The sequence below is a fragment of the Physcomitrium patens genome, chromosome 21 (assembly GCF_059467195.1).
Source record: "Physcomitrium patens ecotype Gransden chromosome 21, ASM5946719v1, whole genome shotgun sequence".
NCBI classification, from domain to species: domain Eukaryota; kingdom Viridiplantae; phylum Streptophyta; class Bryopsida; order Funariales; family Funariaceae; genus Physcomitrium; species Physcomitrium patens.
In genome coordinates, this window is record NC_143430.1 from 1,253,421 (window position 1) to 1,324,853 (window position 71,433).

General features: G+C 35.2%; 5 protein-coding genes, 2 long non-coding RNA genes and 2 other non-coding genes across 18 annotated transcripts; 5 read left to right on the top strand and 4 right to left on the bottom strand.

Annotated features, from left to right (window-relative positions):
- Positions 1-5,703: 5,703 nt before the first annotated feature.
- Positions 5,704-8,041, top strand: LOC112274475 (uncharacterized). 3 transcript variants are annotated; one of them, XR_016499636.1, is made up of 4 exons: positions 5,704-6,637; positions 7,002-7,185; positions 7,317-7,380; positions 7,546-8,041. It is a non-coding gene; the product is annotated as an uncharacterized LOC112274475 (long non-coding RNA). The 3 variants fall into 3 exon arrangements; XR_016499637.1 differs by having other exon boundaries at positions 7,790-8,041; XR_002967441.3 differs by having other exon boundaries at positions 5,828-6,637; positions 7,560-8,041.
- Positions 8,042-8,735: 694 nt separating this feature from the next.
- LOC112274474 (expansin-A9) lies at positions 8,736-11,527 on the bottom strand. Its single transcript, XM_024504022.2, has 3 exons — positions 10,787-11,527; positions 9,894-10,200; positions 8,736-9,613 (listed from the first exon to the last, which is right to left on the bottom strand). The coding sequence occupies exons 1-3, from the start codon at positions 10,923-10,925 to the stop codon at positions 9,304-9,306; spliced, it is 756 nt and encodes a 251-aa protein (XP_024359790.1). The 5' UTR covers positions 10,926-11,527; the 3' UTR covers positions 8,736-9,303.
- A 4,201-nt stretch (positions 11,528-15,728) lies between these two features.
- On the top strand, positions 15,729-20,047 carry LOC149986673 (uncharacterized). The gene is made up of 2 exons (XR_016499802.1): positions 15,729-16,679; positions 18,757-20,047. It is a non-coding gene; the product is annotated as an uncharacterized LOC149986673 (long non-coding RNA).
- Positions 20,048-28,808: 8,761 nt separating this feature from the next.
- On the top strand, positions 28,809-30,224 carry LOC112274030 (uncharacterized). Of its 4 annotated transcripts, none has more exons than XM_073529712.2 (2): positions 28,809-29,177; positions 29,356-30,224. In XM_073529712.2, exons 1-2 carry the CDS (start codon positions 28,996-28,998, stop codon positions 29,384-29,386), a joined length of 213 nt encoding a protein of 70 aa, XP_073385813.1. In that variant the 5' UTR covers positions 28,809-28,995; the 3' UTR covers positions 29,387-30,224. The 4 variants fall into 4 exon arrangements, with proteins under 4 accessions (XP_073385813.1, XP_024358929.1, XP_073385815.1 ...); XM_024503161.3 differs by having other exon boundaries at positions 28,860-29,172; positions 29,479-30,224; XM_073529714.2 differs by having other exon boundaries at positions 28,860-29,177; positions 29,479-29,640.
- Positions 29,863-29,965, top strand: LOC112274599 (U6 spliceosomal RNA). The gene has a single exon (XR_002967471.1). It is a non-coding gene; the product is annotated as a U6 spliceosomal RNA (small nuclear RNA).
- A 3,080-nt stretch (positions 30,225-33,304) lies between the features above and the next one.
- On the bottom strand, positions 33,305-37,032 carry LOC112274396 (SAC3 family protein C). The gene is made up of 7 exons (XM_073529939.2): positions 36,567-37,032; positions 35,636-35,851; positions 35,339-35,439; positions 34,983-35,204; positions 34,593-34,817; positions 34,334-34,419; positions 33,305-34,130 (listed from the first exon to the last, which is right to left on the bottom strand). Exons 1-7 carry the CDS (start codon positions 37,030-37,032, stop codon positions 33,740-33,742), a joined length of 1,707 nt encoding a protein of 568 aa, XP_073386040.1. The 3' UTR covers positions 33,305-33,739.
- A 3,253-nt stretch (positions 37,033-40,285) lies between these two features.
- Positions 40,286-46,990, bottom strand: LOC112274422 (serine/threonine-protein kinase ATG1c). 4 transcript variants are annotated; one of them, XM_024503918.3, is made up of 14 exons: positions 46,866-46,990; positions 46,204-46,582; positions 45,876-45,993; positions 45,674-45,732; positions 45,291-45,449; positions 44,714-44,794; positions 44,445-44,556; positions 44,134-44,188; positions 43,627-43,982; positions 43,140-43,208; positions 42,580-42,905; positions 41,897-42,149; positions 41,595-41,665; positions 40,286-41,187 (listed from the first exon to the last, which is right to left on the bottom strand). In XM_024503918.3, exons 2-14 carry the CDS (start codon positions 46,486-46,488, stop codon positions 40,957-40,959), a joined length of 2,175 nt encoding a protein of 724 aa, XP_024359686.1. In that variant the 5' UTR covers positions 46,489-46,582; positions 46,866-46,990; the 3' UTR covers positions 40,286-40,956. The 4 variants fall into 4 exon arrangements, with proteins under 4 accessions (XP_024359686.1, XP_090101796.1, XP_024359687.1 ...); XM_090245670.1 differs by lacking the exon at positions 43,140-43,208 and having other exon boundaries at positions 46,866-46,988; XM_024503919.3 differs by lacking the exon at positions 46,866-46,990 and having other exon boundaries at positions 41,595-41,656; positions 46,204-46,735.
- A 1,894-nt stretch (positions 46,991-48,884) lies between these two features.
- On the bottom strand, positions 48,885-51,010 carry LOC112274060 (uncharacterized). Of its 2 annotated transcripts, none has more exons than XM_024503212.3 (3): positions 50,888-51,010; positions 50,637-50,734; positions 48,885-50,388 (listed from the first exon to the last, which is right to left on the bottom strand). In XM_024503212.3, the coding sequence occupies exon 3, from the start codon at positions 50,331-50,333 to the stop codon at positions 49,830-49,832; it is 504 nt and encodes a 167-aa protein (XP_024358980.1). In that variant the 5' UTR covers positions 50,334-50,388; positions 50,637-50,734; positions 50,888-51,010; the 3' UTR covers positions 48,885-49,829. The 2 variants fall into 2 exon arrangements, with proteins under 2 accessions (XP_024358980.1, XP_024358979.1); XM_024503211.3 differs by having other exon boundaries at positions 50,865-51,010.
- Positions 51,011-70,434: 19,424 nt separating this feature from the next.
- On the top strand, positions 70,435-70,505 carry TRNAG-GCC (transfer RNA glycine (anticodon GCC)). Its single transcript has one exon. It is a non-coding gene; the product is annotated as a tRNA-Gly (tRNA).
- Positions 70,506-71,433: the final 928 nt, after the last annotated feature.

Genomic DNA, 71,433 nt, shown 5'->3' on the forward strand with positions numbered 1-71,433 from the left:
TTAATCTTCAAGAAAGAGCTCAACCGTTGTTTGGACCAATCTACAATTTATCGCAAAATAACTTGGCCAAATTCAAGGAATATATTAATGAGAATTTAGCCAAAAATTTCATATACCATTCAAAATCTCTAGAAAGAGCTCATATCTTATTTGTAAAGAAAAAAGATAGATCACTACATATGCGTGTGGATTATTGATGATTCAATAAGATCACCAACAAGAATAAATATCCTTTGTCTTTGATCTAAGACTTTTTGATTAATTCAATTAAACAAAGGTCTATAAAAAAATAGATCTATAAATAGTATATAATTTGATATACATCAAAAAAAGAGACAAATAAAAGATAATATTTTGAATTTAATATAGATATTTTGAATATAACATCATGCCTTTTAGACTCAAAATTATCCTATCTACTTTTCAACATCTTAAGAATGATATCTTTTAAGAATTTCTAAATGATTTTTTCTTTTGATATTTAGAGGACATCTTAATCTATTCTAAGAACGTACAAAAAGCATAAATTTCATATTTGTCATGTATTACAAAAACTTAGAAATACCAAATTATATAACAAAACAAAAAAGTATCTATTTTACATTACTCAAGTTGACTTTTCAGGATACATCATTTCAAATAATGGACTTACAATGCATCTTTAAAAAGTTCAAAATATTATAAATTAGAAGATGTTAAAAATTATAAGAGACATCTAATTTTTTTTATATATTTTTCATTTATTATTGGATCTTCATCAATAATTTCTTTCAAATTACAATTTCATTTATACGTTTGACTTGTAAAACTAAACTTAAGTAGAATCAAGAAGCAAAAATAATATTTGAAGCTTAGAAGATAGCCTTTATTTTTGCACCAATCTTGTATTATATTGACTTCTTCGAGCCATTTTTTATAGAAAAAAATGCATTAGACTATATTTTGGAGGCCATATTCTTATAAATAGAAGTAGATGATAAACTTTATTTAATAGTTTTTTATTTAAAAAATATTTTAGCAGCTAAGATCAACTACAAGATCCACAAAAATAATTTCTTATAATTATGGATTCATTTTAAGAATAGCACTATTATCTAAAAAAAACTTTTAGTTTAATCATTATATATATGAATTACAAGAACCTTAAGTATTTTATATCAACATGTATTTTTAATCATTGATAAGCTTGTTGGATCATGTCTTTATTAAGATTGAAATTCAAGTTTACTTATTAGTCCAAAAAACAACAAGATTTATCAAATGCCCTTTTTAGAGAATCTTATCTTATACCAAAAGAAAAAAAACGTAACTTTTGATTAATAATAGTTTATTTTCTTGAAGCAAGAGAAATTTTATCTTTAAGCAATGAAATCAATACTAATCATTGATTCAAATTTTTTTAAGCAAGTTTAATCAAGTATGTCTTCTAATTCTTTTATTCATGATATTAAGAATAATTCTTTAAAAATTGATAATATTTCTAAGTTTGAATTCAAAAATAATCTATTTTTTTAAGAGTAATTATATATTTCAAAAAATGAAGCACAATTACGAGCTCTTCAAGCTTACAATGACTTTTTAGTAGCATGAAATTTTGGAAATAATTAGACCTTGGGATTAATTTTAAGACATTAATAATTACATCAAATGTGAAAGATAGTCAAAAGCTTTGTACAATCATGTGATATTTGTTCAAGATAAAAAAAAATTCCTTGTCATTGATCTTATGGGCTTCTATAGCCACTACATTTACTAATACAACCATGGTCCTCTATTTCTATGGATTTTATTACAAATCTTTCAACTTCAAGTTTATATGACTATATATTCAAGATAATAGATTATTTCACTAGGATGACATATTTTGTATCATATATAAAATCTATCATTGATAAGTAAAATAGCTAAATTATTTTTTGATAATATCTATTATTATTATGGATTATCAATAGATATTATATCAAATAGAAGAATCTAATTTATATTAAGATTTTAAAAAAATTCTTTTAAGATATTGAAGATGTATATTAAATTATTTGACTTTCTACTCTAAAAAAAACAAATGAATAAAGTTTTAAAGTAGTATTTATAAGGTACTATCAACTACCATCAAAATGGTTAAATAATTTTTTTTATTATCGGCAATTTTTTTTATAATAATATAATATATTTATTTACTTAAAAAATATCTTTTTATACTAATTATGATTATCATTTATAACTTAAGACTTTTTACTTTTCAATAATTGATAATCATATGACAAAAGATTTGGTGAATACTTTGTCAAAGCTACATGCAACAATGAAGGCACAATTAAAAGAGATTCAAGAATGACAAAAGACTAATGAAAATGCTTATCATAAGAAACAACCTCAATTCCATATTGGCAACAAGGTATAGTCATTTTTTTATAATATCAAAATTAATTGCTCTTTTGATAAGTTAGATTATTGAAGACTTAAACCATTTCTTGTTAGTAAATAAATTGATCGAATTGCTTATAATTTACAGCTACTTGAGTCTATGAAGATCCATCTCATATTCCACATATCTCTCTTTGATTCATATAAGATAGTGAATATCTTTGGAAGAAGACAAATACCACATATCCTTATAAAAATAGATAATAATTAAGAATTTGATATAGAAGAAGTCTTAGATTTAAGTTGGCTATAAAACGGGTTGAAATATCTTATTCATTAACATAGATATGATATTAATGAATACATATAGAAATCACCAATAAATCTTACAAATGCAATAGAAAAGGTCAAAAAATTTCATCAATGACATCTCTTAAAATCAAAATAAAGAGTCAAGCAATTCTTTGAGATAAAATAAAGGTTGTTCAATAAAAATTTTATTCTACTTTTTATCCTTTATTGTGATTATTTTATATTAGTAGTGTTAATGAGATGAAAAATCAACAACTATGAAATTCAACTTTAGCACTATCATTTATTGACCTATCGAATGAAATATTGTAATTATTCTAGCCTTTAAGATAATATAACAGAAATGAAGACCTTCAAGAATAATATGTTCTTTTTCAAATAGATGGCGAGATAAAATGTATTTGATATCAAAACCTTAGAAGAGATTTTTAATTTTTAGTGATTTTAATGGAGATAGAAACAATTCTTAATGGTATTACAAATATTTTTTTTGAATGAAGTTATAAAGTTCTTAACAATAATCAAATATTAAGGTGGTCTTCTTATCCTAAAATGAGATATTAACAATAGTTGAAAGGACTTATCAACTACCTTAAAAGAAAAAAAAGATTAGAATATGTGGTAATTATAATTTATTGCAAATTGGACTTCTTCAATATGTGATTATTGATTCTTATGGTATTTCTCTCTAAAAGGAAGAAGAGAGAAGAGATAATATTATAAACATATATCTATATATATATATATATATATATATGTATATACTTTAATAATTATTTAGATAATATGAATAGGTAGAAGTAAGTAAAAGTAGATTAATTCAATATTATCTTATAGAAAAGCTTTCTAAAAGCTTTATAGACATAATTTCACCCTTATATATTTCTATAGGTGATTAATATGTTAGAAACTTGGTCGACAAGTTTGCTACATGTTGCACATACTCGTAGCTTGTGATATAAGCTAACCATGTGGCACATATATAAGAAACTTTTTTTGCAAGTTAAAACACATGTCTCATAAATTGAGCACATGTTGGAGATCTTATAGAACATTGCTATGTAGTTCCTAGGTAGATAGTATATATATAGAAGCAAGAGTGAAGTTTTTTTTTGCTCTTTTCAACTTCTTTTTTGCTTCTATTCTAGTTTCAAGGATCTTTAATTTTCTTATCTTTTGGTAGTAGCCATTTTAGTTTCTTTCAAATATATATATTTATTTATTTTCATTTTTTTTATCTTTTTTTGAAAAAAATCTCACTTGTTTATTTTCCTTCATTCAAGTTCTTGTCTTTGATACTAAGAGGCTCGAATACTATTTTTAAAAGAAAGTTTTAGATGCCAAGAATTTGCAAGGTAAAATCTCTAAGACAAAATGTTAAAAAAATAAACCAAGTTCTAAATACATGTAACATCTAAAAGACATGCAGTTTGGACACCATATAAAGATAAAAAATAAAATAATAAAATAATAGAATCCATGAAAATTGTTGCGCCTTTGTCAAATTGGTGATACCTTATCATATTCAAAGGTACATTTGCTATTATCAAGAATGCAAGGATATTCTTAATATTTTAACATACTCAAAGAATATATATATATATATATATATATATGAGATTTTTTTATATTAATATTATTTCTCAATATATTAATTTTAAAAAAAAATAATTAATATAGAATATTTAAATATTCATAATAATAATATAATCTTGAAATAAAATTTATGCAAATAAAAAAATTATAATTTTTTGAAATTATAATATCCAATATTATTTAGTAATAATATACATTAAGTTAAGTTAAATAAAATCAATTGTAACATGCATTGTCAAATTAGATATTGATTGTTTAGAAATTCCTATATGCCTTGGTACAATTTTAATTTGTCATTTTTTCCAATCACTACAAGTCATCAAAAATTTTCCACATACAAATGTGCAATGATTATTAATGTCTATATATGATAAATTATAATTAAAATATTAAAATTTTAGATTCATAATTTTAATAATTTTGAGATTGATTTAAGGTATGTACATCAATGAGATTTTAGTCATTCAATGTGTTTGTATATATAAGTATGTATGTATAATGTAAGAATCTAACACCTAATTACTTAGTTTCTTACATGCATAGATTTATGCAATTTCTAATAACAGTTTTAATTCATCCAAACTAAGTGGAGGCAATTGCATAGCATATTTTAGTTTTATAACATTGCTTTGTTAATAAATATGCTGAGTTTACTCAACTTCTTTTTACATTTCTGCCAAGTGGCATTAAATTCTCATTAAATTCTTTGGGTTTAAAGAATAAATCATGTTCTGTGAAATACTTACTCATTTTATTATATCACGCATTAGATTTAATATGAAAGTCCATGTAAGGCTATACATTGATTTGAAATAAAAATACTAGCTAGTGCACATTTATGAGTTCTTAAATAAATTAAGGTCAGTCAATTAGATCAATTTCAGATTGTTTTTAATCCTCTGATATGAACAATTATAATAATAACAACTTTAATTACATGGCAAAAAGAAAAAATTCAAAATTCTTTAAAGATACATGAAAGTGAAGATATTCTCGGATTTTACTCCATTTTTTTTTTTTTTTTTTTTTTTTTATCTAAATTTAAAATCCACAGATACAGTGAGAGAATCGTACAATTAAATTATTGAGCTACTTTGACAAAATAAATTCTTAATAGTAAAAATTGTTTTCCAATCACATACTCAAAAATGTTTTTTATTTTTAAAAATTACATAAATTGATAAAATGTATTTTAAACTAGTATACTAAAATTCTAAGCTGAGATGTTCATATTTGCAATTAACACAATAGAATAGATTTAAGAACACCTAATTAAACGGAATTCATCCAAAGAGAAACAAATTCATCCTGAGTGGAGAATACCCCATGACTGCAACCCGAAGCCTCCGTGGGGGACCCATAACCGCGCCTTCCGACACCGAAACCCTAAATTAAGCTCGTCGAGAGACTTCGTGACTTGGGGCCCTCAATAATCAGACACGATGTTAGCGTTTTCTCAGGCCTTTTTGGGTGTTAGCATTAATACAGGGTTTTGTTAATAATGTACAAAAGCGGAGAGAAAAAGAGGGGTTTCAAGATTATCAGGAGTTGAGGCGGTCATTTGAGTCCCGAAATATGCAATTTGGGTCAGAAATCGTCAAATTGCGACAACCAAATAAGTGAAAATGGAGGGAGGTTGGGTGGAGGGAAGAGCCTGTCAGCTGAGAATATGGAGAAGCTCAGCCTCTATCTCTCCGTCACTGGATCGAGAATTAGACTTCCGCTTCTTCTTCTTCTTCTTCTTCATCTCCTTCTACTTGTTCTTTTCTTCTTTTTGCTGTGTATGTGGTTAGGGGTATATTTTGGAGATGAAGCCTCCGAGACTGGAATGCGGTTTGTCTGTCTGCTTGCCCGCCCCTTCAAAGTCCAAGTCTAAGGACGAAGTTGCACTTCCGCTGACCTTTCTTCTCCACCACTAGCACTCCTAGTTGCAGTTGACGTACTGCTAATTCCTCTTCTTCTTCTTCTTCTTCATTATATTCTCCCACTGTGGATGAGAGCCAGTGAGGGGCATTGACACTGGAATGGTTCGTCCCGAGGTGGGCTTTTGAGGGAAGCGCTGCAAGATGAAGATAGGGGTGTTCGAGTTTGCGTGGGCCGAGAAAAGTGATAATGACTCCTCCCAGAAAAAAAGTGACGATGCCAACCTCCTCTGAAAACCCTAAGTCCTTTACCAACAAAAACCTGTGCATGTGTGTGTGTGTGTTGCCTGACAGTGTTGTTGTTGTTATTGTTGCTGCTGCTGCTGCATTTGAGCATGCACCGCTATGAAACAAAACTGAAAAGGGAACGCAGCTAGGGAATTCAAACACAGACGATCCTGCTGATGGTTGCCACGACATACTTCTGGTTTTTCTCCTTCGAGGTTAGCTTCAATGGTCCCTCTCGATGCAAAATACAAAGAAAGAATTTTGCCACGCTGGTTCCTCATGGAAAAAAAAAAAAATACAATTAAAAACCCAGGATTTCTCGTCCCTGTCTTCTTTTCACTGTTGCTCCACTCTCCCGCACGTGCGTTTTCTTGTTTTTATAAGTTTGAGAGATGAGCTCCAGGTGAGTGGAAAATGGAGTGATTCGTTTCTATTTTAATTTCATTCTATTACGTTTTTTTCTCTTCTGGGCGGCAGGGGAGGATCTAATGACTTGTTTGAGGAGTGTTGACGGAATTAATGCGTGCCTTGAATGCCATCGGCGTTGCTGATGCTGCTGTGGTTGTGAATGATGCACAGGGCATGTGATAAGCCTGGAGGAGGGGCTTGTAAAGATCAAAACAGAACAAGGGTTTTTTAACGTCATATTAGTTCATATATTTACCTATACACACACACGCACATTCAAACAATTTCAGAGTTTATAGACTGTGAAGTGGGCATCCAGTTATTAAGGATTCTCACATTGGACTTGTCATTCAAGGTAAGTTTGTTGATTGACTAAAACAAACATGAAAATTGATTGTACTCTACATTTGTGGGAAACAATGCCAAAGTTGATTTTGTGGGTTCCATCCATCCTTTTACTCACTTGTGTGTATCTGTACTGGCAAGGTATCATGCAAACACGGTCTGGAACTGCACATTATTCTTCTGCAGTAAAAATAAATAATCATGGGTAAGTACCCAATACGTGTGATCTCAATCCGTTTTTTTTTATATAATTTTAAGGAAAATTAAGTAATTGCAACTAAATTTGGCAGCGTGAAACAGTTCAACGGTTCATTTTATTTTTAATTTATTTTTAAATGTTTTTCTTTAGAAGTTGCAATAATTTGAGCAGATGGCTGGTAACAGGTTGCTGCACAGTACCATCTTAGTAGAAAAGACACATTCTCGTGACTCATCGTTGTGCAATAAGTCCCTCCGATCACTCGGATTCTTTCGTTGAACCTTAAACCTACACAACACGAGAGCGTTTTTCTACACACGCAAATGGCATCCTTGCAGACACTTAAGGCAAGGGGATGCAAAAGCAATTTTTGTCACCGTATGTAGAATTGAAACAGCTCCTTCTGTTTGAACAGACTGGATGGCTCTAGTGAGGAAGTCACTGCGGACTGGGGGCATTGAATCAGGTTTGTTACAGCCCTGGGGCCTCAACAACCACGCCATCGCTGCAATGGTCTCTTTTACAAAGAACCCGCGTCTTTGCAGCCTTTATATATATTTTTGTTTTTTGTTTTAACAGACAAGCCCATTTAAACTTCCCTTGTACTCTTTGTGAAAACAACGTTGGAGCTGCTGATGGGCATTTGAAGAGATTTTTCCCCTAACAAGTTCACACTGCAATCAGAGCACTCTTAAACACATACAGAACCCCCGCCATTACAGCCGTGCAATGAAATTGTCAACACAGAATATGAGCCTCTGTAAAGACCGGCCAGGCCTAACAGTAACCTCCGGGGAGTCATTCACATGCATCGCATAAATTGATGTGACAATCATGCGACCATTTGGCTGGTTGTTATTTATGCATGGGAGGGGACCACAAAAGCTCGGCCATTGAAGGTTATGGTTGAATCTGGTGGTGCATAAACTTGGGGTATCTACAGACAGCTACTCCCCGATCACGATCCATGCACATACTACTGTTACCTTGCGTTAGCATTTTCTAGAAAAGTCAATGACCACTTGTAGCATGTTGGTATTTCAACGAGATTCTTGGGGTTGCCAGTAGAGGACAAACAGCGTCCCATTCTTTCAGTGTGCTTGGGTATTGCACTAATGGGATTCCTCGCTACCAGTACATATCGCTCGCCAGCACGACATGAGTCAAGACCACGCAGGGAGAATTCAAAGCTTAGCTTAGCGTTTCCCATGAACGACCTAAGCAGTCAAGGAAGCTTCTGCAAGTGCAATGTACATGAAGTTTTCGTAACTGATACTCAAATCATAGGAGAAAAGGATAAAAAAGCGGGTAATTGATAGTAAGGGAGTGCGTGTGTACTTGAAGAAGCGAAACCAGAGCTCTTGTGCACAGTAAGCCTCTTTCTTTTTCTTTTTTATTATTATTATCAGGTGCAGGGGGATAACATCGAAGCACTTCTCACCACTGCACAGTAATTTTTGAATGGTGCTGGAACATGAAATTATGCTTTGTGCATCACATTTCATAACTAGTGCTCAAGAACGTCAAAATCCTATTACCTAGTGCATGCCTACTATGTCGATGTGGTATAAAATACACGTAGGAGCGGGTGTTACTGGCACACCTCAGCAACCATATTACTTCCTCGATAGACTCAAGGCTATAGTAGGATTAGAGTAGAAATCGATAGGGACCTGTGAAGAGCAGCAGCAGCTCGAAAAAGAGCGAAGCTAGTTCTACTCAATAATCTGCACCTACTGCTCGAGATAAAGATTGAAGTGGAGGAGCTAAGCTAGCTATACTAGCTACGATAATTGAGAATAATACCAGACAGACAGACAGCGGGCGAGGTATACAACGCCTCTGCTACAGCTTGAAAACACCATTCACAAACTAATCTACGTAAAAATAAACTAGACTATGGTCACCATGGATCGTTGAGGGCCATGGTTAGAAATTGACGCCTTCAAATGTCTGGCCGAACTGCCAGTTATTGGGGGCAGCGTCGTAAGAAATGGCCACAGCTCCGTCGCTGGTAATGGTCTTAAACGACAGAGCCTGTCCCTTCATCTTGCTATTGCCAGTGAACTGCCACATTGATCCCCAGTTGCGGGACATTGGCTCCCAGGGAGTGTTAGACCCCTTGATATACACCTGTTGCAAGTCTCCGGCACCGGCAACGTTGGTTACGAGCACCAGCAAGAACCAAGGATTGCCGTTAATGGTGAAATGCATGCCGCCGGACTTCACGCAAGGAACTCTGCAACATGAGCAACACATGATGTTAGGATCTAACCATAGGCTCACATACACACACACACATATAAGAAGGCAGACAGAATAAGATAAACTAAAATAAAATACAGGTAAACTTTTCAATTTTTCATTTGTTCATTTTAAACTGGAATTAACAAATGTTATCTATTCTCTTCTTGCGTCATTGCTGCTAGAAGAAACATTTTGGAGTGAGTGCACGACATGGAAAGCGTAAGACTTGAAAAGCCGATACATGGAATTGCGAGTTCGGAGCAATAGCTTACCTTCTGAACTTGATAGGTATGACGCCTCCGACCTCCTTCGCAAGAGTGACGAACATGGGGTGAGCGAGGTCGAAATGCTGCTTGGGGGAATCGCACCATCCTCCCAAGGAACCATGAGGACAGAAGTTAGTTGCCGTCACCGTGACAGTTCGGCCACCTGGAAGACAGTACTTGGAGCCATTGGGATCGCAGGCGAGCTCGTAGCAGGAACCGCAGCTGAGGCCGCTGTTAAACAAGGCCGCACTGAGTGCCGCGGTGTTGGTTCCGTAGCCAGTGCTGTAGAGATTCCCAAATCCACAAGCCCCACCTGCATTCCAAGAACCGTGCCAAGAAAGTTAGAAAGAGTGAACCCAGAACCTGCACTCCGGCGGGGGAAGGGCAGAGAGCGCACCATCAGAGGAAGCCGCTCGAAAGGTCAGATTCGAGCTCCTCTTAATACAACGAGGTGCATTCCGTAGGAACTCTACCGACCTCTTCAGACCGGACAGTCCATACTAAAGTAAAAAAAAAACAAAAAAAAAAAAAAAAAAAAAAAAAACTACGAAGAAAGATGCAAGACGTGGACCGAGCACGACTCCTCAGGGGTAAGAAGTGATAACGTCGTATGTGGGGACTTGCACTAACTGCAAGATCAAAGGAATGTGACCACGCTCATGAAAGCACGTTCGTAATACGACACATTGCCATTTGGACGATGACAAGGATCGTAGCTACCGCAAAAAAAAGGAAAAAAAGAAAAAGGCCATTACACTGAGCTGCTATTCGAAGAGAAGGCGTCAAAAGGCTCCCAAAACCTGTCTAAGCACAAACTCTACAAAGATGCCATGGCTCTTAAATGACAATGGCATGCCATGAAACACGAGGTCCTCCGCAGCAATACTGCGCCAACCCACCTTGAGTCCCTGACGCATCAGCTCCGCCGTAGTAAGTGGCGTGGGCGTATCCCCAACCCCCCGCCATGAAGTCACTTCGGGCCTCCACTCGAAAGGACGTCACCAACATCAACGCCAAGAGAGTCCACACCATGGCCATAGCTCTCCCTCCCTTCCTCCCTCCCTCCACAGGTCCACAAGTACACAACCTACCTGCAAAAATCTAAACTTGGTATCTCCTACCACTGCAAAATGGCAATGCCGCGGAAGTGACAAGGTGCTGATATGGGTTATGGATGCCGCTGTAGTTGTTGATAAGGAGAGGGGTGGGAAGATAACGACTCGATTGGTGAGAAACAGGAGCGGAGCTTCTGGCAGGGGGTATCAAATATTGTACTAACTCCGCATGACCATCAATCTGAAGCCCAACTCCCTGCAGTTTTGCTACAACACCTGACGGAATGGGGGGAAAACACCGAGCAGGTGAGACGAGGCTGGTAGGCAGTGAAGACGGGAAAATGGCAGCAGCAGCAGCAGCAGCGATGGAGGCGATGGTGATCATACAGGGCAGAGGGTGGAGGTATATATAATGTGACTAATCTTTCAATTATCGCCCTCCCTTGCGTTTACATACCGTCGGCACTAGCTGTACCTTCGGTACCTTGACGACTCCCGAAGTCCATATCCTGAGCAACCGGAATACTGCTGCTGCTGCTCCTCCTTCTCCTCTCCCTCCCTCGCTCGCTTGCGTCACCATTCAACTGGGTTGAAAAATACAATAAACTAATAAATATGTATACTGACAGCAAAATAACCAACAAAAAAAGAAGAAAAAGAAAAACGAATTCGAGTTCAATGTTTGTCGCAGTCGTCGTCGTCGTGTGTACAGTCGATGATCCACGCTAAGGTCAAGAATATGTCAGATTCATGCATTTTTTTATATTATGTGTTGTTCCCATTTTGTTTAGACTTCCTGCCAGGTGAGTAAATGGTTAAGTAGAGATTCTTTTTACTTTTTCTGTTTAGCTTAAGGTAAAAAAATAAATAAGAAAAAACAGGTAGCTTTTTAGTCACACCTGAGATTGGAAGCAAAGGGCCGTGGTGTTTGTCAACAGGTCAAATGGACAGAAAAGCAAATTTAGATAGGGAGAGCCCTGTGATGTGCCACTATATACCACCTAGACTGAGATGCTTGTGGTGATCATGGATTAACCTTGGAGATCAATCAAGCATGGGGAGAGTCAACAATAGTGAGAGACATTCTCTCTTTTTTACACCACAGTTTTCTAGATGTAGATTTTGTTGGAGAATCAGGGGATCTACAAATGATTCAAGGTGGGGTAATAGCTCAGTTCCCCTATTTATTTATTGATATGTTTTTTCTTTGAACACTGACTAGTATTGAAAGGATGGATTTCAAGAGAATGGGGAGGGACTGGGCCAGATCTATTCAGACACCATGAAACCAGCTGTACAAACTGGGTTTGCCCCTTTATTGTACCTGCCCCAGCCAGGCAGCCAGCCCATGTTAGGGCACTTATGTAGTCCGCTTATACTTCACTCTCAAGAGTTTAAGTCTGAGCCCTACTCTCTCTATCACTCTCCCTCTCTCTTTCTCTTGCACTCCCAGCATGCTTCATTCAATGACAGTAGGCACCATAGATGGCATGTGCCTTCTCATGCTGTTTCCAGGGACTCAAGGCAGCCACAGCCATGTGTGCTGTGTGAGTACATGTTTCCTTCATCATTCAGCTCATGCCAATCTCAGTGTTTAATGCTCCTGTGAAGCTGTGATGAGAGAGACAATCTCTGTGGGTTTTTGCAGAGCCCATGTGAAAAACCACAAACACACACACACACACAATGGGGGAGGGTAGGGGATGACATGTTTTGCAGAGTGTGCTGCCTGCAGTTTTCTTTACTCTAATTTTTTTCTACCCAAGTTTCTTTTGCTGTGGCTGCATTCCATCCCATGCCCTAGTCTAGGCTGTGGTTGCACAATCATTGAACAGTGAACATGTACCCACTCCTCCTGGATCAAAAACCACCCTAAAAAATTTCCTGTTTTTTATTGGTTTTTTTTTTTCAAAATGGGGAATTCAAAATACACTGCCTTTTAGTGTGGTGATGATAGGAACCCTCCTCTCCAAGGAGGGAGAGCTGTCCACCCCCTCACAGAGCCCATGATAATGATATGATGATGATGATGATGATGAGGGGGGACGGGACAATGGTGCCATGCCAAGAAACCAAGCTTGAGAGGAGGGGGCGGGGGGGGGGGGGGGGGGGTTATGGGGTCAGTTACTGGGTTTTGAAATGATGCCCGGTTTCCTTCCTGGTTCCACTCCTCGTTCTCGATAGGAGTTTCGATACCCGGATAGCTCGGTAGACGGCCATTGATACCCGAATTATGATACTGTGTCGGCCACGGCAGGCGTTGTGGCTGTGGCCCCCCGCTGCAGCAGCAGCGCGAGTCTGGCAATTTGCGCCTCCTGCTTCTCATTGCTTTTTCCACAGTTTATGTGTGATTTGCAACCCACATTACGATAGCAGCAGCAGCAGGAGGAGGAGGGGATGGGGCTTCTACACTTGATGAGTTCCTCCGTTTCGGAAGAAAAAGCTCAAGGTGTGGCGCTTGTTGAAGGCTAGCTTGGATGGTCCTGCCATAGTCATTTAATGCTACTGTTTGTCCTCGCGGGGAGGTCATCTCACACGGGGCGGGGTGGAGGGGGGCGGGGGGAGGCGACAAACGAGTGGAGAGGGGAAAAGGATAGTAGCCCTTTAACTTGTTGCCAGTCAACATTATTTGGTGGTGCGGTGCAGTGCGGTGGAGAGTTTCCGGTGCCAGTGATATTGCGTTGTTGCGCGGGGCTCGATCTGGAAGGTAGTGTCAGGAAGGCGCCTTGGTGCTTTTTGTTTCACTCGTGGCGAGCTCTTTGCCAACGTCGTTTGATTGCCGCCCCTTCGCGTAGCCTCGTCGGAGCTCTGACGCGGGTGATTGAGGTCGCTGTGAAACGTCCGCCCCGAAGACAGCGACTGTCGGTTGATGATCGGCTTCTCCTTCACCTCTGGGATTCAGTGTAGCAGCAAAATTCATGATAAAGTGAACAAAATTCTTTATTTCTCCGAAGAGATACTGGACTACATTTTTCTGTCGCTTGACAACTTTCGAGGAAAAGAAATGAGATAGAAAATAATTTCTAATTCTAGTTTCATCGTATTTAAAATAAAATAAAAAAAATTGAGTAGTATTGAAAGCTGATCTTAAGAGTCTACATCGTTGATTCAAAAAGTGCCAAATGCAATGAAATTCCAAGCCAGACTAAACATGAGGTCATTCATTTCGAACTTACCTTTTTCCCCGTAAAATAAAAATATTGGTTACAAACCAGGTGGGTACACAGTACTCATGTTTGAAATTCACCTTAATTCCACAGACATTGTACACTTTAGAATAGTAAAAGTGGATGTCTCACTTCTAACCAACATTCTCATTCCATGTTTCTTCTTATCAATAATAAAAATTACAGAAAAAAAGAATCAGATGTTCGAATTTCGGCGCTCATCAGTGGCAACTGGGTGCCATTCCCACCTCACAATTTTGTAGGGTTTGGTACCCACCCTTCTCTGTAGTCAGAAGTGTAGTGAACTGCTCTTGAAGGTGGTTATAATGAGGACTGGAAGAAGAGATACTACCAGAAGGCTTTTGTTAATAGATATCAGATTGTTTGGAAACTAGAATATCTTAATGCATTTGCTGTTATATGAACGTGTTGTCAAGGCCTTTCAAGCCAGCAGGAGAGTTCACTTATGAATGGTGAGTTATGAGCAAACTTGCCACTTAGCGACTTAAATATAGCCAGGGTTTAGCGATCTCTTCAGTCAACGCCAGATTCTGAATAAATGGCGATAAGAGACTGAGAGAGAGCGAGATCTGCTTTCCCATACTTTCTTTTGATGGTTGTGTTGTTGAGACTTTTGCAGTAATTAGCGCTGCGAGTATTAGCCGATGTGGCTAATTTATCTACAGTACCGCATAAGGATCTTGTGTGTATGTCTGTATGTATATGTGGATATATATACAAATGATTAAATTGAAGTCTTTCGTTTTGGAAACTTACATATAATGCTCCTTGGTGGGCTTTGAAATTCTTGCAAGGTGAACTATTTTTACTGTGGGTATTAGGAGATTTTTTTTTGTTATGTGTGTGTTTTTGTTTTGTTTTCTCCTACCCGATATCCAATCACATAACCAATGAATTGTGAGAGTCAGGGGGCTGTAAAAATGTGGCAAGAAAATGACAGAAAAATCCCTCACAGTTATCCACAAGTCTGGCCTGGTTTGTCCTACCAACTCTGCAAATGTGATTCGGCTGAAACCGATTCTTGTCTTCACGATAATAATGTGCATGCAGCCATCTTTGCGAACCTTTTCCTCTGTCACTTGTACTTTGTAAACGAAAATGAGACCGGAAATTCTTGACGCCAGCACACAATTTTAATTACATGAATGACAAAGACGATCAATAATTTTCCACCCTGCAACCTCTTCAGAATCCTACTTGAATACATATAATAGCTTTTTCTTTGTTACAATAAATGTTATTCCGTATAGTCCCAATTGGATAAAGCCGGTGTCCTTATCTGTCATTTGATCAATCTGTCACCTCCCCCCCCCCCCGGCCCCCTACATTAGCGTTTGTTAGTTCGAAGCCTCTGCCTTGGCACGCTGTTCCATGAAACAAACCTGAGAGATAGACCACTGGACGAACTGATGTACCCAGCATTACAATTGTCAGTTTGTTGTATCCAATTCCATCTAACCACCTAATGCACAGACATAAATGGAAAGCGGTGTGTTATGCAACGGAAAATCCATCCCAACGTCTAAATGCGTGTTATTTACTTAGCATGAAGAAACAGAGAGACGATGCAACGTAACTGTAGTCACCAAAGCTGGAAGTTCAAAATCGGATTTTATTTGCAAGAGCAATCCGCAACAGCAACACTGCGCCATAACATCCACTAGATACTTCCATCAAGGCTCACATCGAATAATAAGATATTCCCATATGTTGATCTTTGTAACACGTTCCGTAACGCGGTGTCTAGGGTAGACTCAGTGAACAGAAAAAAGGTGAACAGAAGTGATGGTAAGCAAGAATATAACCCTCCGTCTTCCGGATTAGGTGATGACTGCTACCAGTTCCGGACACAGCAGATCGACCGAATTCCCGGAGCGAAGACCGTAGAAGCAAAGTGCACCCAAAAGGACATGGACCGAAGTAATCATTTTCAGTGCACTTAGGTTGCGGTTTCTGAGGTGGGATCTCCCACCCCCGCCCCCTAACACATGTGGTAGACTGTAAGGAATCCGCACACTGGTCCGTCGTGACTACCAATCCACCTTAATCTGCGTCGTAGTACTAAGTTATCCTCCAAACCGCCTTACAATCAGCTGACACCCAAAGGCCAGCCAATCCAGCTGCAAGCCCTATTATCACCCCTCTCCCCTCTTAGAATTGTAGTTGTTGTTGTTTATTAATTTATTGATATTTTGCTTGTAACAGGATTGGGGTAACGTCAAGAGCAAATTGGCCATAATGGCACTTATGCTTAAACAGTGAACTTTCCCTCTTTTCCTTCTGGGTGTCTACATGTTGCATGTAGTACTGTAGTTAGTTGTCTGTTCGCGGAGTCGGATAGCCAGTAGGTGAATTTTTCACCAGTACGAGCTACTTGCAACCCCTCCCTATGAAAGCCTATCACTTTATACATTCCAGCAATGTATGCACTACCCACAATGCGTAACGTTTCGGTTCTTCTTTGGTGTGTTTGCGGAGTGGGATGCATGAAGTGTAGGCTTGGAACCCTGCTGCATGATATCCCCTGACAGGACTAGCTGATTGACCATGTGAGTTGCATGCTCTTAACAGGTGACGTAGTGAGGTGAAGATCCTTTTTTGACTGTTCTTCGAGGTCAGGTTAGGCGGATAGTTGGGTCCCAGCCACGGAGCTCCGCCCGTTGGTATCATACATGCGCTAGTTGCTTATTGAACTGGGAATCGGTTAGGTGCAAAACTCGCTGCTGTCTACATACGGTGTGCCAAAAAGCAGAGAGAATGAGAACAAGACGCAAAGTAGGATTAGGGTTTTTGCTTACGAAGGTAAATTTTGATGACTGTGTGGATGGGTGAGCTTTGTCGAGACGCTCCAAGCGGCAATTTTTTATCCTTGGGATTGCCGCAGCGGCGTCCCATTGTTTGTCGTAACCCTTGCACGGCTCTGACGAGTGAGATGCGCTTGCCGGACCAGCTGACATCGTTGACGAGCGAGTACCGATCTCTGGATAGACAAACTCGCTAGTGATCGTGGTTGATCAACTCGTCATTGAATTGGTACTGCTATCGATCGCGCCGGCACCATTCCATTAGGAGATAATGAACCACATCATAGGATTCAGCTAAGGTTTGTTTCTTTCTCGTCGGCTGGTGTGATGAAAGTCACGTTCACAGGTAGGCGTCTGACAGATTAGCAGTCCGCGAGACGCACAATTCCGGCACGAGATCGTTGATAGTCCCTCCACATGCATGTGGGGGACCTGTGGGTAGATTTATGATAGCAGCAGGTGGCATGTCTGTCGGTTGGATCTCCTGCCTCGCAAACTGTTTCGGGGGTCCCTACCATCGTCGAGGTCAAAGCTGCTCTTGTGTCGATCGCGAACAGTGGCTGATGAGCCCGACGCAGATGATTGCCGCCAGTGCGTCGTCCTCTCGGACTCTCCCTTGTCGATCACTCTTGGGTCGAAAGTCTCCAGCCTGTTTCAATCACGAGTCGGTCGGTCGATCGGATCAAAGCATGAACTGATTGATTGCTGGCTACTAGTTGCAACACCACCACCATGTCCATCATCGTTCGGTTGATTGTTTGTTTAGTCTGTACAGTTGCTGTCTGCTTCTGACGAGGCTGCACATGTGGCTGTGTTTCGTCCCGAGAGACAGTGGTGTCAGATGCCCACTTTTGAGCCTCATCAGCCAGAGAACTGTTGGGTGCAAACCGGAAGTCGTTTGTATCACTCGTCCCATCGGTTTGGGAGTCTTCTTTGGTCTGCGACGCTGCCCAATCATCAAGGTCTCCATCACCTTATTACCCTTGGGATACAATCAAACCCTGGTCATTCTCTTTGTCCCTGTCAGCACCGGTTCACTATGCCATCTTCACGGATCTCGGGAATTTGAGGTTCACGAGGCACGGCTCCCGATTGTTTTGGTCCTTACTTTTGATGAATCCTAAGCGTAGTTATCGTTATCTTGCTCTCAATCTCTTGAAACGCCGCATGCCCACTTTCTCCAGTATTACACTTCTTTAGTTGATGATATTCACACAACTCCTCACAGTAAAATTTCAACGTCGACATCCCCCCCCCCCCCCCCCCCCCCCGAATCCACTCATGCAGATCATGACGAGATCCGCAGTGAGGACGATCATATTAGATTCCCATTTCCTCAATTCAATTCACCCAAAAGAAAATGTGCACAAAACTATCGCCAGCTGAATTGAGCAACAGCACCTGAGCTGCAGATTTCACATATCCGTGTCCAGTCCTCGAGAGCCAGAAACGGGTCTGATGCAACACACGAGCACAACCCTATCATCTTTACTGCGCCAAATCCCGTCGATCGAGACACTCTTTTGGGCGGTGCGCATGACATATGTGGGGTGCAAGCCAGAGAAAAGCTGAACAAGGCCACTCACCGCAGCTGGGGTTAAATTTTCTCACATCTTTAACCAGCTACGTAACCGCTGGATTTTGATCACGGGGTGAAAGCAGCCATGAATGTACTTAAAGCTGTCGATAGTTATTGCAGTAGTGCTGTTACTAGAAATGTGTCGGTCCATGTGGAGATCGGTGTCACACAGCAACCTTGGATCAACGTCCCATCCTCATCTAAACCTGCAAGTCCTCCTCTCATTTATCGGTTTGTTTGCAGGCGCAGGACGTCACAGTTTCAACTTTGAACCTCATGCCTTGAAAGCGACGCCCCTGGGATGTCGAAGGCGATTCCTAACCAATTTTTCCAACGTCATATTGTTTCGTCTCTGATTCTCAATTTTGCAAAACTTGCAACTAAATCCCGCAAGGGTCGTTGCAATGTTGATGGCGAATGCTTCTGTAGTTCCTCTATTGCAGCAGAATCACTAAGTACATGGTATAACGGTGTCATGGTTCAAGAGACCAAGAACTTGGAGTTGTTTCAACTATATCGGTTACCAAACCAGGATGAGGGGAGAGTTCACTTCCACGATACACATTACATTTGCTAATATTGCAAGTCAAGTTTAGGAGAGGAAATTCACATTATGCTGAGATTGAAAACGATCATCGCATGCTTCTATCACCTCTACAAAACAATGAAAACACCCTACTAAAACTGCCAACATGCGCATAAGCAGCTGACATTACTGGCTAAAATGTATCATTATTGCAGTTTCTGTATTCTTGCGCTATGATCACGGAAGAATGTGCCCTCAGTTAAAACTGATCAATTTCAGTGGAAAATAGTGATGCCACTACGGCGACCAGTAAATTCAAAGTTATAACCCACAAAAATGCTTCTATCGCTTGCAGTTCACTCTTGCCCTCCTACAGTTGCAGGTCGAGGAATCTTCACATAATACGGCACGCACGAAATCACCGCCAAATATTTCGACGGGGGGAAATGCTAATAGATCACTTGTGGTCACATTATTGCATCTCTCATTGGAAGGAAGAATTTCAGCCCGCTAACACCATGACTGGCGCCATCTGAGCTTTATTGACCAGGAGAGGGAGAGTCAGGAAGGGGATCTGGGTCACATGCAGCATCGGTGAGTTGCAACTTCAGAAAGTTCAGAAATAGAAGTCGTCGAACCTCAAATCATTCAGTAATTCTTTCTTAATCTTCTCGGAACACTTCCACTCTTGACCATGGCTCGATTCCTGGGGGTTTTTCATTGCTGGAAATGGTTACATGAACCATAGCAACCAAAGTTGTGAGCCTTGCAAAATAAGGTAGATTAGAAAAATAAATAATAAAAAAATTTTAAGGAGGAAGTTAAGAGTGGATTCTAGTAAAAATTACTTAGAAAAACTAGATGTTGATACCTAGAGAAGGCCGGTTATGAACTAGGGTCGAAATCAGACCCAAAGGCACAAAACCGAGTCTTGACCATTACTTCGGAAATCTTTGGTGAATCGGAAAGTGGGGTTTGATAAAAGATTAAACAAGGTTTTTATGAGCATTAGTTTTGGGTGATTTGGATCTGTATTGACTTCGTATGAGCTTTGCAAAGTCAAGGTTAGTTTCGGATGACTTGGATTTTGTGAAATAAAATAGGGTTTATATTTAAGATGATTTCAAGAGTTTTGTTATAGATCTATGGGTGAAATTTTGTGGATTAATGGTTATAATTGTGTTGAATATATGTTGTGAATTTGAGCTCGATCTAATGATTGAATTGAGGATTATTGAGGTTTAAGTGAGTCATGGTCTCAGAAAGTAGAATTTTAGGTCTAGTCAGGGTTTTCAAGATTTCTTGCAATCTAGTAGTTGGATTGGAGTAAAATTTATGTGAGAGAATCATAGACTTATTTTTCTATGTGTATGAGAATTTTGAGATCAATCGAACGAGAAAAAGAAGAGATATTGGCTTTCGGAGATTGGCATCAAGGTTGGATAAGGAGGTTGGCCAATATCCAAGTATATTTTTGAGATTATCGTCTATTTGATAATTCCAATCCTTTTAAAAAAATTTGTGCTTATTTTTAATTTAGTTTTTCAAAAGTGTGAATAATTTGAATTAGGATCAATGGTTTATTCATTAGTTAATGAGGTTTAAATCTGTTATAGGAATTACTAGGATTTGATAAGGGATTGGTTTAGGGTTTCGAGTTTGATGACGATTTGATATAGGATAAGGGTTTGATTAGAATTTTATTTGAGATTTCTGATTTGGATTAGGATTTGATTAGGATTTGATTTAGGATTTAGGATTTGGTTTAGGATTTGATTAGGATATGATATAGGATTTGTTTAGGATTTGATTTAGGCTTTAGTTGGGATTTGGTTTAGGGTTCAAGGTTTAGTCAGGGTTTGGTTTAGGTTTAGGGTTTGATTTAGGATTCAAGGTTTAAGGTTTGATTGGGATTTGGTTTAAAATTTAGGATTTGATTTAGGATTTAGGGTTTGGTTGAGATTTGGTTTAGGATTTGTTTAGGATTTGTTTGGGGTTTGATTTAGGATTTAGTGTTTGTTTAGGATTTGACTTAAGATTTAGGATTTGATTTAGGATTTAAGATTTAATTTAAGATTTAAGATTTTATTAGAATTTATTTAGGATTTAAGATTTAATTAGTTTTGGCCTAAAGTTTGAATGAAGTCCAATAGGATTTTAACTAGGATTAAATTAAGATTAAATTGAGATGTATTTGAGAGATATTTGTAATCATTCTAATATTTCTTTAAGATTTCTTATTGTTTCTTTGAAATTTCTTATTGTTTCTTTGAATTTGATAAAAGCTTGCTTAGCATAATTATAGTCTAATTAGAGTATTATTAGTAATCTATTAGAATTAGAATTTTATTGTTGCAATTTCCATTCTACATTCCACAGTCAAGTGCCCGGAGCATTCTCAAGCAAGACTTTACGTATTAGAATACCACACTACTTATAATTCAATGACTAGATATATGCCAATAAAATTGATACAAGGACAAAAGCCTATTATACAAATTGAAGAATAAATATCTACTTGGAGTGTTTTACCTTGATAAGACAATATATCTAAGGAAGGATTTCTTGTACTTCAAATTTGTCAACTAGGGAAGAAGCCTGAGGACATAAAAAAGGTAATTATGAAGTTGAAAGAACCACACTTAAAAAACAAAGATAGATTTAATAAGCGGCATCAATTAAAGCCACAAAAAATTCATGAAAGTGATTGAGTACTTGTTTATGACAATAGTTTAGATAACCAACATAATACCTTACAAAAAAAATTAAAACATTGGTTTAGGCCTTATGTGGTTGTAAATATTCTAGATAATGCTACATATGTATTAAGGCAATTAAATGGAACACACCTTAAAGTTTCAATTGCAGAAAAACATATGAAATTTTTTAAGCAACAGAATCATGATACAATGGATGAAGGTACTGGAAAAGATATGGATTTATTTACAATTAAAGAAGAAGAAACAGATCAAAATGAAGATAATGCTGAAGAAGTAATGTGATGCCAACGACAACTTTGATTCTTCTAAGTACGCACCAAAGAATACATAGGTTTGGAGGGAATGTGTGAGTATAAATTTTTAATCCTCAATCCAAGTTACAAGATGGCCTCAATTAAGAGTTGCTTGTAATTGGTGGTATAAAGTGAAGTAAGCAAATAACAAGAACAAAAGAAGAATAACCACAAAGCAATTGAAATAAATGACATGAAACAATTACAACATCCAAAACTAAGTCACACTTTGTTCACTGTATTTTTACCTAGTAAAAATAAAAGTAAAAAAATTAAAATTATATTTTTAGATAGTTAATTTTTTTTTTTTCAATGACATAAGAAACATGTAAATCCGAATTACTATGAGTAAGTTATGAAGTTTTAAAGATATGAAGTAAATAATTAAAAAGTGAAGTGAAAATATTTTACCTCAAAGGTAATTTGCTTATAGATCAAGGGTTCGAGCCTCACCAAGGCTCACATGTAATGTATAAGGGTGTTTTAGAGAGGCCACGAAGCCTTCATCTTATCCTCCTAATTACCTTCAAGGTACTACAATCCACACGGGACTTGTGGATTCCCCTTCCTACAAGGACTATACTAATTGCTAGTCCTCCTATTTTCTATTAGAAGGACCAACCTTTTTATAATTTTGACCTCATCATGGTGTTTAAAAACATCCAATCAGCCTAGGAACCTTGTGTGGCCTCCAAATCTTGCTCCATTTCTTCATAAAGGCTTCCAAAGTGGTAAAACTCATTTTTACCAAGATCTTAAAAATTGCTCTAAAAATTCCTAAAAATTCTAAATAAATTCTAAAAATTCTATAATATTTCTATAATACTAATATCCATCTACTTCTATATTTTTTTACCTTGGAAATTTTTGATAATAATATAAATCAATTTAAATCCACTATAAATCCTATTTTTTTTTATACCAATAACTAAAATGACATGAAGTTCTTTCTCATGCTTCTTCTAACTACTAACATTTATAGTTTTTATAAGTAGTATATATAGATGGAAGACCAATATAAATTTTGGTCTTAATAAATAATTCTTATTATTCAACAATGAATAAAAATACTAAATCAATATAGATAATTGTCTCCAAGACTTACTAAGATTCTATTTCTACCACTAACATTCTACATTTCTATTTTTCTAAGGATTTCTACACTACTTACTATATATTATGTTTTAAAGCATTCTAAATGCATATTTTTATCCTAAAACAATAAGTGAAGCAATTTGATGACTTACAGGGTGGATGTCATGTTGTGGTTTGGCTACCATGTGAAAATAATGAGTTTATATATTTAATACATAATATACTAGACAACATGGTGAAAGCCATATTAGTGGATTTTTGTTGATTATAAGATGTGGATAGATTACTATTCCAAAAAGAGTTTGTTTAAAAGGGCTTTCATTAGAATTTATATAACTTTATTTTTTTTTTATAGTGACTTTTGAAGTTGATCTTATTAGTAGTAACTTTTAAATATTTAAAGTCATCTTTGTTAGATATGAATGACTCTTAAAGTCTTGTTTTGTTTCTTTTATATGGTATTTAGAGCATATATAATGTAAATCTTGTAAAAAAAAGAATTAGAGAGGGATTTTGATAGCAAAAAGAGAAGTTAGGGCATCCATATGGATGAATGGAGATAGATGATAAAAATCTCCATTCTTATTGGCTAAAAATCATGCCCAATGGACTTCAAAGAGGTTGTCTGAGGCCATATTAGGAATTAGGGTTATACTTTTGGACCATTTCAGCTTTTGGAGGCTAGGGTCAGTAAGTTTAGGTTTTTGGATATGGTTTTAATGCAAATTTTGTATAATTTGGAGTTTATATGAAAGAGATGTGGGCGCTCAAAATTAAGATTTTGATTTTGTACCTACTGTCACTCTTTTGGACATAACACACACATACAGAAAGCAATAAAGGATTGGCAATTGGGATTGGAGAGCTTACTTTTTCGGCTACATTTTTGGCATACTATTTGATAAATTCTAAGTTGTGATAAAGGAGATATTAGAGGTTGAAATCAGCGCTTACAAATCTAAGGGTAGTAAGTGACTTGATGTACTAGTGGTTGTGTTTTGAGCTATATCTTGAGCAATTTGAGAAGATTTAGGCTCAAAATTTCTAAGAATGTTTATAGTCATATTAGTAAACTTTGTGTATATATTTTGTGGCATTTGGATTTTGGATTTTGAGATGTGAGGAAAATAGTTTTTGGGTGCTTGTAGATTAGGATTTAGAGCACATACTGGGATTTATTAAGATGCCAAAAGATTGGTAATAGATTTATGGTTCATTTTTTTATCGTAAAGCTTAAAGATATAATCTATATTAAATAGAAATTTTAAAAAAACTGAAAAATTGAATCAAGAGATATGAATTTCTAAAATTTAGGATAAAAATATCCTTTGCAAGAAGAAAATATTTTAAAGGATTTTGTTATAATTTGAACTTTTGTACAAAATAAAGGAATTTTGGGAGATAAGACATCTTACATAAGCCAAAGCTAAACTCTCTACAACTAGGTACCTAGTGTATTCTCAAATTGCAAATCATGCCATATGACATTGTACCAGAAGCTACTAATACGTGTAATATGTGGCTAACTTTTTGGTCAAGTTTCTAATCTATTAATTAACTAAAAACATGTCTAAAGTCAAATCTGCATCTATAAAGCTTTTAAGAAGTTTTGCCATAAGATATTATTAAATTTATCTATATTTATTTCTTACCTAACATTTCTTATCTTGATAATTATGTATGTCTGAGATACTATCATGGAGGTCTTGTTTGCATTTTTGGCACCAAATGTATCATATAATTATCTATCAAAGAATGTATCACGAGGTGTTTTTAATATAAAACATGAATTGTCAACATTCTATAAGGAGTCATCAATAGATTAGTCATGTTCAAGATTTGGACACGGCATGGTATCATGTAAGATAAATTCTCATGTGGAATCTAGGCTATTCAATTCTATCTTTCATTTTAGTAGTGTATAGTTGTTCCAAGCAATTATCACATGCAAGCACATGAAAGAAGAGTGTTTTGTAGTCTCTAATATTAATTGGGACAAAGTGAGCATTACTTAGGTTGTTGAAGATGTATTCTTTAAGATCCAATGGGAAGGCCTTTAGCTATTAGTATCTATATAATAGCTAAAATATTCCACAAATTTCTAGATGCCATAACCGTCTAAAGTAATATTTGTGTTAGCCATGTGAGAGGCCTTATTGCTACAAGGTATAGTCAAAGTTAAGTTGATGCCCTTGTTTTTGGAGGATAAAGAGATATTTTTGTTTCATGGTATAGTTAAAAATATACTATAAGTTATTTTTCTTCATAATATTTTTTTATTACATTATTTATATTTATGCATGAATTTATAACATTTTTTATACATAAATTATAAAATAGATTAATCTATAAATTCTTGCATTATAAGTGCTATAAAGTTTGATACATTCTATGTATTTTTTTTTTGAAGAATTTTTAAAGAATTATCTCAAATTTTAGTTTACATATTTTTTAAAATAAAAATTCCATAATATTTTGTAAAAATTTAGAATTCAACTAATTTTATTATTTTTTATATATATTTTTAATTTTTAATCAAAAATCCATGCATAAGTATAATTAAGATATAGAATCAAATATTGAAGAATGTTGATTGATAGTGTATTCTATAATCATTTTAGAACACAAGAAGAAACTCAATGTTATGAAGGAGGATTTAGCTTGTATAAAAAAAATCCAAAAATTATTGCTTTATGTTGTTATAAGAAGAGATGGAACCTTAAAACAAGAAATTTAAATCAATAGAGCATAACCTTTTGGAAATGCAACTTTTCTTATAGTACAAATGATTGTGCTATTGGAATATTGTACAACATCATCTTATAAAGGCCATATATTATCTTTCTACTTGTTTTCTTTTATCTTTAATACAAGATTGTGTTGGATATAAAAGTCTTACAGTTTATACCTCTTTTTAAAAAATCTCAATGCCTCTAATTCTTTTCTTCATTTATTTAGTTTGTAACTTATGCGTTTGTAACATGAAAATGTACAAAAAGCAGGGGAAGAGAAAATGGGATGCAACATCAGATCCCAAAGCACAAAACTCCAAATACCCACAAAGGAGCAGCCAGAACACAGAATTGAGCAGCTGTCTGTTCTAAAATACTGGTAGGTATTAGACAACAGGAACAGGCAAAATAAGAAAAAATGTGAATGCCCCGGCAAGTAATGCATCGAAGAAAGGCTCTGATGATAAACAGATTCAAGGTCCAACATCTGTAGCTGCTCTAAGTATCTCCCCAAGTTGATGTGATGCGAAGAAATCCACAACAGAGGTGCTCGGCCTCACGGCCATGGTGCTGCCAGTGGCTTCGAGCACACCATCCTCTGGAGCCGCTAGAAAAACTAGCCCAACACTTAATCTTGCTTTGTTCTAGACTATCAATGCAACTCTTGGCTCATCCCACTTGTGGAAACACAGGTGATCTAATGTTCAGAGTGTACTTTGACGTCGAGATCCTCCCTGTTACTGCAAGGCTCACAACTTTGGTTGCTATGGTTCATGTAACCATTTCCAGCAATGAAAAACCCCCAGGAATCGAGCCATGGTCAAGAGTGGAAGTGTTCCGAGAAGATTAAGAAAGAATTACTGAATGATTTGAGGTTCGACGACTTCTATTTCTGAACTTTCTGAAGTTGCAACTCACCGATGCTGCATGTGACCCAGATCCCCTTCCTGACTCTCCCTCTCCTGGTCAATAAAGCTCAGATGGCGCCAGTCATGGTGTTAGCGGGCTGAAATTCTTCCTTCCAATGAGAGATGCAATAATGTGACCACAAGTGATCTATTAGCATTTCCCCCCGTCGAAATATTTGGCGGTGATTTCGTGCGTGCCGTATTATGTGAAGATTCCTCGACCTGCAACTGTAGGAGGGCAAGAGTGAACTGCAAGCGATAGAAGCATTTTTGTGGGTTATAACTTTGAATTTACTGGTCGCCGTAGTGGCATCACTATTTTCCACTGAAATTGATCAGTTTTAACTGAGGGCACATTCTTCCGTGATCATAGCGCAAGAATACAGAAACTGCAATAATGATACATTTTAGCCAGTAATGTCAGCTGCTTATGCGCATGTTGGCAGTTTTAGTAGGGTGTTTTCATTGTTTTGTAGAGGTGATAGAAGCATGCGATGATCGTTTTCAATCTCAGCATAATGTGAATTTCCTCTCCTAAACTTGACTTGCAATATTAGCAAATGTAATGTGTATCGTGGAAGTGAACTCTCCCCTCATCCTGGTTTGGTAACCGATATAGTTGAAACAACTCCAAGTTCTTGGTCTCTTGAACCATGACACCGTTATACCATGTACTTAGTGATTCTGCTGCAATAGAGGAACTACAGAAGCATTCGCCATCAACATTGCAACGACCCTTGCGGGATTTAGTTGCAAGTTTTGCAAAATTGAGAATCAGAGACGAAACAATATGACGTTGGAAAAATTGGTTAGGAATCGCCTTCGACATCCCAGGGGCGTCGCTTTCAAGGCATGAGGTTCAAAGTTGAAACTGTGACGTCCTGCGCCTGCAAACAAACCGATAAATGAGAGGAGGACTTGCAGGTTTAGATGAGGATGGGACGTTGATCCAAGGTTGCTGTGTGACACCGATCTCCACATGGACCGACACATTTCTAGTAACAGCACTACTGCAATAACTATCGACAGCTTTAAGTACATTCATGGCTGCTTTCACCCCGTGATCAAAATCCAGCGGTTACGTAGCTGGTTAAAGATGTGAGAAAATTTAACCCCAGCTGCGGTGAGTGGCCTTGTTCAGCTTTTCTCTGGCTTGCACCCCACATATGTCATGCGCACCGCCCAAAAGAGTGTCTCGATCGACGGGATTTGGCGCAGTAAAGATGATAGGGTTGTGCTCGTGTGTTGCATCAGACCCGTTTCTGGCTCTCGAGGACTGGACACGGATATGTGAAATCTGCAGCTCAGGTGCTGTTGCTCAATTCAGCTGGCGATAGTTTTGTGCACATTTTCTTTTGGGTGAATTGAATTGAGGAAATGGGAATCTAATATGATCGTCCTCACTGCGGATCTCGTCATGATCTGCATGAGTGGATTCGGGGGGGGGGGGGGGGGGGGGATGTCGACGTTGAAATTTTACTGTGAGGAGTTGTGTGAATATCATCAACTAAAGAAGTGTAATACTGGAGAAAGTGGGCATGCGGCGTTTCAAGAGATTGAGAGCAAGATAACGATAACTACGCTTAGGATTCATCAAAAGTAAGGACCAAAACAATCGGGAGCCGTGCCTCGTGAACCTCAAATTCCCGAGATCCGTGAAGATGGCATAGTGAACCGGTGCTGACAGGGACAAAGAGAATGACCAGGGTTTGATTGTATCCCAAGGGTAATAAGGTGATGGAGACCTTGATGATTGGGCAGCGTCGCAGACCAAAGAAGACTCCCAAACCGATGGGACGAGTGATACAAACGACTTCCGGTTTGCACCCAACAGTTCTCTGGCTGATGAGGCTCAAAAGTGGGCATCTGACACCACTGTCTCTCGGGACGAAACACAGCCACATGTGCAGCCTCGTCAGAAGCAGACAGCAACTGTACAGACTAAACAAACATGTCAGTGACCAAAGCCCGAGCCAATGAGCTCCAACGGCGTCTTTATTGCAATACCACTGAGTTCCAACTTCATTGCAATACCAAAGACGCTGTCAACCCACAGGTCGACTCAACCAGTGAAGTACTTCCTGAGGCATTGCAAGCCAGGCTGGTCCATGAACAAAGCCCCGGGTGAGAGCTGAGGAGCGTTGCAAGCCCGAGGGCGGGAGCTACGGACAGGATGTGGAGGTTGCAGTCGCTGCTCACAGGCAAGTGATGGTTGAACTGGACTTCACAGCACTCCACTTCAGTGCAGGGACTCGGAGTCATCACTTTTGCCGATTCATGATGTGGGGGTCATCACATTCGCGCACAGATGGCTCTGGTGCTGGAATCCATCTCAGTTTCCTGCACCGACTAGGTCTGTGGTGCGGGACAAATGGCAGCACTGAGGTGAGGTGAGGTAAATTGAGGTGGGCAGGCATTGGTTTGGAGTTGTGTCACTGCTTGATATGTTGCGTGCTTGACCCTTGTCGCTCTTTTTGTGAAACGTGATTTCATGTCCAGAATGGTTGTGGTGACGGAGTCTAGATTCGTGTGCCGCGGACACCGTGGCGTTGTTGTCTTTTGCTGCAGCATTTCCTGTGCAAAGCGACAGCCAGTGTGAGTGCATTGCGAAGCGCGAGATGACGTGAGATGAAGACGAGAACATGCGAGCCGAGTGTGTGGCGGCGCTGTAACCACACCTTGAATGTGCAGATGCGAGACTCTGAGGTGGAGTTTGTGAGCATGTGTGTCAAAGGTGGGGTTGCAATGGCAGTGATGAGCTGTTCGGACTTGCTTGTCCATGCCCAGTGTGCTGTGGTATGTTTTTGTCCTGAGTGAAGCAGGCAAGCGTGTGTGAAGACGTGATGTCATGTTGGGCAGAAGGAGGAAGGATTTTAGTTCCACGACGTGAGTGTCGTGGCTAATGAGAATGTTGGAGAGGCAGAGCAACCTAGGTATCCAGCCGGTTCAGCGAATGCACCCGTTTCACGGATGTAAGCGTCGATGTGAGTGGTGGCGTGAAGAACAGTTGACCCACAGGGATTGGAGATGGATGTTTGGGCGAGTATGTTGTATTGTCCTGGAGGACGGTCTAATGTTTCTTCGGAGACATCTGATAAAATTGGAACGATACAGAGAAGATTAGTATGGCCCCTGCGCAAGGATGACACGCACAATTCGAGTAATGGTCCTAATTTTTTTTTTTCCTTTTCTCTGACCTTTCGCTGTTTCTTTCTTTCATCGCTTGCCACTTCAGCCGCCTGGGTTTTCTTCTGATAACGGCTGCTGTTCACAAACGTTGTTCTCCACTCCAGCACTTATGTGAGGGTAGTTCAATGTTCGTTGAACACCAACAGATCTAACACCGACCTCTTCCAATTGTACAATGTTGTCCAAGCCATGAGTTAGTTTCTCCTCGTTAATACATGCTTATCAACATTGCTTTGCATTTTTTACAATGTTGCCCATTTGTGCACATCTTTGCCCACATTGTTCTTTTGTGTATAAATGTTTGAGTCAATGCATCCACAAGCTATTTATGTCACATTTGAAGAAAGAAGTTTCATGACTTAATGTGGTAGAAGTTCATACAAACACAAAGAGGAGACCAAGAATCATAAGATAAAAGATTAAAAGAAAAAAAGTAGTACAAAAAGAACAATATTAGAAATAGAAGTTGCTTTTGGATTGTTCCACCACTCACTTCTATTCATAAGACTTAAATATTTGTTGTTGTTGTTGTTGTTGTTGTTGTGTTTTCTTGTTGTTATTATTTTTTTATTATTTTTTTACATTGTGAAAATTAAGTTCTTTAGAAATTTATAGAAGAATTTTTAAGAGTAATAAAACATACCAATTTTTTTAAAAAAAAATATTGACTTTTAATAAATTCTTATAAAATTCTTCAAATAATTTTCAAATTTTGTGTTAATTAAAATATTTTTCTTAGACATAAACAAATTATTTCACTTAATAAATCTATATAACATATTGGTATGAGTATGCTCAATCTTAGTATGAATGTTATATTTTGATTTATACAAATTTAATATTTTACAATCATAATTAAGCATTCTAACTTAAATTATACTTAGAAATATTTTTTAGTAAATTATAGGTAATAAGTAGTACTAATGCCAAACACTAAAAAATAATATTATAATAATATGATAACCACAATCTTTCTTCATAATATTGAGTCTTTTTTTGCTCAATAATAAGTTTAAAACACACTACGTCAATTTCTATATCTTCTATTTTTTTAATATATGTGTTAAAAAGACATTCATGTTGCCATTTAATTATAAATACATTAAAGTCTATTTGTCTGATTCTAAGATCAATATTCAAAAAACCAATTTTTGCACTTCACAACAAAGACAATTTCTTAATTCAATGTTAGAAGATCAAATAAGTTCAGCATCAATTTCTTTATTTTATATTGTAATTTGTAGAAAAATTGATTGATAAACTCAACATCATTCTACTCAATATTAATTGCAAATTGTTGAAATTGTGAAGCATATAATCTTATTGATCAATTGTCTTAATATAAAATACAAATTTTATTGATTATAATACAAATTGCATCATATTTTCCATACATAGATTAAAAGTTTGCCAAAAAAGCCTTCACATTATCCAATATTGGATTACTTGTTCAAAAATAGATAAAAACCATGATAAAGCTTAATTTAAAATTATGTTTCAATAAAAACAATTTGTGATCTTGGAGTTAGATAATTTTGATGTTGAAGCTCAATTATTAGCTATACTTGATTAATGAATCCTTAAAATTTTGATCTTATACTAAAAAACTTCTCAAGCAAGGCAATTTTTGATTCTCTAACACATGAACAAAGTTCCAAGATAGGAGAAGTAACATAATATGGTGTAGATGTTGAAGTAGCTCCAATTATTTATATATCTTCACTTCCAATCAATCTTCCAATGTTTTTGGTGGTATATTGAGTTGATGCCTTCCAAGTATTAGCTTTATTCTTTGCTTTTGCATGTGTTTCATTACACTCTTCATTTCAATAACCTTTGCCATGATGATACAATAAAAATAAAAATAAAAATAAATATCTGATATCACTAAAGATAATTTTAAAAGTTGAATTATTTTGTTGATGCAAATGTTTTAGCTAAGTATAAAAGTATCTATATTTGTTTGTACTTGCCTTATTTATTTATTTTTTTATTTATTTAATTTTTTTTCTTCAAAATAATACAATCTCAAAAGATGGAAATTTTCACATATTATGTTAATGTATTTTAATTGAGCTGAAAGAAAAACAAATAGTTTTTTTAGTGAATAACATGATAAGATTATGACACCTTCAATTTTAGAACATAATTTTTTTTTTTTTTTTTTTTTTTTTTTTTTCTAATATTCTCAAAGTCATCAACTCTAAAATCTCCAAGTTAAGTCATTTTGCAAAACATTTATTATCCAAATACAAAAGAAATCACATTATTTAGTTCTTATTACATAGCATATTCATATGTTATATGTGGACCAAATGTAATGTAAAGCCCTTTGAAGACATTATATAAAATAATATCCAAGTAAGAGAGCTAATTTGAATAGGACTGCAAGTATATGAAAAGCAAGTATAGATAACAATCATGGTTATAATGAAAAAACTATGTAAACATTTGTATTGATTTTTTGTATAATAAGAGTAAGATCAAGATGAGTAGGAAAATTCTATAGAAATAAGACCAGAACACAATTAGATAGATTTAAAGGATTTTGTTAAATGAGATCATAAGACACAATTGCTTCATTCTTAAGATTATAGATAGTAAGTCATTTTTTTGTACTCTAGATTGTTATAAACTTTGTCCATTTAGGAACTTAAGATGTTTATTTCAACTACTACTCTAAGATGATTGATCCATTCCAAACATGTCAATTGATTTGTATATAAATATATATTTATTTATTCTCAAAAAGGTAGTTAGCCCTTTTTTTAAAAAAATTATATTAATTTATTAGATGATTGAACATGTTTTTAGTTCATATAAGAAGAAAACTTTTAAATGCTTTAAAATATTTTTGTTCTATTTCTAGAGTTTTGTCATTACTATAAATTACAAATATTTTTTTATTATTGTCCTTCCAAATTTTAACATTTTGATATTATTAATTATCTTTTTTTATATTTAATATTTCATTTTTTATTTAAAAAAATCATAAGTTTCTTTAGAATTGATTTGTATTATGAAAACAACACTTTCTTTTTAGAAAGAAAAAAAATCAAAATCAAAAGTAATAACAATAACAAGAATTATGTTTTTTGGGGTGTATTCAAAAAAAAACTTTAACATGATACTTTCCATCTTGTGAACTACTGCTCAAACTACCATATTCTTCGGAAAAAAGTTGAGGGTTCTTCACATCCATGAAACTAAGTTCATCCCAAGTTTGTTTTCGCAGTCCCAACTTCGCCCGCTTGAACCCTACAGAGTTCATTCAAAAGACTATTCAGGCAAAAACACGAACTTTCAACAGCATCCTTATGTACACGAATCCCTTGAACGTTGTTGGATTACTGTTAGAATTTCTACAAAATTAAGCTAGGCAAAATTTAGCTAAAAACTGAAACCTTCAACGAAGGCTATGTCGACAAATTTTGCGAGAATTTCGTTAGAGCAGCAGCTGATGACATATCAAGCTAGTGGAATAGAATACCAGGGAAAATCAACTAGAACGATGTCACTATGTTCGGACTACAATAATCACCAAGCTTTCAGGTGGTGCATGTCATCGACGAACTTTGCCTCTGTGCACTGATACGCAACCCAGCATGTGGACGGCAGATATACAGACCCAGCTTCACATTCCAAATTGGACAATAAACCACCTTTTCTCAACTCCCACAGCTCTTCCTGTACACTATGTTATATTCCTGGCAACCCACTTCCAAGTTGATATTTTACAAGCTTCGATGGGAGCTCAGAATCATCATCTCTCAATATCGCCTCGTTCTCCAACAATCTCCTCATAAAAAGTGGGAGCCCGCTTTCTACTAATTAGTGTGCACTGATGTCTAAATGTCTGTGTGGAAGGGGTGAAAGGTGCCTGCTTCGCCATTAGCGACAAGTGTTGTTCCTTATCAATGCCTGTTATCAAGCCATGGGCCTTGCACAACTCTTCAGTATCGCCCTGCTTCATCAGTATGAGTCCAGCAATATCTGCCACCGGATAGGGGTGCATTTTGTAACTACCACAATTTATGGCTCTCAATGCCAAGGTACGCATCTGACCAAAATACAGCTCCATTAAGCAGCCTTGAAGATAGGTAGCTTTCTGTGCCAAATCGAAGAAACCTTTGTAATTATCGCTCCTGTAACACCTGAAAAATTCAACAGTTTTGATCCATTATAATTCCGCATCAAGAAGGATGCCAATGCAACAAGTACCAATACCAGTACATAAAAGGCCCAGCGCAACACCAGTACACCCTTATTAATCATCTGGCGCAAGCAAACACCAGAGCGACGCGACGTTCTCTTCAGGTACATCAACGTTGAATCGTAAGGCGAGATGTCTACTCACCTCAACACATTTCGAGCATACACGAAGTCGGGAGCCTGCAGGACCGATGATCGCACTTTGCGGAACCATAACGACAACGGCTCGGCCTGCAAGAAATTCCCAAGTCAGGTCTAACACATGCTATGAGTCATCCACAAATCCATGACAGATGTAATGCTTCTTCACGAGCAAACTCCATCACTAAAAACAAAAGCGAGCATACTTCAACCGAATCCCAACATCCGTGGGCCATTTCTAGAAACTGGGTCAAAACACCAACCTTGAAATTATCTCGGTCCCCCAAATTCAGCAACACGTAGTAACCATAAAACTCAGCTTCATGCAACCACCCAGAGCCACCCTCAGCATCGACGGCACCATAAAGGTTAAGGAGTGTGAGAAGAGATTTAGAGAGCTGCTGAAAATTCAATTGCGAGTTTGCTTCATTTCCAGTAGCTACTTTTTTCTCCCTCAGCTCCCTTTCAGACATAATGTGAAACCTGACCTGCATAGAGACGATCGAGTAAGAGATAGGCCAACATCTTCACAAAATAAATGTTTCCTGATGGACAGAATGAGTGATCACATGACAGCCTCGAGAAAGAAGGGAATATTGAAAAAAATTCAAACATCAAATAGTAGCTGTGCATTGTACACATCACCAACTTACAATTTCTTCGAACATAGTAATGGCCTGGCTGTTGGCAATGCATTGCATCCCTAATTCTTGACGCACTGCACGAGTCCGATCAAAAAGAAAGGCGTGAACAGATTCAAAATTGTAGTCACGTCGGTCCAACATATGCAACAGGTACTGTAACGTACCCCACAGCACATGCTGCGGTCGTACATCTGAAGGATGCAATTCGGCAACAGAAATAGTCCTGCAAAACTGTAACCAAGCTATGATACGTTACATACGAAGCTTGACAACGCCAACAAAAGTACCAGATGAAAATTTCATGTTCCGGCAGTTAAGATTCCGAAGACGTCCAAACTGCAACTTTGAAAGTGTGGTATGAATACCTTCTTGACAGCAAGATCTGCTGATGTTTTGGCCGTATTACCATTGATACGCTCAAAGATAGCGAGATCCCTGAGCCTTTGACGCTGCTCCCGCTCACGAACTGTCATTCCAACAAACACGACAGACACAAATCAGAACAAAGGACTGTGATCTTTAGGAGAAACATCACAAACAACTGAGAAATCACCAGATAGGTAACGTGTCAGCCACATTCATATTCGTCATCCAGGATCATCCTATACGCAAGCCAACTTATATCGTAAAAACTAGCAAGAATTACTGGGTAAAAGTCTGACCTGGGCACATGTCTTGGCAAGTACCAACAATTGACGTCGTCAAGTTACCCTCGCTTTCAACACCAACATCAGCATAAGCAGCAAGAGCACGTGCAGGCGCGGCACCCCTTTCCCTGCTATTTTCCCTGCTCGAACGCCATTCACGACTTATATCTGGACTTGATCGCGTGCCAGTTGAATAGGGTCGTCTTCCAGCCGCTTCAGCCTGCACCAACTCTGCAACCAGAAGCAACATTTAGGAGGCTTCATGCCATGGTCCTTGTATTTACTACCACTCTCTGATGCTCCAGACCCCTAAACTTGACTCAGACATCAGCATTCAATGTGACCCGCTCTCCTTGCCCCTCTGTGTAAGGGCAAGGACAGATGAAGAAACGAAACGTGCAAAATCTCTTCCGAATTTCCAGTGACTTGCTCTAAAATTTTCTCAGCATAATTGGAGATCATACACCAACTGCAGCACTGCACTAAGTCTCTGCACAAAGTGTCATCCACGTAAGAAGTCACTTCTCCAGTGCAACTGAAAAGTCGTAAAATATTAATTGCAAAGTGCAAAGTTATCAGTAAAGTTAAATGGAATCCTGTTTGGTTACATTCTTTACAGCCTCAGCGTTCATTTTGAAAGTTTCTAGTGGATCGAGCAGGAATTCGATCTGCCCATCTATATCTTTTACGGTCAGCCTTTGTACCTCAGAAGCGAAGAAACCCCGAAAACTTCCACACAAAAAACGACCTGCAGACCCTTTGAAGAAACATTCTGGTAGCACAAATCTATCACTTTACCATATCGCAGAATTAAGACACGTGAAATCATCCTCGCCTCTACAAATCTTGCCGCTACTTTGAGCATCAGTGAAGGTCATCAAATAGGGGAAAAAAATGATGCAAAACCTGTGGGCAAGCAATTTATAACATTTGAGAGATTTCCAACCTGGAGTGCGAGGTCGAGGGTGATTGCGGCCTCCAACCTCGGCCGACCGGCTCTGGTCACGCCATGATGGAGCAGGTGCAACAGGTCCTCGCTGCCAATTAGTGGGTCGGTTGTTCCGCATGCGATGTGCATTCTGCTGCTGGGGTTTTCGAACATCCACATGCCCCCGCCGATCAAAAGTATCAAACCCGCCATTCCCACGGCTATTATGACTGTAGCCGTTGTGCCCAGGCCCATGGTTGCCGTAACCATGACCGCCATAGCCGCCGTTGCCGTAGTTGTTGTTCCCGTATCCACTATTCCCGTAAGCGTTATTCCCATAGCCATGAATTCCATAACCAGAGTTGCCATAACCAGCGTTTCCATAGCCGTTGCCACCACATCCGTTATTCCCATAGCCGTTGTTACCGTAACTATTATTCTGCCTGGGTATCTCCCTGTTCGGGAATGAGCCCATGTCTGCCATGACTATAACCTGCGCCTCAGTGGGCCGCAATGAGCTGCAGAGCGTCACTCCAATATCATCCACTCTCCTCTTTCACTCACCCCTCCATCGCCTCCACACACATACACGAAGAGAAGGAAGGCCAAACCCGACCGCAACAGAGCAAAGCAGCACCAACCAGGGTTGCAAATTCACCTAGAACAACCCACAATTCATCCACCACGCTCTCCCTCTCGCTCTCTCGCTCGCTCGCTTGCAGAGACTACTCCACGCCCATCGAAGTCCTCTTTCTCGCACCCGATTCCACCACCGCCATCACGTTCTCCAGCGCCGGCGCCCCATCCGAGGCGTCCCTCGAAGACAAGCCCAGCCAGAATACAGACTGGGTAACGAAGTGTGTGAGAAGAGGAGACGCAACTAAGTTAAAGCTGGCGATGATGCTCCGAGGAGGGCATCCTTTGACCCCTGCGACACACAGAAAAGAGGGGAAAAAAGCAGAAAAAACGGCTGGGGAATTGGGAGCAAGCAACGAGGCGAGTGAGTGAGAGAGCTCCCACCCCCGCACCCCCGCGCCTCAGATGCCCCTCCCACTTGCGGACCGGTCACCGTGCCGTGTCAGTGTGAATGGGGTCTCGCAGGGGCTGCTCCAGGTGTCCGAGTCAAACCCATTCCCCAGTCCACTTTCTCTCTTTCTCTCTCTGTTCGTTATGTTAATGAACACCATTCACAATTTTGATGAACGTTGTGTGGGGTACATCCTCATCCGTTTGACGCGAGTCAAACTACGTCCTATATATTCTGGTCGTGACATGAATTCTATATTTCAATAGAGTAAGAGATGAGTATTTTGTGGTACTTATTGGGTGTAGACACAAATTTGTACTCAAACAAGTTAAGAATCCATCTCGGTGTTTTAAACTTATTATAAAAATAATGATTATTAAAATTTATTATTTCAAAATTTTATTTTAAAAATAATAAGCAGAATTTCGAGCATTTGTTTTTTTGGAAATTTTAGAATAATATTTTGAAATTATATTACATTCTTATTCTTCTCTAAAACCATGTTAATATATTTCATGTAATAAAATATTTATCAAATATCTGTAGTTAGTAGTAAGATTTTTTTAAGTATTCAAAACTCCTGTCTTGAACTCATCTATTAAAATTCTTCATATTCATGTTAAATAAAATAAGACGAAAAACAAGTTAAATAGATAAATTTGTTAATGTTAAAATCATAATGGATTACATATTTATGCAAGTGAGCCAATGGTTTTTAAGCAAGACAAGTGATGAAAGAAAACTTGAAATGTAGAGCCAATTAAAAGTATTTGTTATGTTTTTATCATAGAAATTTCGTGGTAAAATTATTTCAATTACTTTAAATGTAGTTTTTTTATACCAATTCACTACAATTTTTTTAATTATTTTACGTAAATTAAAAATCATTAATTGTAACTATTTTATAGCATATGACTTGAATCAACTAAATAATTGTATTTATCATACACTTGTATATACGTATAAAATTAAATAGAATTACACAAAAAAATCAAAATTGATTCACGTTAGAATACATTTGATTTTGATAATTTTAGATGTATAAATTGAAATAATTTATTATAATACATGTAGTACACATACATATAGATATTTTTTTTTTTTTTTTTTTTTTTTTTTTTTGTATTTTATTGTTTTAAGTTGCATCCAACATCCAGTGGCTGGGTCACATTAGTAGTGATCAAGTAGGTCATACCAAAAATACGCACCTGGTCCATTGCACATCCAATAGACTTACATGGGATGTCCTACTCATCCTTATCACCTTCTTCAATTCACAAGATATTTCAATTTTAATATTTTTCTCTTAAAACAACCCATATTCGTAACACGGCCATGATTTTACTGAAGTTCCAACCCAGAAAATAAAAGCGAAGAGAAGAAAAGTAAAAGGTTTCGGCCGTGGATCATGATGCACGTCGGTTGAGGCGCCCGTGCATTCAAGCGCGGTGTCGTTTTCCGATGTCGGTGATGAGAAGAATCTGCCGACGGGGTCGGAGCCAGAACCACTCGCAAGAATCGATGCGATTCTCATCGCTGGACCGCCCTTCAGAAGACCCATCCACCGATTTTGCTACTTCTTCTTTAATCTCTTCCTTCAGTGAGGAACATGGGTTTTGCGCTTCATTCGGCGAACTCGACCCGGATCGATCGTGAGGTTCACGTTCCTTTGGAACCGGGATCGCATCTCGCTGACAAAATGTGCGTTATGTTGTCACATTTCCCACACGGATCGGACAGATCCGGCTCACCGCTGAGCTAGATCAGGGACTGAGCCTCGAGATCTTCAACGCAAACGAAGCTGGTGGAGGAGGAGCTTACGAAGGGCTCAACGCGAGGTGCATCGGAATCAACTGTGAGCAGATCGTTAGATCGTGTTTGTAGTCGGGACTTGTAGAGAGGAGTCGTGCCGATTGTCGTCGGCGGATCAGTGATGGGCATGTGGTGGCAGCACGTCATAAAGGTGCTACGATTGACTTGCGAGTCGTTCGATGGCGAGGTTCTTTTTCAATTCCTTGGTCTTGATTCCGATGCTTCCGGTATCACTTCATGTTCTTCCTGCTGTTCTTGAAAGCTCTGACCGCCTGCCTCAGAAAAAAGTAGAAATTGTTTAGAAAATGTTGCGCACTTCTCGAGTATACACAATTCAGCTGGATGTTTTGGCGGATTTCTTGTGCAACTCATGTACTGACGTCCTTGCTGTCGCTCGCCTACGGAGTTGTGCATTTGATATAACTGCATCTGCTACATGTGAACAGAGCTGCTTGCATTACGAAAACATGGTTACATGACTGAGGTGCCCTGCCATTGGGTTGCATGTTGAGTCAACTCGAACAAAAGATATCGCAGTATAAACACAGCGCTAATTATTCGAGTTGTAGTTCCTTGAGAGTAGCGTGTTTAAGAAATGATCCTTGACCGAGAATTTTTATTTTTTATTTTTGTACAGGTTTCCTGTTGAAATCCTGGGAAAGATTGTCATACTTTTGAAAGACTGCGGACAAGCTGACCATTCAACCGTAGAAGATGATGGCAAACAAGTACACGATCGTCACATCGTTCAAAATTTGAAGCTCAAAGAACAAGTATGCAAGTTAACAATGAAAAAAGAGAAGAAAAATGAATTTCACCACCAATGCACATGAATAAGCATATCAAGAACTAATCACTGAGATCCTCAACCAGGGCTACAATCACATAAAGTGCAATGTACTAAAATATGTGACTGGAATTCAGCAGAAGATATGATATCCCAACCCAGTTCTAGAGCCTACAGAAGTATACCCGGGCGCAATTTACAAGTCTTCGATTAAGTACAATGACAAAGAAATCTTGCCCAAACTTGATGTAAGAATTAGCTTATCCTATGTAGTATTTACAAACCTCTAGCTGCGTTAAACCCGTTATTCCAGGATGTAGGCTGGAGTCGTCTAAACTTACTTTAAAGACCTGAGACAAATTGAGCACACCGATCACCACCGACACCTTCAGACTGCCAAGCAGTTGACTCAGCAAGTTTCCTCTAATTAAATTTTTGGCTTGTCGTCAGGCCGCTTGGTTTCGAAGAGATTAACTACCGCATCCATGGTGAACGCTGCTACCAGTCGCTACCTTGTAAGATCCAAGGGTAGCTACATTACTGATTCACCTTACAGGAGAGGAAGCCATCGTTCCGCCGAGTTGCTTTCCCATCTTCCTTCTGAGTGGATTAACTCAAAATCTTAATTCAATGCAAACCAGATACACGGCCACCATCGAGTATACTTGGCTTGGCGATCCAATTTCAATTCTGGAAAAAAAATGTTTGTATTACTTAACAGAGACTAGAGAAATCTTTCAAGCTCCTCAGCACGCAAGCCAGAATTCGTCAACCTTCCGTCATTACGTCTTGGCCATAATTACGTGGCGGGTCTGAGCACTGGCAGCGCACTGATGCTGGCGAGCAGTTATGTTATCATAATATCGACGAAGCCGATGCCTGTCAATGTCGGAGAGTAGTAGAGGAGGCTGAATTGGTAGTGATACAGCCTCGACTACAAGAAAGTATAGCAGGGAAGCAGCCTTCTCATAAGCAGAGGAGGCGTTCGCCATACTCCCCATGAGCTCATCCACCTAACGCACAAGACAGTTCATCACAACACTTAATTACTTCGCACTTACACACTGAGGCCCTGTAATCGAGAAATGGTGGATTGAAGTATCAAGCCACATCACAGCTGGAATGACATGGTGAAATACCGTAAATGTTCCAAAAGTGAGCTGCTTAAGAAAACCCTCAAGCAGAAGCAAGACCTACCTCTTAACTCAACACCTCCTACACATTTCACACAACATCTGTATTTCTTGCAAAGCATAACAACAATCTTCATGACACCTTCCCACATGAACTGGAAAATCCATCTAAAGATCATGCAAAATCATGGATGATTTCATAGGAGCATGAGATTGCTCCTATACTCCAGTTTAATAGATTCTCCCAAAAAAGATGATCTGAAGTTGAGAGAGGTTATTTAAAGTACCGCTCCAGCTTTGCCGAGTTCAAGGGCTGATTGGAATATAAGCTCCATAGCATCTGGCATCTCTGCAGAAGCTGCAATTCGTTGATCAACTCCAACGATTATAATTCAAACATAAGGAGAATCAATTCCGCTAAAAGATACACATTTTCCAGACCAGCTCTAACTAATTAATCCAGAAGAGATAATCCTACGAAGAACAAATGCTTTTGAAACATGTCAGATGCCAACTGTTATCATTCCCTCAGTGAAAATCTCAATTTAAAAAAAAAAAAAAAAAAAAAAAACAAGGGACGCTCATTTACCATCAGCAATATCTATGTGTATTGCTAAGGATTCAGCTCGCTCAACAGCAAAAGCAAACTCCCGTTCCATTAAAGAACAAGTATTTGCCACAGATCTTTCCTGGCTTTCAATATCCTCTGAACCACCCCTTCCTCCATTACTGCCAACGTGTTCAGAATCAGCCCAGGTTTGACAGACATGAAGTGCTTCCTTCCAGATTGCTAGGCACACAAGCTGAATTACAAATGCCTCTAATCCCAGCTCTTTATTCATCTGCAGATAACACCCACATGGTAAAGTCATTACAGCCATCCAGTATGTATAACGTCCTCGAAGCAGGAACCCAAAGTAAACGAAAGTGTATATTAAGGGAAAGGAAGTAGGACATCCGGATAGATAAAAGGTGCATAGTAAGGGCGAGATAAATAATAATTAGCTTCAGATGGTACCAAAAAGAAAATGATTAGAACACAATGTTGAGACATCAATCCATTTACATACTAACTCTGCTCACGAGAAAGAAGAGATGCATTGACGAAGAATAAGGTAAAAGAAAAGATATGCGAGAAACCACAGGTACACCTCTCATCATCACAACTCAATTTCAATTGTGGGAGAAAATAACAAAGCCCTTTTCTGAAGCCCCTCAAAAAGCAGACTAAAAGTATCATCACATGCAATTATACCTATACAGAAAACCAACCTTGTCTGTGGCGAGTTCTGTAATGAATCGTGCACATCTCTGTAAAGAGGAAAGTCGAGTAGGTGGATGCTGCGAAGGACCTTCAGCTTCTTGTGAGCTATGTGATGGAACTGAACAGTTACTGGCACCACTACCAACTCCTCCAGAACTTGTGCCCACGTATGGACTATTTACTTTCTGAGGGAAACTATCAATTCTTCTTCTTTGCTGGACTCCGCCAGCATCATTAGCGTTTGATGAATTCGAAAGATTTTCAGTCGATGTTATTGGAACTGACACGAGAACATACTCACGTTCAATTGTATCAATGGAATCTCCCAATGCACCTGCAAACCATACAACACAAGGGGAATGAATGAGCTAAGACGAATAATGAAAGGCCAAGGTCCCAGGTGTAAACAGTAGCAATTGGATACCAAGAGCTCCAAGATCTCGGGGATTCCAAAGTCATAATATAAGTCCGAAAAAAAGAAAGAAAAATCGAAAACCAAACAACAAAATTACAAATAAATGCGGTACGTAAAAGGCCCTTTGCGTAATGCAAGGGAGAATATAAACACCTTTCAGTTTCCCACATGGAGATTTCTGATAAGCACGAGCAATCACGGGAGATGCAACTGTACGGCCTCCTAGATTCAATAAAAAAAGGTAAAAAAGAGTGGGATATTTAGGTGAAAGATTAAAACATTAAAAGGAGGAGAAGGAGTAAAAGACGAACTAGATTACGCATTTAACAAATACCCATTAATGGATCACAAAAAACAAGGACTTCGTTGTCACGCGTTCGTCATTTGATGTTCATAGACCAACCAAAATACATAGCTCCTGTAAAACTCCATCAAAGCCAGCTTCTACAACCCAGAAACAAATGTCTATAATAGTGATACAATTTGGCCGTGGTCTTCTAACAAACCCACGATTAGGCTGTCACGGGCTTTGAGAGAGAGAGAGAGAGAGAGAGAGCGACAAAGAGAAGAGAGATAGGGAGGAGTACAGTGTAAATAACTTCCAGGCACAGAACAGCTCCAAAGAAAGCTACATGTCTACCTTTTGTGGGAGAACCAGAATGGGCAGGATGAAAATCACCATCCAAACCTGCACTTCCTTCAGCAACTCCATCAAGAATCCTAGACCTGTTGTCGGGATGATCAGGTGCAGTAAAGCCCATTCCAGCTGGAGACAAATGCCCTGAATTCGGTTTCCTTCCAGTAGGAGGAAGATACGGGCTGCTGGGTGGTGATTCCGAAAACAAAGGCGGCTTTAACGAAGCGAATTTCCCATGTGCAGAGTCTTGTTGATCATCATCCAGCGTAAATGGAAAGCAATCTTCTTGAGAAGTTTCACTTGCGTCACCAGTACCTCCAGAAGTGCTCCCCCCTGTTTGCATGTCGTCTGCCTTGGATCTAGAGACATGAATGATATCTCGTGTCACGTGAATAATCATGATAAAAATTCAAGCCAGCACCGGGCATGTGTAATGTGTCTACAGTCCAAGGAGGCATAAATATAAAACACAAAGGAGGGGGAGAAGGAAAGAAAGCGAGAGAGGATTACCTCATTGCTCCCATGAAGGGGTGTGCAAAGAATTCCTCAAAAGCCAACCGTTCAACTGCTCAACAAAGGAAAATATCTCACAAGCATCAGCGACACTACCTGAGCTACTACATAGTCAAAAATCATGACTTAGACGAAGCCGGTGCAACAAAGAAAAACTTTGCCTCTTTGAAGGCTTAGAGCTTCTCTTATTCAGCATAAAATTTCATAAAACTGTGTACCACGGAGATGTAAATTGAACTGGAGTCCAGTGTGTAACATAAGGATGCGACAAAATCCGACCACACCATAAAGTGGAGAACGCAACACACCTGGGTCCTTGCGCAGCAATTTACGGCACATGTCTATGCAATCTGGGTGTAACTGAGCCATGATTGCATCTGGAAAGCGGATTTCTGTAGACTTGAGGATATTTTGAAGCAGCTGATAGACAGCGTTAAAGAACACATGCAGTAATTAGACATTTTTTTGTCGGAAAATGCACAACTTGTTTCCAAAGAGAGAATACGAACGTAAAGCCAGTTGCAAAGAATAGCACCTCTTTTCAGTAAAAACATAACTAGCAATGACGTAGCATTACCTGAACATGGTTGTTTCCAGAGAAAGGAGGTCGACCAGTGAACAACTGGTAGAGAATAGCACCCACACTCCACAGATCTGCCTGCAAAGATCCCAAATCCAAGACAAACTCGAATCAATAACAAAGAACAAACACCACAAATAGCAACTCAGAAGTGCAGGACACAATCACAATAACTCTATTTGCATCATAAATGTGCACTTAACCGACATGGGGCAGAAGATAATCAAATATTTCTCTACAAATACTTGAAATGCACAGATGTATTGGGCTTGCTTGGGCCAAATAAATATTTTGAACACTCCCACGAACTACTTTTTGATTCCAACTCAAGGTGAATCTTCAAAAATCATTGATTTTCCTCTAACCCAACTGACTTCATATGCCACCACCGTTGCAATCGCAATCGCATACCAAATCCAAACGCAATCCTTGCAACTTGATCTCCAGGATAATCAAGACAAGAGGTGTAACTGAACACCATTTAATTCAGGAATGCAGTGCTCAAGAGGATTGTTGGACAAAAAGCATGAAGATATTGGTCGAGAGTCCTAAACTGTGAGAAAAGCACATCTACCTTAGCGTCATATCTCTTTGACTGGAGAATCTCTGGAGCCATGTACAGAGGTGATCCACATAGGGTCTCCGCCATGCCCTGAGGCATAAGCGATCTAGCGAATCCAAAGTCCGCAATCTTCAATACTGCAAGATCATCGTTCGTGGATAACAGCAGATTCTGCAAAGGAATGAGAGAAGAATGTTAAACAGGAAGGATCAGCCTAACAAATTTCAACTTCAGACAGGACGCTCAGCAGAGAGAACTTCACGCACAGTTGAAACTACCACAAAGAAATATCCCAAAAAATTTGTGCGAGAAAAGCAAAGTATACATTACAATTCCGCCCTGACAAACCAATATGACAGCAGAAAAAGCAAAGTATGAAATAGTGTCATTCCAACCTGCGGCTTGAGATCCCGATGTATCAAATTATTATTCCGTAGCACCTGCAGCCCAGCTCCTGGAATGCCGACAATTGTCCACCCCACACACAAGATAATCAAGGATTTTAACTTCTATCCTAACACGTGATATAGACCCACCCCAAATGTGTTCCAATTCATCCACCCTAACAATTTTACAATCCTAAGAAATATTACGTACCCAGCTGCCGCATGAAGTGGCGTGCGACCACTTCGTCAACCTTGCCATACCGCTGGATGTAAGCGGCTAAATCACCACCTGCGCAGTACTCCAACACAAGATATATCCTATTCTGCCCCTGCACCCACTCCCCAACGACCACATCAACAAAACCGCCCATAGCAAAACCAAAACCCTGCTGCCCAGTTTCACCCAAGTCCGCCTACTCACCGAATTAGGGTTACCCCACGAATTAATTTACACTCTCCAACAAGTATGTAAAAGGGGAATTTAAAAAAAAAAAAAAAAAAAAAAAAAAAAAAAAAAAACTCCTGAAATCCAGACCAACCTCGACAATATCGTGTAAGCGGATGATATTGGGGTGATCAGTCCTCCGCAGAATGGCAATTTCGCTCCTCAGACTCTCCTGCAACTTTTTGTTCAACTTCTCAGTCGCGATCTCTTTGATTGCCACCTGAAAAGCCGAGTGCTGCTTGTGATGCGCCTTCCACACCACCGCAAAACTACCCGATCCTATCTGCTGCGTCACAATGTAATCTCCGATCACCCTCTGCCCGCCCCCTCCAAACCCACCCCCCAAATAATGATTCCCCCCTGGCAGTCGCCCCGCCATCGCCAACTCCTCTCCCAAGTGACAGATAATTCACGGTAAAATTGCGGCAAAATCTCGCCGAGTCGAGGGCTGGCTACATAACGCAACACACCAACTGCACACACGCAAAAGACAAAAGCTAAGCTACGGCAGGGGCGTGGAAATGACAACGCCCATTCAAATGTCCATCACGGTGCAATTGCATACGCCAACGATGAAAAGTCCATGCAATTGTCGTTAAAAGTAGCCTTGTCTCCTTCAGTCCCCCCCCCCCCCCCCCCCCCCCTTGCTAGCGTGAAGGACGACGTTCACCCACACCGACAAGTACGCTACACGCTACACTACACACAAACAACAAGAGTGCGAATCGAGCATTCCTCCATAGCCAGCAGCATTACCACCCCACCCTGTCCCCAATCCTCCTCAACCCTTCTCAATCTTCCTCAATCCCTTCGTCTTCTTCGTCTTCCTCGCCCCACCCCCAATCCCGCGCTATTCTTCGTTCTTCGTCCTTCCGCAATATGGACGAGAGATTGATTGTGTGCGATCCACACTCCCTGCCTCCGGACCCCCGCCCCCCAACTTAAAAAAGTTCCTTTTCCTCACAATAGTTTCCTCGCTTTTTACTTTAAAAAGGGGAGTTTCCGCTGCGGGTAGTTGCGTTTCGGGTCCGCTTCGTATCGTATCTGCGGTGTGAACGGGGTCTTGATGTGTATGGTGGCGAACATGGGGAATGGGAATGGGAAGGGGAATGGAATTGGGGTTTAATGAGGTGAAACTGTGAGGATGGTTTTATACGTGGTGGATACATTTGTGGGTGTGTGATATGTTTAACAATATGTGTAGATTAGGTCTGAAGGACTTTGCGTCAATATTTGAATATAGTCTTGCTTTCACTTTTGATTATTGTTTTTTAATACTATAATTCACTTATTGTTTTTTCACTTGTAATTCTACAGACATTTTTTTAAATTATTTTTAATACTTGCGAAAAATGAATAAAAAACTTTCCAGTTGGCAATCAACAGTTCTTAACTAATAAAGTTTCGTTTAGGGTAATTATTTATATGAATAGCTTTTATAATCATCTTTTTTCATAAAGTCAAGTGTTATGTAAAAAAAATAATAAAGTATGTTGAGACTGTTAATTTAATTCAATGAGTTTTTTTAATAATTAATTATTTTTATAATTTTTTACTAATCACATGTAATAAAGTATTGAAATAGTTCAACTAATACTTGATTACATGAATTTAAATTGATTCTTTTACTTCATTAATTATAAGAATAAATAGTCAATACAAGCGCCTGAAATTAACTTTAAAACACAAAAAGTAAACTTAATATGACATGACTTTCATTTGTTGCATAATTATAACTAGATTTTAGTGGCCAATCACAATGAATAACTTCAATACGAACTGAACTGTAGACACTAATGTCTATTAAATCAATTAAAAGAAGAACAACATCAAAATCAGGAAGAAAAAAAAATATATATATATATATATATAAACAAAAAAAACAAAAAAACAATATCATATTCCCCCTCCCCCAGTTGGCTCTAATGCATTGTTTAATTTAAAAAAATGGTTATTTTTAATATTAATAAAAAATAATAAGACCAAGTACATTATCTGAAACACTAATCTAAGTACAAATCTATGGTATATTATTGCTTGAAAATTTGTTAATCATATGTAAATGATAATACTTAAAAGCAATAATATGTGTATTTAGTCTAAATGCAAATCTATACACAAGTATATGCTACTCTTTTATACATAAGTAGAAGACATTACAATTAATATGCAATGATCCAAATTATCATTATATTTTATTACACTCAAATTTGTCAACCATAATTCTAAAGATCAATGCCAATGTAAAGAATGTTCAATTTTTTTTTTTTTTTTTTTTTTTTTTTTTTTGTAAAACACAGTATTAATGATGTACTTTTGCACTATATTAAAATTTAAATTTTTATGTTAATTATAATATTATAAATCCAAAATAAAGTATTTTTTTTAAAGGTTTTACAATTCAAAGAAATCAACATTCTTGTGAATTAACTGTAAATTTTCATTCTTGCAATATAGTTTTTATAATAAATTCTATTAATAAACATACTAAACATTCTTTACTCTTATAATAATATATATATTTTCTATCTAAGTTAATAACATTAGAGAGCCATGATCTTACAAAATACATGTAAAAAATGGTTGCGAAAAATGTAGTGATTCTGATGGTTTTTATTTAATTTTAAGCCCATAATAATAGAATGAAAATAATAAGAAAATTATAATAATAACCAAATGCTCTCTATATAAAAAACTTAATCTGAAAACTTCAATGATTTTCTAATGAATCTCAAGCTATTGCAAAACCTATCAAATGCATTCATATGGAGTGGATACAGCAAGTGACTAAAATATATTGTATTACACAATATAGCACATAACAACACTCTTTTGTTATACATCCACATCTATTGTACAAAAACATCTCTATACATGGTAACACATCTATTGTGGAAATATAATATGCCATTATTGATGCTCAAATTCTAGAGGGAACAATCTAGTCAGAGCCACTGAAAAAAACTAAAAAATGATACACAATATCACATAAACCAGATTCGGAATGTTGATAACTTTTACTATGGTACATGAAACAAACTACTTCCTTAAGAAACAGTCATGAACAAGCCATGTGAACTAATAACATTTAATAACTCCTTCGGATTTGCACAAGCTCCTTCATGTCTCCATGCACATCAATTACTTTCCCACTCTGTGTATGTCAAGCTGGAATCCCAGCTTTATTTATTTACAAGTCTTGACAAACTACTGCTCTGGAATGCTTTCTCCAAGTCTTGTCTTAGAGAGGGCAAAATAGCCCATCACATTGTGTATCTTCGTGTGCAACTTCGTTTTCAACAAGATGTTGTCCAAGGGGTGGGGGTGCAACATGCAAGTGTTGCAAGAAACTTGACCGAATCAAGTTTAGATGTGGTCGGAGATCGACTTTGCCTCTAGTGCCGAATGGACACAACATTTCGCTTGGAATTTTCCAATATTTCCTTGGACGTCACCTTTGCAGGCAAAGGCGAAGGACAACCACCTGGATTTATGAGACTGAGGACTATCCTAACTACCGTTCTCTGCGCGACTTGGAGAAAACCTGTTGAGAAATTCTGTGTGCATTGCTCTTGCCCTCTTGTCTGGATCAACGTTCTTATCAATCGCCACAGACGAGGCGCAATTCTTATCAACCCGCCAACAGCCATCGTCGAAGTTCAACTGGTAGCTCTTGAGGTCATAGTTCAGCCGTTCGCTGCGGGAGTAGTGCAGCGAGTGTTACGCGCTGTGCGATTGCTCTCTTAAAAACCTGATGAGCTGCTTCCAGCAGTGGGGTTTACAATATTCCTCGCTAACGTCGATCTCCAACATCTTATTCTTCTTCGTTGAATCCACGGCTGGAACTTTGACAGGGTGATTACTCGACCCACGAGGCAAGAACCAACGATAAATCGTTGCTCCCATCGTTTTAGACCTTGGCAGATTGTTCGATCTGGCTTCTGTGCTCACGATGTTGAGTCTGACAAATGGTGCTCGCTTCAGATTCGACCTATCGTCGATACGTCGTGGAACGATTCGATCGTCTTCAGAAGGAGCAACACTCGATGCTGCAGTAGTACCCACCAGTGCTCGGGTGCCCCGCTGCAACCGCTGGATGGCGCTTGAAAATTTTTCTTGCGCTTTGTTGGAAACCTGAACCAAGACGGTGTCCAAGATCCTAGTCTGCGGCTCACCGTCAACATCGCCTGGCCAGACCTCACGCTTAGGCTTGAAGGACGCCATGTCTATCCACAAAATCTCTTCACCAATCTAGTGCAGCCGCTAAAATTTGACAATGCTTTTGTCACAAGAATCCACCATGTGGTCAGAGGAGATACCCCATTCAGGGTGCAATCCAAAGTCATTCTTCCTAAACTAACCGACCCCGAAACTTCTCTTGCAACAACGACAAGAAAATGACCGCACTCGCAACGGCCTCGAAGGCAACAATATAGATACTTCAACGACGCGAGAACAAAAAAGAAAAAAAGAAAAGAAAAAAAGAATCATGATAATACAATTGAAATATTAGAGGAATAAACGCACCTCCAGCGCTTTAAAGAACCAATGCAGCGCTTAAGGAGACATCACATGAAATCGCAATGAAATCTACAATAGATATCAACAGCGCAACTAAGAAAAGCCTGCACAAAAATTGAAAGCCCAAGGCTCTTATCAGCTCCTCGAGAGAGCTTCGTCACAGCATCTGAAAAATGCATGTTATGTGAATAAATTCTCCGTAACAGCGACAGGGTCCAGCTAGAGATTAGGAACCGGAATCAGGAAGTGTCGATCACCCGCAGCTCGGACGCTTGATTGTTGCGATACGGCCACCGAATTGATGACCGGAAAACAATCCCCCCTCCCAAGATCCCACACCGACACGCAAAGCTTGAGAAACTCACTGTCCCTTCTAAGGCCCAGCTTCCGCGGTCTTAGAATGTTCGTGGCTGGTGGCTCTGAGTACACGGTCAGGAGTGTTCCGCAGTCATGGAAGTATCTTCTATTTCCGCAGTGCGACGTCACTCTGCTACCTCTCAGTGACGCAGTGAAGTAAAGTTATCAACAAAGTAAAAGTTTGCTTGAATGAAATGTAAGGAACTGCAAACTTGATATCATACTTTTACTTTCTCTAGTTTGTATAATTTTTAAGAATAAATTATAAGACATATAAATAGATTTGGTAAAACTATTTCTAAATTAGATTAATAGGCAAGCAATGGGCTAGGTTGAACTTTTAGTTTAATAAATTGTATTAAATATAAAAATATCAATATTAGCTAGAAATTAATTGTATGAATAACCTACAATAATTACGAGTTTTATAGGTTGAGTTTAGTTTTTAATTTAGAAAACATGCAACTTCACTTATTAATTAATAAATAACAAAGTACAAAAAATCTAGAGAGATTTGAATCATGACTTGAATACATAAGTTTCATTGTTATAATTCATATTAGCATTGGTCTTACATTAGTAATATTTTCTAAATTTTTAAAAATAAATAGAAATAAACAAAATTATTTGAAAACATATTATATAAATAATATCTTCTTTCAAAGACTTAATTTTTTTTCTTAGATATAGATTAAAAATTTTGACTCCTATAAATATGCCACATAGCTATTTAAAATTATGTCCTATAATTTTATTACTTTTAAGAAGTTGCAATAGAAGCAACCTACTATTTGAGGCTTAAGCCACAAGCCTCTTGATTTTTAAGAAGCTTCTACAAGTTTTGGTAGTTAGTGTGTATATATATATATATATATATATACAAAAAGGAAAAATTAAAGCCATCATCATTTGTATTGATTTCTTTATTGTATTCATGTCTTGGTTCAACATTATTTAGTTTTAAAATATTTTGCAATATACATTCTAGTTCTTATATAGATTTTTTTTTATGTCTTCTTTGTTTATTTTTTTCTTTATAAATATAAAAGTATTTTATATTTTTAAAAATTTATCTAAATTTATATCTTTTATAATTTTATAAGATTAATAATATATTATATTTTTTATTTATAATAATCAATAGATTATTCTATTTTTTTATAGATATTTTAATTCTTTATAAATTTTAAGTTATTTATCTTTAAAATAATGTATATATGTATATATTTATATAATTATATTATTTCCTTTCTTATTAGTTTTTTTCCATAAAAAAAATAGGCTACCTTCATTTGTAAAAAAGTCCTTTTGATATTAATTATTATGTTTTTTTTCTTCTAATTAGAGTTTTTATAATTTTAACTCCAAGTTATCTTAGTTAAAAGAAGAAAAACTTCAAGATTCTACACTAAAAAGAAGTGACACTAGATTTATAACTATTACAAATATGAATTTTTTAATACTCAAAAAACATAAAATATATGTATGAATAATATTAATTATAAACATTATTGTTATACATATAGAAAAAATGAATACTTAAGTTTAATCTAAGTATGAAGAAGTTCTATGATTGTATAAATGACATGAATTACAAACAATTAAAGAGTCAATATACTCTTATGTTACCAAAAAAAATAGATAATTACTCAAAAATGGTATAACATTAAAACTATAAGGCCTATTGTCAATAAAAAGAAGACTAAAAGTTTGTAAAACAAGACTAGAAACAAGTAAGATATAGATAAGAGTGATAATGTCACAGACATACATATTTACCCTGATAATTATCTAAATAATAAGAATAGATAGAAGTAAGTCAAAATAGATAAATATGATAATATCTTGTAGAAAGCTTCCTATAAGCTTTATAGACGCTATTTTGCCTTTATACATGTCTGTAGGTGATTGGTAGGTTGAAAACTTGGCCAATAAGGTAGCCATGTGTCAACATGTTGACCACTTGTAGTATGAGTTGGACATATGGCGCACACCTAAGAAACTTGCCTTGCAAATTAGACATGTGTCTTATAAGTTGGGTGCAAATTAAAGGTCCTATAGCATTTTGTCAAATACTTTATTCTATTTTGTTACTTTTCTTTTGACACTGATTCCATGAGTTTATGTATCTTCTTCCAGTTTATATCTTTTATAGATTGTCAAGAGTGCACATATAATATCAAAGATTTATTTTTTCTTAATTAAGAATACATTACCATATTTTCTTGATAAGACATAAGCGTATTAGAAGTTGTAGATTATCCTCTTTTAAACTGATATTGTTTCTAATTTTTTTTCTTGATTCATGAGTATTTTATTTTGTGAAAATAGACACCTTTCTTTTTATTGTGTTAACATGAGAGAACTTGCTAAAATGAGGACTGCAATAGCTCAAATGCAAGATCAAATGAAAGAGTTAATGCTTACAATGCATCAACTTAGTCTACCACCACAAGGAGCAATAAGTTTATTAGGCAATAAAGATATAGAGATGATTAGAGTTGCTTCAATATCTACACCAAGACATATTATTACTCCTACAACCGAACATCGTTCAAGTTTCTAAGGACCAAAAATTGGATTGCTTGAGAAGTTTGATGGCACAAGATCTAAGTTTCAAGGATTCATCAATCAAGTACAATTAGTGATTGCAGTACAACCTCAAAGTTATCCAACTCAAGGATCATAAGTCAGGTTTATTAAAATACTACTTTCAGATTCTCTTTTATCATGGTTTTCATCATTTTTCAAACAATGTGATCCAATATTGGATAATTTGAAAGCATTCTTAGTAGAATTTTGATCTATATTTGAAAAACATAATACAATCGATGTTGCAACCAAAAAGATTTGTATCTTGTGACAAAGCAATCGATTAGTGATATTATATACTTCACAATTTTGATAATTAGTAATAGATATCAAGTAGGATGATGCAACACTCATCAGCCAATTTCTCTACAAATTACAATATGAAGTAAAGAAATTAATGCTCAATTTATCTGATTCTCAAATATTGAGTCAAGTAATTGACTTTACTATAAAATGTGATAATTATCTTTTTAAATTTTGATCTGAGAATCACATAAAGAAACCTCAATGTTATTACAATTCAACATCGACACCAACGACTTTTTAATCTAAATATTTGGAAGTAGAAGACATACAAATTAATGCAGTACGTTTTAAACCTCTTATTAAATAAGAAAAAAATAGTCGTTGTCAAAAAATACTATGTTTATATTATAAAAAAGCTAAGCTCATTGTTCAATATTGTCCAAAGAAACGAGACAACTACATAATGAAGAGTAATGCTATCAAAGATGAAAAAATGTTGAAAAACAAATTTGTCTAGCTACAATAGGGACCGTACAACTGGAATCTTGTACAATTCTTAATGAAAGTCCTATTCTCTTCTCAAAATCCTCTTCTTGTTTTACAATAGATGTGGGTTTAGGATCTAGTAATCACAAAGCCTCTGCCTTAATTGATTCAAGAACCTCAGCTTATTTTTTAGATGAAGAATTTTTTAAAAGTCATAATATATAGTTAGTACAAAAAACTAAACCCGTACACATAGAAGTCATAAACAATCGTCCATTATCTTTTAGAGATAATACTCATAAAAAACTTCCTATAGATGTAGTAATAAATGATCATAATAGTCGCATAATTTTTAATATAATTAGATCTCCCTCTAATCCAGTTATTTTAGGTTTATCATGGCTAAAAAATTATAATCTTGTGATAGATTGGATTTCTCACAAACTTGACTTTTCTTCAAACACCATTAAGAATTTTTCTAATCCAGTAGAAAGCTATGAGTTTAATATAGCCAAACCTGTACTTGTAGGTACAAAAACTTTTTTGTATGCTACAAAAAAAGGATCGTCTTTTGTTATTTATGTGACACCCATTTTAAATGATAGAAAGATTATAAGTGAAATTCCAAGTCAATATTAAGATTTTAAAGATATTTTTGAAAAGAAGAATGTAGATATTCTCTCGGAGCATCATTCATATGATTGTTCAATCAATCTTAAAGAAAGAACTCATCTACCATTTGGTTCAATCTATTGTTTATCACAAAATGAGTTGGCTCAACTCAAGAAGTACATTGATGAAAACTTGGCCAAAAATTTCATACGCCATTCAAAATCTTCTACAAGAGCTCTTATCTTATTTGTGAAAAAAAAAAGATAGATCATTGCAAATGTGTGTAGATTATCGAGGACTCAATAAGATTACCATCAAGAATAGATATCCTCTGCTTTTGATATCTAGACTTCTTGATAAATTAAATTAAGCTAAGATCTATACAAAAATAGATCTACAAGGAGCATACAATTTGGTTTACATTAAAGAACGAGATGAATGAAAGATTGTATTTCAAATAAGGTATGAACACTTTGAATATAATATCATGTCTTTTGGACTCACAAATATACCAGATGCTTTTCAACATCTTATGAATGATATTTTTTGTGAGTTTTTGGATGATTTTATTGTTTGTTACTTAGACGACATTTTAATCTACTCTAAGAATATAGAAGAATATGAAATTCATGTTTGTCATGTGTTACAAAAACTTAGAGATGTGGGATTGTATGCTAAGATGGAAAAGTGTATATTCCACACTACTCAAGTTGATTTCTTAGGATATATCATTTCAAACAATGGTCTAATGATGGATCCTAAAAAAACTCACACAATTATGGACTAGAAGATTCTAAAAATAATAAGAGATGTACAATACTTTTTGGAATTTACCAATTTCTAACAAATCTTCATCAATAATTTTTTTAAAGTTGTAGCACGACTTATATGCTCAACTTGTAAAAACAAGCTTGAGTAGAGTAAAGAAACAAAAACATCATTTGCAGCTTTGAAAAAAGCTTTTATTTCTATACCGATTCTGCATTGTGTTGACTTCTCTAGAACATTTTTTTTGAAGACAGATACATTTGACTTTGCCTTGAATGTAGTCTTGTCACAAATAGGAGCAAATGACAAACTTCATCTAGTAGCTTTTCATTTAAGAAAATTTTGAACAGCTAAGATTAATTATGAAATCTCCAACAAGGAACTTTTTACAATCGTGGATTCTTTTTAAGAATAGGATTATTATTTAGAAGGTGCTTCAAGTCCAGTCACCCTATATATGGATCACAAGAACCTTTAGTATTTCATATTAGCATGTATTTTGAATTGTCACTAGCCTTGTTGGAGCATGTCTTTGTCAAGATTAAAGTTCAATATCTTTTATTGGTTAAGAAAACAACAAGGTTTATTTGATGGCCTTTCTAGACATTTTTATCTTATATTAAAAGAAAGAAAAGCAGCTTTTGAGCAACAAAAGATAATTTTATTAAAGCTAGAATAATTTCATCTCCGAGCAATGAAATCAACATTGACTATTTATTTGACTATTTTCAAGCAGATCTAAGTAAGTATGTCCTCAGATCCTCTTGTTCATGATATTAAAGACAATTCCTCTAAGTCTCAAGATACTTCCAAGTTTGAGTTTAAAGAATATCTACTCTATTTTGAAGGATGCTTATATGTTCCAGAACAAGAAGCATGATTATGTGCTCTTGAAGCTTATCATAATTGTTGTGCAGTAGGATATCTTAGATATAATGAGACTTTGGAGCTTATATCTAGAGATTTTTGGTGGCCTCAAATGTGGAAAGCTATTAAAGAATTTGTGTAGACATGTGATCTTTGTTCAAAATCAAAAATTCCTTCTCATTGATCTTATGGACTCTTCCAACCATTATCTATACAAAAACAACTATAGTCTTCTATTTTTATGAATTTTATCATGGTGTCGTATTGTGGTTCGGCTACTATATGAAAATAATATAATTATGTATTTAATATATAATTTATTAAGTAACATGGTGAGAGCCATGTTAGTAGATTTTAGTTGGTTGTAGAATATAATTTGATTGTTACCTTGAGAAGAGGTTGTTTAAAAAGACTACTATAGAATTTGTATAACTTTAATTTCTTTTTTGATAGTGGCTTTTAAGATTGATTTTGGTTGATAGTAACTTCTAAATATTTAGAATTACCTTTATTAGACATTGATGACCTTTAAAAACTTCTTTTGGTTCTTTTATTTGGTGTTTAGAGTATAAATTATGTAAATCTTATAAGAAAAAAGATTGAAGAAGGGTTTTGGTAGAAAAGGGAGTAGCTAGGGCACCAATATAGATGAATGGAGATGAATGATGAAAATCTCCATTCCTATTGGTCAAAAATCATGACCAATGGACTTTGAAGAGGCTGCCCGAGGCCATATTAGGGATTAGGGATAGTTTTTCGAGGCCCAATTGAGTTTTAAAGGCTAGGGTCAGAATTTTTAGATTTTTGGCTATGGTTTTGGTGCAAGTTTTTTATCATTTGGGATTTTTATGAAGAAGTTATAGGCGCTCAAAGTTAAGGTGTTAGTTTTAGACCTACTGTCACTCTTTTGGGCATAACGCACGCGTATAGATAGCAATTGAGGATCGGTGACCGCGACTAGAGAGAGCACTTTTGCGGCTATATTTTTTATATACTGCTTATTAGATTACAAGTTAGAATGAAGGAGTTATTGGATTTTGAAGTCAGCACATGCAATCTAAGGGTAGTAAGTAAACCGATTTACTAGTGGTTGTCTCTTGAGCTATATCTTGAGCAATTTGACAAGGTTTTGGCTCAAAATTTCAGCAAATGTGTAATTTCATGTCAGTAAACTTTTTGCATAAGTTTTATGATATTTGGAGTTTGTATTCTTGAGATATAATGAAAATAGTTTTTTGGATGCTTGTAAATTAAGGTTTAGAGTGCATGCTAGGGTTTCTTAGATGCCAAAAGATCAAGTGTGAATTTGCAGTTGGTTTTTTATTGGTAAAATTTAAGAATAAATTCTACCTATCTTGTAAATTTGAGACAAACTGAACGGTTAGATCGATAGTTATGATTTTTTAAAATTTAGGGCAAGAAAATCCTTCGCGGGAAAAATTTATTTTGAAGAGATTTTATTATATTTGGAGTTTTATACAAAAATAAAGTAGTTTTGGAAGCTAAGAAAAGAATCATATAAAGATTTAATTGACACTCTCTAGATACCCCGTGTATTTTTAAATAACAAATCACACCATACGACAACAAATCTTCTAATTTCAAATTCATATGATTCTATATTCATGATTGTTGATTGTTTTACCAAGATGGCACATTTTGTACCAAGTAAAAAATCTATCATAGTTGAAAGAATAGCTAAACTCTTCTTTGACAACTTCTATTCCTATCATGGATTACCATGGGATATTATATCAGATAGAGGAACATAGTTTTTATCAAGATTTTGGAGAGTCCTTTTTAAGATATTGAAGGTGGATATAAAACTATCTTTGGCTTTCCACCATTAAATTGATGGACAAACAGAATGGATAAATTAAGTTTTAGAGTAGTATTTGAGGTATACCATCAACTATCAATAAGATAATTGGACAACTCTTTTGCCATTAGTAGAATTTGCTTACAATAATTTGATACATTCTTCTACTCCATAAACACTTTACTTTGTGAATTATGGTTATCATCCATGATTTGATACTTTTGACTTTTCAAAAGTTGATAATCTTGTGATAGAAGATGTTATAAATTAATTCTTAGAGCTACATATAATAATAAAGGTACAATTAAAAAAAGCTCAAGAACGAAAAAAATCCAATGTAGATGTCTATTACAAAGAACAACCTCAATTTCATGTGGAGGATAAGATATAGCTACTTTGTCATAATATTAAAATTATTTGGCTTTGTGACAAGCTGTATTATCTTAGGCTTGAATTATTTTCTATTTATGAATAGATCAATCTACTTGCTTATTGATTATACCTATCAGAGTCTATGAAAATTCATCTTGTGTTCCATGTGTCTTTACTTGAGTCATATAAGACAATGGATATAGAAGGAAGGAGACAAATACCACCACCTCCTATAGAAGTAGATAATAATGAAAAATTTGAGGTGGAAGAAGTCTAAGATTCAAGGTGGCGTCAAAATAGGTTAGAATATCTAGTACATTGGTAGGGATATGACATTAATAAATGCATATAGGAGCCATCCAGGAATTTAGCAAATGCATTAGCCAAAGTTAAAGCTTTTCATCAATGACATCTATCAAAATTAAGGTGCAAAGTCAAGAAATGCTTTCTTATAAAACAAAGCAAGTCCAATGGAGATTTTATTCTATCTTATATCATTGTTTCATTGGATTTTTTAGTGCTTAAGAGATGGAGAACCAACAACCAACAGATTCAATTCAAGAGCTATTATTTACTAAGCTACTAGATAAGACATTGGGACTATCACAACCTTTGAGATGGCAAAATCGAGATGAAGATCCTCAAGAATGACATTTTTTTCCTTGAATAGATGGCGAGATACAATGCATTTGGTACCACGATCTTAGAAAGAACTCACGATGTTTAGTGATACTTTTAGAGGTAGAAATTACTCCTAATGGTATTACTAATGTTTTGTTTGAAGGAAGTTATAAAGACCTCAATAATGATCAAATATTAGGATGATCTTCTTGCCCTAGTATGAAACATTACCGATGGTTGAAAAAAACCTATCAACTATCTTTAAAGGGAATATAGATTAGCGTACGTGGTAAATAGAATTTGGCACATCTTGGACTTCATCAATATGTAATCACTGCTCTTTGTGGAACTCGTCTTTAGAAGGGAGAGTAATGTCACGGACATACATATTTACCTTGATAATTATCAAGATAATAAGAATAGATAGAAGTAAGTCAAACTAGTTAAATGTGATAATATCTGGTTAAAAGCTTCCTAGAAGCTTTATAGATGCTGCTTTGCCTTTACATATGTCTATAGGTGATTGGTAGATTGAAAACTTGGCCAACAAAGTGGCTACATGTCAACATGTTGACCACTTGTAGTATAAGTTGGACATATGGCATACTCATAAGAAACTTGCCTTGCAAATTAGACATGTGTCCTACAAGTTGGACGTGTATTAGAAGTCCTATAGTATGTCACCACATAGTTCTTAATTAAGTAGTATATATAGAGGCAAGAGTGAGGCCTTCTTCACTCTTTTCAACTCTTTTCTTGTTTTTAGTCTAATTTTAAAAATCTTATGTTTTCTTGTCTTTGGCAATAGCCATTTAAGTTCTTCTTTGAATATACATACTTTCTTCTATTTTTTCACTTTCTTTTTGACATTGATTCTAAAAATTTATATATCTTCTTTCATTTTGTGTCCTTGATAGATAAACATCTCATTCTTATCTTGATATATATTATTTAATTAAGAATAGATGGCAATATATTATAAGATCTCTAATACATGTGTAACTTGTGAGATATATGTCTAACTTGCAAAGCAAGTTTCTTATATCTATATTATATAAGCAATTTATTAGCCAAATTTTAAACCTAATAATTAACTATAAATATTTAGATAGTCAAATATGCATCTATGAAGCTTCTCCATAAGATATAATATCATTTATTTATCTTTACTACTTACTACCTAATTGCTCTTATTTTGGTAATTAGTAGTTTTAGTCATGCCTATGACATTATTCTTTCTTCTAAGAATAAGTTGTATAAAAAGTATTGATTATATGCTGAAAAAAGAAAAGATGAAATAAATTATATTTACTATATATTTTGATTTTTATTCCTTTTGAGGTAGTTGATAGGTCCTTGTACCATCAATAATATTTCATATACAAGCAAAAAGATCAATTTGTTATTTGATTATTGTTGAGGCCTTCATAACTTATTTCAAATAAAATATTTAGAACACTATTAAAAGTGGTTCTTACATCTAACAATATTACTTAATATCAAAGGTTTCTTCCAAAGTTGTAACCCTAAACACATAGTCTTTTGTCATTTACGTAAGAAAGAACATGTTATTTTTAAGGATATTTATCTCTAATATTTTGTCTTAAAAGATGTGACAATCTCAATGCCTTGTTTGATAACTCAACAAGCAATATCTATTGAATTAAATCTATTAGTTGTTGATTTTTTTTTTATATTTTTAGTATTATAAATACAAAAAAACTACAAACAAAGATAAATCTTCATTGAATAAACTTTGATATATAGTAAAATTTTTTTTGAATTTTTATCTTTATTTTATTAATCATTATTAATAAAAAATTATTAGTTTTTTTTCTATATTTGCAAGATTCATAAATAGATTCAATATGTATTCAATAATATCATATTTAAACTAAAATATATATATATATATATATATATATATATATAGATATTTCAACCTATTTTAGCTTTTTTTTAAGTTTTAAATTCTTTTTATCTTAAATTCTTGACTATTCTCATAAATATAATTAATATGCAATTGAATTAATATGTTGATAAATAAAAAATGATCAAAGTCTATAATATTTTAATTTGACATACAAGCGACTAATCTTAATATTATAATAAAATAATCTTACTTTATTATCAATGTAAAATTAAGATTTTTTCTTGAAATGAATATTTGCATTAATATTTATTGTTCTTGATCTTCTTTTAATTCTACATCTATTATTACATGTGGTTTTTATTAAATAATTTTTAAATTTTTTTGTCAAAAGATAATTAATTTAAAAAAATTAAAAGTATCAAAATATAGACGATAATCATAATTAATATAAAATATTGATTATTAAATAGAAAAATATATTTATATAATTATAAAAAAATCTATTATTAAAAAAAGAATTATTTTATTATCTTTATGGTAATTGATAGTAATTGAATTTAATTAATGATATATCATAATTACTACAATAAACTTATATTAACATGTTTTATTTGTCTATCAATTTGAAGATGAAAAATAGAAGATAATTGTCACATATATATATATATATATATATATATATATATATACTCTAAAATTTACCTATATAATTAAGTAAAAATTTATAGATGTAAATTTATTTTATAATATTCTCTAGAGATGCTTTTAGAAGCTTTAAAGACGTTGCTTTGACTTTATATGTGTTTGTAGTTGATTGGTAGGTTAGAAACTTTATCAATAAATTAACCATGTATTGATAGCTTACAAAATAAGCTAATTATATGGCATACATATAAAAAACTTGCCTTACAAGTTAAGATACATGTCCTACAAAGTCAATATGATTTGGAGGTCCTACAAGACACCTCCATATAGCTCCTATTCAAGAATATATATGGAGGCAAGAATGAAGCCTTTTCACTCTTGTCAATGCCTTTCTAGTCCTTAGTCTTGTCTCAAGTTTTATTAAATCTTCTTGTCTTTAGCAATAGCCATTTTAGTTTAGTACTATATTATCTTTGAGTAATTTTTTGATCTTTTCAAGTGACACAAGAGTGTATTGATATTTTAATTCTTTGAGATTCATGTGCTTAATAGTTTTACAAGAATTCTCAATTATTATTCTTGTCATATTTTATAAGTGAGTGGATTATCCTATTTTTATTGTTGTATTTTTAAATTTGTAGATTATCTACTTTTAAATAAATTATTTAGTTTTCTAACAATGATTTTTTTCCTTAAAGAGAGCAAATTATCCCTCTTTATTGAAATTTTCATTCAATATTAGAAGCTATAGATTACCTTCTTCTTATTTGACTTGTGGATTTGTTAAGTTGTTAGAAATAGAAGGAAAAATTATAAATTCTATATTTGATAGAAATAAAAATAAATTTATAACTATTACAAATCTTCACAAACTTGGTAACATCTTTAGAATGGAAATTTCATTCATCACTAATGCCAATTATAGAAATACTAATCCTATATCTATAGAAGAAATTTAAAATATATATTAAAAAATTATATAATTGAAAAAAGCAAGTAAATCAATCTCACAACCAAATTTAAAAAGTTTTGTTTCTACAAGTATGATAGAAATATAGATTAGTATGTCCAATAAGTTTGATGGAATGAGATTAAAATTTTAAGGATTTCAACAATAAGTCAAGCTTTATCTAAGATTGCATCTCTTCTAATATCTTAATGGATTTACTCAAATTGGATTCAAAGGCACACTTCTATATTAAAGTACTTTTTCTTGATTTGCATCGTTAATAGAAAAAGATTCATAACTCTTTTATGATTTGAATTCAATCCTAAAAGTATTTATGGCTATATTTTGAGATAGTGATTGAGAAATAATAGTAGAAACTAAGTTCTTATTTTTACAACAAAGATTATAGTTAGCTACCATATATGTTACTGAATTTTCAAATCTCACTTGCAATATGGACTGGAATAGCAAAGCTCTTATTAATCAATTTTGATATAGATTAAAAGATAATATTAAAGATTTATTATTAATAATATTTAAAGCAAAATCTTTAAAATAATTTATTATTTAAGTCATTACATGGAACAATTGATTATTTGAAAGGTATTAAGAATAAATACTTTGCTACAAAAGAACAAGCTAAGTAATCACAAAAGCTCCAAAGTTTTTAGAAACTTACTTATCAAAGTCAAAACCAATGCAAATTGATATGGTATATTTTAAATTCTTCACTGAATAAGAAAAGATTCAACGTTATCAAGAGAGTTTATGCTTATATTATGGAAAAGCTAAGCACATTGCTCAATATTATCCAAAAAAACAACACAATTATAAAATGAAGAGTACAATTTTCAAAGAAGACAATGTATTAGAAAATAAGTTTTTCCAACTACAATAAGGATTGTGCGAATGAAATCATATGCAATATCTAGTAAAGGACTTATTCTCTTCTCATATCCTTCACTTTGTTTTATAATAGATATGTGTTTAGGACCTAAAAATTATAAAATCTTTTCATAATTAGATTCAAAAGCTTCAACTTATTTTATAGACAAAGACTTATTCAAAAAACAAAAAATACTTTCAGTCAAGAAAACTAATTCCGTACATGTAGAAGTCATAGATGGTCATTTGTTATCTTTTAGAGATGTTACTTATGAGACTATTTTTTTAGATGTAACAATTAAAGATCATAATAGTATAGTATTATTTAATATAATAAGATCTCTCTCTAATCCAATTATTTTAGAATTATTATGGTTTAAAAAATATAATCCTTAGATAGATTGGATTTTTTGTAATCTTAATTTTTTTTATAGTTTAATCTAAAATTTCAATAGTGAAATAGAAATAGATAAGCTTAATGCATCTAAATTCTTATTGATAGATACAAGAGCTTTCATGCATGTAGCAAAAGAAGGGTCATTTTTGTTATATATTCTACATCTATTTGTGATAGTGAAAAGACATCAATTAGTAATCGTAGCTAATATCAAGATTTTTAGGACATTTTTTAAAAAAAAAATTCAAATATTCTTTTAGAGCATTGATCCCATAATTATTCAATTGGTCTATAAGAAATAGTTTAACTACCATTCAGATCAATCTACAACTTATTATAAAATGAATTGGCTATATTAAAGAAGTGTGTTGATAAGAATTAGGCTAAAAACTTTATACACCATTCAAAATCTCTAGCACAAGCTCTTCTCTTATTTGTGAAGAAAAAAAAATGGATCTTTATGGATGTACGTAGACTATCGATGACTTAACAAAATCACCATCAAAAATAGGTACCTTTGATTTCAAGACTTCTTGACTAACTTAATCAATTAAAGACCTTTAGAAAATAGATCTATAAAGAACATATAAATTAGTCTATATCAAAGAAAGAGATGAATCAAAGATTGTTTTCTAAATTAGGTATGGAAATTTTAAATATAATTTCATATCTTTTGAATTCATAAATATATCAATTACTTTTCAATATTTCATAAATGATGTCTTCTATAAATTTTTTGATGATTTTGTTGTCTGTTCTTTAGATGACATTCTAATCTACTCTGAGATCACAAAAGAATATGAACTTCATGTTTGTTTTGTATTATAAAAACTTAGAGATGTAAGATTATATACAAAGATAAAAAAAAATAAGTATTCTACACTACTCAAGTTGATTTTTTAGGATATATCATTTCCAAAAAATGATTAAAGATGGATCTTAAGCAAGTCTAAACTATTATAGATAGAAAGATCCTAAAAATAATTAAAGATGTGTAATATTTTTTGAGATTTGCTAATTATTATCAAATTTTTATCAAGAACTTTTTTCAAGTTGTGGCTCTACTTACACATTTGAAATATAAAGACAAACTTAAGTGGAGTAAAGAAGCTGAAACACCTTTTGAATCCTTGAAGTCAACATTTATTTTTGCATCAATTTTTCTAAGGCATTCTTTATGGAAGAAAATGCATCTGACTTTGATTTGGATGTTTTTTTAAAAGAAATAGGAGTAGATAATAATCTTCATTCAATATTTTTTCATTCTAAGAAATTTTTAATGGCCAAGATTAACTACAAGATCCATAATAATGAGCTTCTTATAATTATGGATTCATTTCAAGAATGGCATCATTATCTAAAAGTCATTTTTAGTCCAATTATTATGTATATAGATTACAAGAATCTTAAGTACTTCATATTGGCATGTATTTTGAATTGTTACCAAGACCATTGGAATATGTCTTTATCAAGATTTGATTTTAAGATCACGTATAGACTTAAAAAACAACAAGGTTTAATAGATGCTCTTTTTAGATATTCTTATTTTACACCAAAAGAAGGAGATGCATCTTTTGTTTAAAAAATAAGAATTCTCTTCAAGCCAAAGTATTTTCATCTTTGAGCAATAAAATCAACATTGACTATTGATTCAACCTTTGTAAAATAGATTCAATCAAATATATTCTTTGATCTTTTTATACATGATATCAAGAATAATTCTTCTAAGTCTCAGAATACTTCTAAGCTTGAGTTTAAAAATAATCTATTCTACTTTGAGGGATGATTATATATTCCAGTAGGCAAAGTATGATTATGAGTTCTTCAAACTTATCATGACTTTCCAAGAATTGAATATTTTAGATATAACAAGATTTTGAAGCTAATATCTTAAGATTTTTCATGGCCTCAAATATAAAAGGTAATTCAAGACTTTGTACAATCATGTGATATTTATTTAAGATCTAAAATTCCTTGTTGTTTTGATAAACTTTTTATCAACAACATCTATGAAAACAAAGATGAAGAATATCAAATTTTGGCTATAAAAGAAACAAGATTCAAAAAAGATAGTATTCTATCTTCTACTCTTATTTGAAACTTTTATGTATTTATGATATTAAAGAGATGGAGAACCAACAATCAGCAAATTCAACTCAAGAACTATTACTTATAGACTTATCAGAAAAAATATTGTAATTGTCACAACTTTTAAGATAATTTAATTGAGGTGAAGATCCTTAAGAATGACATATCTTTCTTCAAATAGATGGCAATATACAATGTATTTAGTATCACAACCTTAGAAGAGATTCTTAATATTTGGTAATTTTATTAAAAATATAAACAATTTTTGATGATGTTCAAAATGCTTTATTTCATGGGAGTTATAAAGGCTTCAACAATAATCAAATAATAAGATAATCTTCTAGCCTTGGTATGAGATACTAGTAATGGCTGAGAAGACCTACTAACCATCTTCAAAGAAAAAAAAACATTAGCCTATGTGGCAAACATAATTTGACACATATTAAATTTTCTCAACATATAATATCTACTTCTTGTAGAATTCAACCTTAGAAGGGAGGATAATGTCATGGATAGACATATTTATTCTAATATTTATCTATATGATTGAATTGAAGTAGATAAAAGTTAATTTAATTCTTAATATTTTTTAGATATGCTTCTTAGAAGCTTCATAGATGCTCCTTTGACTTTACATGTATTTGTAATTGATTGATAGGTTAAAAACTTGATCAACAAATTAATCAAGTATTAGTAGATTGTAAAACAAGGCAACAATGTAGTCTATATATAAAACAAATTCCCTTGCAAGTTAAAATATGTCACTTACAAAGTCAACATATTTTGGAGGTCCTATAAAATATTACAATGTAGCTTCTAATAAAAAAATATATATAGAAGAAAGAATGAAGCCCTCTCCACTCTTATCAATGCCTTTCAAATGTAAAACATTAGATGAAAAATTAATCTATATATAATCTATAATTATTAATTTGATATATTTTCAAACTTTACAACTTAATACATTGTCCTTATATTTTAGATAAAAATACTTACAACATGTGTATATATATAAATAAAATAGTATACTAAAGTTTAAAAATTTTATGATTTTGGAACAAAATCAAACCAAAATTTTAATCATATGTTGTGTTATAATAAGCCTAAGATGTAAAGAAACACCTAATTTGTAGATTGTAGTGAAAATTCATAAAAGATCAAAGGCAATGGTTGCTTAGGATATCCATGTGGTATGATAGTTTCTATAACATTGGACTTGTAAAAGAACATAGTTTTTTCATAAGTAATTGCGATAATACATAAAGATAGGAAATTATTAGAGCTACTTCTCTAACTGATATTGTTTCATCATAATTAATACATACCACCACAACTTAACTATGAGAAGTTAAGGAGGCACAATGCCCCCTTGCAGTGGCCTTGTTGACTGGCCAACAAATAAGGGCATAGCCTCTAAAAAGAAATTTATTTTGAACCAAGTGCTCTGCAATTTTTCTTGTGGTTGAGATGTGGCATTTGCTGCCACATTTTTGTGGCAAGACAATTTTTGCTTTGCAAAGAGTGAGCATGAAGATTGATGTGGTAGAAAAGAATTATGGAAGCAAAGGGACCATTAAGTCTATCCCAAAAGAGTACCAATTTGTAAATGTACTATTATTGTAGAGAATGAGTTAAAATTTGCTCATGTCTACGTTGAAGTTTGTAAAATTTGTTTTGGAATTGAAGGGATTTATTTTTTGAAATCTTAATCTTTGAAATCAGCAACATCAAACCCTTGTGAATTAAAATTCATTAGATGGCAAGGGATGAAAGCATACCCCCGCACTATAACAAAATAGAAAGATATTCTTGTAAATAGCAATGTTCCATCAATGCTCAAGAACTAATAAAGTCAAATTGTACCACTTTTGCTCCTAACTATGCTATGTACTTTTGGAAGTCTTTATTAGTACCTTATTTTGTCACAAGTATTATATGAGAGTTTAAAGTATTCCATAAGTTAGCCTTTCTTTAAAAATTCAAAGTGCAAGACATTACAATATGATATAGTTGTTGCCTTACCACCTCACTTGTTTTCAGATTTGGATTATTATTACAAACAATATTTCCACTAAAAGTGACAATATGACATTGCGCTCTCATTTCAAATACTTGTTTCTATAAATCAGCATCAAGTATCAAAGCAAAGTGCCTCGTATTAGTTAAAATTTCTCTTTTTAATAATATTGCATACTTTAGAATAGACAGATGTTGATTTTGACTCATTATATACAACAACAGCTCATTTGCAAACCAGCAAGCTTCAAGTGTAGCATCAATTGCCCATATCCTTCAAAAATCCTCCCTTGCCACATTAACCTACTTTGTAGAGCAACAATTGCCTTCCTACAAAAATATGGCAATAAATGCCAATCCATCTTCCTTCGTTCCTATAAGATTAAATTAAAAAAATAAGATGTGTAATTTTAAATACAAAAATAATATTTCTTTTCACAATATTTTTTTACTACATTATTCATATCTATGCATGAATTAAATACATTTAGTATGCATGGATTACAAAATAATATTGATTTATATATTCTTACATCACAAGTGCCATAGAGTTTGAAAAGTTCTACACATTCTATTTTTGAAGAATTTTTGAAGAATTTTCTTAAGTTTTAGTTGATAGGTTTTTTAAAATGAAAAATTTCATAATGTTTTATATAACTTTAAAATACAACTAATATTCATAAATTTTTCTCATGTATACTTTTTTATTATTTTATTTTATTTTATAATCACAAAACCATGCATAAGTATAATAAAGATATAAAATCAAATATTGAAGATATGTTGATTGATGGTATATTCTTTAAACATTTTAAAACATAAGAAAAAACTGAATGTTGTGAAGAAGGATTAAGCTTGTACTAAAGAAATCCAAAAAATATTGGTGTATGTTATTATAAGGAGAGATGAAATTGTAAAATAAGAATTTTAATTCTAATAGAACATAACCTTTTAGAAAAGCAACCTTTTTTATAATACAAAAGATTGTACAGTTGGACTATTATACAAAATCATCTTATAAAGGCTATAAATTATCTTTCTACCTCTTTGTTTTTATTTTTAATACTAAATTGTGTTGGATATAAAAATCCTATAGTTTATATCTTTTTTTAAAATCTCAATGCCTCTAATTCCTTTCTTCATTACAAATATGCTAAGTGTCATAAGGTAGTTTTATTACAAAAAATCAAACTTGTATACGTAGAATTTATGAATAGACAACCTTTATCTTTTCAAAGTATTACTTATAAAAATTTACTAATATAAGTAATTGTAAAAGGTGATGAAAGTCTAGTAGTATGAAATAAATGTCTAAAAAAATCTATTATTTTAGGATTATTGTGATTAAGATAATATATTTTTCAAATAGATTGAATATTTTATTATCTTAAATTTTTTTGCTACTTGTGAAGTAAAGCAATATATATATATATATATATATATATGTCAGAAATAAAATCCTCATTTTTAGAATTAGGACATTTATACAAGCAACAAAAAATAGAGATCAAATTATAATTTTTGCATTACCATGTTTTCATTTAAGTAGTAGTTGTGGTAGAATCTTGGAGTAACATAAAGAATACCAAGATGAATTTAAGGAGAAAAGTGCCAATATATTACTAAAACATCAATCTTACAATTGTGCAATTGAACTTTAAAAAAATATCTCAACTACTATTTGAACCAATTTATAAGTGGTTACAAAATAAATTATGAACAATCAAATATTTTTGTTTTTTAAAAGGTCCAAGATGAGTTAAAATAATAAAAATAAAAAAGTAAAATAAAATAAAAGATAAAAGATCAATAAAATTATTGCATATAATCCTTTGTAAGCAAAATGGATGCTGTTCGTTCGTTATTGAACTCCATGGATGAATGATAACCCGATGGGTGAGAGGAATTAATCCACCGATGATGATGATGATGGTGTGGGTGGTGAGGTAGCTGCACGGCACGGCACGGCAGGCGAGGAGGAGGAGGATACTTACTCGGGGTGGGGTCGGTGCGGGAAGAAGAAGATGACTGGGTTGTGGTTTGTGCGGTGTGAAAGGGAACGTGCTCATTCAGGTCCTGCGAGGGGACCGTGAGTCTCCTTCTAGTCAGAAGTCTACGAAGTATGCTGGTAAGTATTCCCGCCCATCACGCGGGTGGTCCGGGTTCGATCCCGCCGGCAGCGACGCAGCTGCGACCGCCGCTGACGGACTAGCACCGGTGGTCTAGTGGTAGAATAGTACCCTGCCACGGTACAGACCCGGGTTCGATTCCCGGCCGGTGCACCACTCTTGTCATCCTCCCATCTCCCTTTTCCAGTTCTTCTCCTCCTCTGCTCGCCCACCTACCTCCACGGTGCGCACGCATCAAGTTCTCGTCACCCTCCTTTTCCATCACACCACTTTCTTTCGCCTAATCCCATTCTTTCATGTTTTCACCCAAACTCCAATCATGTCTCTAATAATATCCCTTCACTCTTGCACACACCTACCCCACATTACAAACATCTTCCATCCCCCTCATTTTCATCATCTTCTTATATCCACCTTTTTCACCTTTGGAATTAAAACCACATAATAAAAAATTCCTATTGCCTCAACACTCCTTGCCGCTTCCAAAACATTGTATTTTCCTATATGCAAGAAACATCCAACTCCCACTCATATACATTCAACATATCAATTGCAAGCCTTTGTATAGATATCCATACAACCAATACATCTACCCACCTCCTTGCATCTACATTATGTATACTTTCAATGCCAATGATGTGCCACATCCTTCATAACATGGTTGGCATCCTAAATCAACCACACTACAAAATATTTTCTTAATTTTTTAGGAGGTCATTTTAAAAATTAAAAATTAAAAAAAATCAACTTAATTTAAATCAAACAAACAAAACAAAAAGTAGAAGAAATGATTAGAGGTTAAAAACCACCTCTATTTTCTAATACACATGCAAAATGTATTCTACTCAACATTTCATTATGTTGGTTCTAAAACAAATCTAACATAAATAATTGTAGCGATGTCACCAAACAAACAAGCAACAAAAAAGATAGCATGAAGATGTTGAAACTACTCCTAAGATATCAATATTTTTCAACAAAAAGAATTCAACAACAAAATATAAATTAAAAAGTATTGAAATTGATAGAATGTAAAATGATTTTTAGATACAATTTTCAATAGATTTCATTAATCATTTTT

Coding starts and splice junctions, on each gene's coding strand:
- LOC112274030 (XM_024503161.3), top strand. CDS start 28,996: ATGGTTGAACTGGACTTCACAGCACTCCACTTCAGTGCAGGGACTCGG. Junction 29,173..29,478: donor GGACAAATGGCAGCACTGAG/GTGAGGTGAGGT, acceptor TTGAATGTGCAG/ATGCGAGACTCTGAGGTGGA.
- LOC112274422 (XM_024503918.3), bottom strand. CDS start 46,488: ATGGCGGGGCGACTGCCAGGGGGGAATCATTATTTGGGGGGTGGGTTT. Junction 45,450..45,673: donor ATCGGGATCTCAAGCCGCAG/GTTGGAATGACA, acceptor ATTCCTTTGCAG/AATCTGCTGTTATCCACGAA. Junction 42,150..42,579: donor CAGAACTCGCCACAGACAAG/GTTGGTTTTCTG, acceptor TGTTATCTGCAG/ATGAATAAAGAGCTGGGATT.
- LOC112274474 (XM_024504022.2), bottom strand. CDS start 10,925: ATGGCCATGGTGTGGACTCTCTTGGCGTTGATGTTGGTGACGTCCTTT. Junction 10,201..10,786: donor TGATGCGTCAGGGACTCAAG/GTGGGTTGGCGC, acceptor CTTGGAATGCAG/GTGGGGCTTGTGGATTTGGG. Junction 9,614..9,893: donor ATACCTATCAAGTTCAGAAG/GTAAGCTATTGC, acceptor CTCATGTTGCAG/AGTTCCTTGCGTGAAGTCCG.
- LOC112274060 (XM_024503212.3), bottom strand. CDS start 50,333: ATGGCGTCCTTCAAGCCTAAGCGTGAGGTCTGGCCAGGCGATGTTGAC.
- LOC112274396 (XM_073529939.2), bottom strand. CDS start 37,032: ATGGCAGACATGGGCTCATTCCCGAACAGGGAGATACCCAGGCAGAAT. Junction 34,420..34,592: donor GGGACCGAGATAATTTCAAG/GTTGGTGTTTTG, acceptor AATTTCTTGCAG/GCCGAGCCGTTGTCGTTATG. Junction 34,131..34,333: donor TATGCTCGAAATGTGTTGAG/GTGAGTAGACAT, acceptor TGAATTTTTCAG/GTGTTACAGGAGCGATAATT.